A 72,089-nucleotide genomic window follows, 5' to 3' on the forward strand; every position below is an offset into this window, starting at 1 on the left:
AGCTCTGTGAACGAGCTATAGATAGAGAAATAAAAATATTCCATCCAAATATTCTCTGGCCTAAAACATCAAATATGTACCGTACATGTACTGAACAAGTATATAAAATTTAGTTATATTTAAAAAAAGAAGAAATCCATCGGGAGGGGGGAGGGGAGAGGGGGAGGAATAGTCATGTAGATATTGCCTCATAAATACTTTATCATTATGATACATTTCTTGTAATATTTTGTAAAAGTTTTCTTTACTTTTTGCCCCCCTGCTTCAAAAGAGCCATGGGGTTCAGTTCTAATTTTCTTTTTCTATCTTTGAATTCAATTAAGTGTACTGCCTTCCAACATGAATTGGGACCATGCACCATCTCCCTTGTTGTTACATGCCTCAATAATAAAACAAAGTGATATTATTTTCTACAGAAGTTATCTCTCTTATCAGAGGGACATTCCACCTTAATTTGAAATAATCAATAGGAGCTATACAATTTCCTGAATATTACAATTACTTTCATACGTTTACGCAGGTGGCCGAATACTCACCGAGACCAATTGGTTGATATTTTTAATATTAAATTTACATGTAGTTGCATTAAAAGGTTATACCGGTATTCCGATAAGAAAATGCTTAATGTTGAAATATGTGCCTATTTTTGGTTTTACACACAGACCCACACACAGACACCTGAGATTTTAGATTTTTCTCATAATAAAAGTATAACCCTATACCTAATACAAGGTACACATCGCCGCCATCTTAAATTTATTTAAAAATGTCACATCAGCTCATCAGCTGGAACTTTTGCTTGAAACTCATCGGTAAAATTATTTTGCGATCCTTTGCGTCTTAAGCTTCCGATCAGTTCTTCAACATTTATGGCTTACAACTGATTTAATCAAATTAGCGCATCACATTTGAATTAAATACCCCCCCCCCCATCAGCATCTACTGGTGACATTATTGTGTAACACTTTGGGTATTCCCTTTTAAATATAGCACTGATATGCTTATTCAAAAGTCGTCGATTTTCATTTCGATCACCATACAAGTTAAAATATGGACGTGGACAATATATATTATTATACGTTCATGTTAAATACTGAAATCTTATTGGTTTAGAAGTAGTTGGTAGTCTGTTCTATTACCCTCAGCGTTAGCAACACACTTGACAACGGGTAACATAACGAATTGTTACATGCGCGTAAATTATGTGCGTACGGTTCGCCGTAGAATTCACTTCATTTCTATATAAAAGAGGTAAAAATTTTCTTTAAAATTAAGACATTCAGTATAATTAAATAAATAGTGTCTGTTATGGAAGGGTAACTGTTGAAATTGACACCCCTCGAAAACCATTGTCAACCTCCACTTCGCGTCGGTTGATAATGGTTGTCGGTGTCAATTTCAATAGTTGTTACCCTTCCAAATAGGCACTATTTATATACTGTCAATTGTAACTTTTTACACGAAGTTTAAACATAAACATGTTTATAAATGCATATATTTTGAAATATTGACACAAACACCCAGTGCAAAGAAATTTTATTTACATAAAGTTAACAACTTCCGTCTACTCTACAGACATTTAAAACATATCTAAAGCAAAAGATGCAAATTAAAGGGTGATTTTGATAATGACAGATATAATACTCGTTTTGGTTGAATCTGTTGTAAGGCAATCTGTTTAAGGACCGATCTGAAGACAGAGAGGATCGTAAAAATAATTTTACCGTTGTGTTTAAAGCAAACATTTCAGCCGATGTGACAGTTTTAAATAAATCCAATATGGTGGCGATGTGTACATTATTAGGTAGAGGATTTATAGTTATTATCACGAGAAAAATATATGATGTCAGGTTCCTGTGCCACTGTGTAAATATAGTCGTTTATTGTCGCTATGTGATTCTGTTTGTATTTAGACAATCATGATGGTTAAATTATTTCCTTAAAATAAACTGCAGATACAAAAACTTCATGCGGAGAATTAAATAGCCAACTTTTAAAGATCTCTATTCGCTTATAGTGTATAGTGCACTTTGTTAACATGTTCTTTCCATACAAACGCCTTAGTAGAAGAAGTGAATAAAATAATTACGATGTTCTTCTTTAAAAAAAAAGGGGGGGGGGGGGCTCCAGAAGTTAGACAATGTCTATACAGTAGGGCCTGATATCCGGACCCCAGATAACGCTTCAGCTTACGCCGATTTGATTTGGGTACAGATTTTTTTGCTTCATTTATCCAGAATTCCGCGTTTTGTATCAGGACGGTCTGTTTTACCACAGAACACTGTTTTATTATCAATTTTGCTTCATTTAACCGAACGGTAATATTCGATGATATCCCGCTTAATACAATAGAAAGATAACGCCTGTCAATTGAGTTTAACATTTTGTTTACGTGCTAGACCCTCAAAAGTAGCCTATATAAACATTCTGACTTCCCAAATCACTTTCAAATTAACTACAGGGCTATTCAGACAGGATAAGTCACGCATTACGACACGTGGCTATGGGTATTTTTACCTGTGCGCCAGTCAGGTGTCATCGCTTTTTTAAACATTCCTTTATTACAAATAAATAAAGTGCCTATTAAATAAAGATAACTAGAAAGTCTTAAAAAATTTTGTGATTTATCTACCGTTTTCAATAGTTATTTAAAACGAATTGTGCTTTGTTAGATTAGGTCAAAACCGGAAGTACATGTAGAAAACAAAACGAAAGCATGCACGTCAACTCATGTGAACCTAGCAATTTTCTGATGTTAATTTTATCAATAAAATTGAATTTCCTTTAAGAATAAAAAATTAATTTTAAAATTTAACCAATTATTAGGGAAATTGGCAATAGGGAATTGAGCTCGATTCGGTTATTATTATTTTCCAGTAAATATTTCCTAACAAAATAACATATAAAGCCGGGTTCTTTAAATTTAAGAACCTACATTTAAACGGACAACTCTTATGTTTAGCTGTTTAGTATTGAAGGCAAAGAAAACAGTATCAACTCCAGGGGCCATTATAAACAAATACATTATCATTATTGACAACAATAGACCCATTTTAGATATTCGGACGCTTCAGCTATCCGGATGATTGGACTTGGTAACAAAAGCGTCCGGAGGCTCCACTGTAGTAGTAATACAAGAAAAAGACATAATAAAGAGATTTAGATCAAATCAAGTGATGTTGCTTTAGAATTAAACAAAATGGTACCGATATGTTTACACATTATATACGATGAACACAATGAAATACATTTTTCAGCATGCATCGCTAAAGAGTAAGATACTGTGGAATCATATAATTTCGTCGGGGCCAATTTTCGTGGAATATTTGCTTACTCGTTTGAATGTAATTTCATGGATGCGTCGGTTTTCAGTTTCAGTAGGGATCTAACTCTTTCATAATTAGGTTTAGTCAGGGATGTTAATTTGTGGGTGAGGGCTACCCACGAATACCACAAAAATTGAGCCTTCATGAATTCTAGTTATGCGACAGTAGTTGCGCGAAAAAAACGACCGATAAAAGTTTATATAATTATAAGTTCCAGACAACCCCTGAACAATGGATAAAACTTTTTTTCACAATAAGATTAACGTTTAAAACGTATTAACCCGCTTGACTTTTCATGTGTAAACTCTCTCATTTTAATAACTGATCCTGTGACTGTCAAGATTGTTTATTTTAGTTTATATCTTACATTTTGTTTTGGTGTGCAAATTTTAGTATACATTGTATAATGATATTTGTTAGAACTTAACATATTCAACACAACACATAATCATGCTTTTACTGGGCATAAACACTTGCAATAGCAACTAACATGTAAGAGAGATTTCAGAAGAAATATCTATCATGTTGGTAAATGTATATTTGTTTTATGATAAGACTCTTTGGTTTAATATGGTTCATTTGTTAAACTTTAAAATACCGTCGTAAAATATCACATTGCAACAAAAACATCTCAAAGGTTCAAATTGACAGCTAAAATTTAAAATCTAATTTAATACTTTAATACAGGTAAAAAGGAAGATGATATAGAAATTTCTTTGCTAGACTCACAAGGTTAGCAATTTAATCAAACTTAAGCGTTTTGTAAACTGGCTATGGAAATACGTATGTTTATATCGCATAATGAATGTTGCTTTTTTGTCACAATAAGATTAGCGTTTAAAACGCATGTGGGCATATCCATTATTTTAAGGAGTCTTGATGTGACCACTAAAACACATACAGCGAATGCTACATGTCTTATGCCAAATTTCAAGTTGATGGGTCTTAAAATAGCGGAGATATACGTCATTATTCTCTCGAAGTCGCCAGTTTATTTTTACTCGGACATTTACCTGTCCAAGGCTCACGATGGGATTTTGCCTATGACAACAGCATTATTGCAACAAGTCGAGAAACAATTGCACTAATCTTTGAAAATATTACATCAAACGCACGCTACTTACATACAAAAACTCCGATAAAATGCCTTCAATACTCTCCATACTGAACTTTTATTCTGCAATCACATTGACTTCTGACAGGGACAGCCGTTTTGAGGTCTTCGAGAAAGACTAATTCTGATTGGACCATCAGGGATATTAACCAATGAAATTGAGTTTAACATTAGCTATCACGATGGCTGGTCTGGTCAGAACGCAGGGGTGTTAAGGAAGCATATGGAATCTGAGTTACATGTAATTCCGTGAAATCACAAACCTTACTTATTATGTACATATTCAAATATCTAAGCAACGAAACGTAGACCAAAAACAAATAAAAAATACTGAAGACAATTTTTTTCAGAAATTAGATTGTATTACGTAGATTTACACATTGATGACGTCATGACTAAAAGTTGAATGTTGTGTGAATTTGATCGGAAAGCATTGTAAACATATTCAAAGTATAACTAATCTAAGAACTCTAATAAAGTATTGTGGTGTGATTTATTGAGAATTGATCATAAGAATACTTGGAGAGATGTTAGTTTTATCAATCATTCGCTAAAAGGTATGTAAATTTGCTTTTATTTCTCGGCCAGGCTTTCCTCTGTCGTTGTTTACGATATAAAAACCCGACTTGAACAACACTACCCCGTATTTATTGAACTTGATATTTTATACGTATCGATAGTTTAATCAATGCTTAAATTGAAAAGTGCTGCTAGAATCTCATGTTGTGTGTTGTTTTGATCCAACATACCGTTTTCCGTGCAAACGTTTTAAAAGTTGGGAAGGTTTTACGAGAGCTGGATGAATAGCTATTTAATTGAGAAGAACATAGGATTCTAGCAGCAGTTCTGATTAAACTGAGATGTTTTGCTTTCACTTGGTATGTTTATTTTAAATTGGAAACGGCGGGGTAGTGTTGTTCTATCTCATTTTATGTTAAGGAATATACGTAAGCTATTTATAGTTGTCACGTGATAATGCACCAATGTGGCAGTAACGTACTACTCGATTTTATTGCACTGACATCTATTTTAAAGGATAACATTAAGTTTTTGATCTTATTCAAAATAGTTATTTAGTTTCACGATTTTGAATATAGCAGTCAAAATGAGACGCTAAATTGCCCATATGCTTCCTTAACACCCCCGCGAAGTTAAGGTGGCTGCAGAATAAAAGTTCAGTATGGACAGTATTTAAGGAATTTTATCGGAATTTAAAGATGTAAGAAGCGTGCGTTTGATGTAATATTTTAAAAAAAATTAGTGCAATTGTTTCTCGACTTGTTTCAATAATGCTGTTGTCATAGGTAAAATCCCATCGTGAACCCTGGACCGGTAAATGTCCGAGTAAAAATAAACTGGCGACTTCGAGAGAATAATGACGTATATCTACGCTATTTTAAGACCCATCAACTTGAAATTTGGCATCTCAGACATTACCTTTTTGAAAAATACATTGCGACTGTTAAAAAATTAATTGATTTATTAGGCTTTTGAAGCGAGCTGGTAGTTTTTTTTATCTGGGTCAGAGTTCGACCCCTTTCTTTATTTATGGTTACATTGAAACTAATGTTAAAACGGGGTTGGCCCCTGTGCCCTGTATAAGTATCTCTGTTTCAAAACAAAATTTACAATATATATTTATTGCATGATGGTGAGGGAAAGACATGTATGAAGATTTATTCCCTCAAGAAAAAATCAATCTTCCCGAGGTATTCGCCCGAGAGAAATTTGTTTTTTTTCTGGGGAATAAATCTTCATATTCCCTAAACATTAATGCAATAAACTTTTTTTATACCAAGCAACATATGATTACACAAAATACGTTGATTTTAATAATGTTTGCCTTTTCAACAGGCGCAACATTAACGTCGTGATTGTTTGATTTCACATGTAACTGTCTCACTTTTCTTTCATAGATAATTAAGTTGGTTCTGAGATATAATGAGAATCATAATGATCAAGTATTTTGATCGAATCATATTTGTCTACATCGTATGCTCATATCGGCTTTTTCATTCCCATGACATCACCCTGTCACGTGACTTTCTAGACCAATCAGATATAATAGAAAAATCATATTGAGGTATAATAATAAATGCTGCATATCTGTATCTTCTTGGGCGGCATCTTTTCTCGTTTTCAACTATGTCTACTGAATATGGGCGGTGTATATACCCCCTCTGACTTGCACGATCATTCGTACCATGGAACGTCACATTGGCGCACGTTCCATCGTCCGATCACCTAGTCCCTCGCGCGTTCCTATCGTATTATCTTTCAACAGTTGTTTTCATTGTACAACAGTCGCATACAGATGCAAGATAAATCGCAAGATTTAATGCGTTTACATCACACAACGCTCGCTTAGATCGTGCGAAATTTGTACAAATACTTTTTAGCTCACCGAGACAAAGTCAGGGGGAGCTTATGATATACCCTTGGCGTCGGCGTCGGTGTCGGCGTCGGCGACCGGACCTGGTTAAAGTTTTTGTTGCAGGTCCTGTATCTAAGCTATTACTTATCCTATCTTCACCAAACTTGCATGGATGATGCATCTGGACCTACTTATGGACTGGAAAGACTTGGATGCTGAATCTGAGTCCTAAATTGCAGATGCTGGATGAGGTTATGGTTGTTGGACCAGGTTAAAGTTTTTGTTGCAGGTGCCCTTTGATAGCAATATCTAAGTAACTGCAGTTCCGTACTTCACTAAACTTGCATGGATTGTGTGTCTTATGATACTGATGCACCCGACAGGCTTGAGTGCTGAATCTGAGCTATTGGTTTCGGATGCTGGAGGAGGTTAAGATTTTTGGAGCTGGTTAAAGTTTTTCTTGCAGGTGCCCTTTGATAGCAATATCTAAGTTACTGAAAGTTCGTACTTCACCAAACTTGCATGGATGGTGTGCCTTATGATACTGATGCACCAGACAGGCTTGAGTGCTGAATCTGAGCTATAGGTTTTGGATGCTGGAGGAGGTTAAGGTTTTTGAAGCTGGTTAAAGTTTTTGTTGCAGGTGCCCTCTGATGGTTATATCTTAATTACTGCTGGTCCGTACCACACCAGACTTCCATGGATGGTGTGTCTTATGATACTGATGCACCAGACAGGCATGAATGCTGAATCTGAGCCATACGTTTCGGATGCTGAAGGAGGTTAAGGTTTTTAGAGCTGGTTAAAGTTTTTTAAACAGGTGCCCTCTGATGATTATATCTTAGTTATTACTTGTCCTAACTTCACCAGACTTCCATGGATTGTGCGACTTATGATACTAATGCACCTGGCAGGTTTGAATGCTGAGTCTGAGCCATAGGTTTCAGATGCTGGATATGGTTAAGTTTTTTGGAAGGTTTTAATTCCTAGTGCCCTCTGATGATGATATCTTAGTTATTACTGGTCTGAACTTCACCAAACTTGCATGGAGATGCGTCTTATGTATACTGATGCACCTGACAGGCTTGAATGCTGAATCTGAGCCATAGGTTTTGGATGCTGGATGAGGTTTAGTTTTTTTGGAACAGGTCACATGTTTTATAGATGATAGCTTGCTTAGTTGATTTAACTATATTATAAATGAAACGCAGAGGTTGCTTCAGATGCAGAGCCTGATCTCCATTATCAAGGATGCTAAAGAAATCTCCTACCTCACTCAAACCTGCTCGATAGATAGATGTGTTTGTTGATAAATAATATAACATGATTCCTATGATATAGTATTGTATGGTATGAAACAATATTGTATAATATGATACAATATAATATCATATGTAATATTATAAAAAGTTATATGATACGATATGATATTGTATAATTTTTTTTATATTTTATGCTGTGATATTGTATCATGATATCGTTATGTATAGTATTGTATATTATCATACAATATTGTATAACATTATATTGTATTATTAATTTATTATTTAATCACATGATACTATAACATCAGATATTGCAAAATATAATATTGTATCCTATGATACTATATTGTATATTCTATAATATTGTATCATACGATTTTGTAAAATATGATATTAGTTTCTGTAATATAGAATTATATCACAGGAAATTGTATAATATGATACTATTATATTATAAAATATCGTATCATACGATATTGTATAATATGATATTGGTTTATAATATGATATATTCTCACATTACATGAAATTGTATTGTATGATATTGTAAAATATATTATTGTATTATATGATACAATATGTATAATATGATATTGTTTTATATGATATTGTAATATGATATTGTAATATAATACTATATTGTTTTATATATTATGATATTGTATTATTTGATCATATACAATAACGTATAACACAATATAATGTCATATCATACATAACAATATCATATCTCATCATTGTTTATTATGGTATTTTATTGTATTATATGATATATGTTGTAAATATGATAGGATGCAATATTTAATTGTATATTATTGTATTGATTAACATATGAACATATGATTATCATACAATTTTTTAACAGATGATATACGATATTGTGTCAAAACAGAATCCATGAATATCCAAGATCATAAAGTATGATTTTCATTTAATATGATAAAGGTGGTCTCATAAAGGTGAAGTCTCATTAGGGTGATGTCTCGTCTCGGTGAGCTTTGTAATCTGTGATTACCTATGTTTTCATATGCGATTAGATCGGCAACAATTGACGATTCATTTCTAATTTTTTCGGTCGCACGAATATTTGGTCGCTTCTGCATCTCGCGCGTCCAATCACATCGTGCGCCAATTGTGAATGGGGCTTTAATTGTTGCCGAAATAATCGCTTGGTATAATAAAACGTTTATTGAATTATAGTTCAGGGAATATGAAGTTTTATTCCCCAGAAAAAACAAATTTCTCTCGGGCGAAGCCCTCGGGAAATATGATTTTTCTTGAGGGAATAAATCTTCATGCATGTATTACCCTCATCAAATTTTGTTCTGAAACAGAGATACTTATATAGGGTATATATACTAGTAGCAAAGCATGGCATATTAAGGCTAATAAGTCGTGCAATGATAGTAAAACGTTGCAAGATTACAGGAGACCCGTTGAGCAACAGTCTCACGGTCGCAAAGCAGACACATAAACACCAGCGATTTATCTTACGATCTTTATAATCGTGTATCACTCTTGCGAGTACACAAAACGTTGTAAAACGTTCGTACTAATGTCCATGCGTTGCACTGCGATAATTTGGATCGTGTTCGGTCGCGTCTGGATAGTGTGCATGTCCACTATTCAGAGGAGACTTGATGCGACCAGTCATACGTACGCAACGAATGCGAGTGCTCATGCAACGTAAGCGAGAGGACGTGCGAAGCGAAGCTAAAAAAATTCGATCGCAAATTGGTGTTAAGTGGTCGTGCGCCACTTGTGAAAGGGGCACTCGAGTCTACGACAGTACTTAAGTAGGACTTAAGTACATTCTTAGACGTAAGTCCATTACTGGAAGAGTGCTTAGCTATGACAATTTACCAAAATCTTAGACGGCCGATAGAGTCACTTAAAAAAGTAAATGATTCCAGAGTGTCTTTTTGGTGCTAGAACCATTATGACGTCATAATTGATCTGAAGAATTTTTTCCCCATACTTTACGGCTTTAAAGAAATTATGTAGAAAAGTAAATTGTTTCTTGATTTTCTATATTCAATCATGGGAAGAGTAATCCCGATACCTATATTCAATTTGACATCATTTTAAAGAGGAGGTCAAGAGCTTATTTAATTCTGTTTTTGGAGAGAATGTAGACATTTTAGGTATATTCTATTAGTCGAAAATGAACAAAACTCTGAATTTTGTTCCTTATTTTCTTCATATTTCATTGAAAATGACAGTTTAAAACATGATTTTTCATTGTGTTTACCATTTTAAGCCCCGGTACACTATATCAAACAAAGCTATTGTTATGAGGCATCATTAAAAGAATTTATATCCTAAATGTTATAAACCTGTAGGCACCTTTCTTTTAATAGATCTTGACCTTAAGTTTTGTTTGCACACAAGTTTTATTGTTAATCATTGCAGTTCAGCAATACATTGTATTAATTACACAATTTAACACAGAAATAATACCGGTATCTTTTTATTCACCAATATCAAAGATTTGGTTTAATTGATGTAGATATTTACAATGGTCGTAATGAACTGTTTTATATATTTTACATAGTATGCAAGTGGGCTATTGAATAGATTGTAAACACGTAATGGTAAGTTTACAAGAAGTACTTATGCCTATATTTTTTTTCATAAGAAGTAACTATGTATGTAAACTCGCAAAAGTTGAGAAAAATAAAGAAGGGCGTTTAAAAACAGAAAATCCCTCAGTGATTTTGAAGATATCGACTTGATGAAGACATTATGGTAAATGTTACATATGTTACATAATAAAATTTTAGCATGCTTTAAGTTATGAGACCCGGATCACTCGCGCGATCTTATCGCATTATCTTAAAAGACTCGCTTTCATTGTACAACAGTCACATATAAATATATCGCAGGATTTAATGGGTTTGCATCGCACAACGGTGAACAGTTTTCGGTCTCACGAATGTTTTGTCGTTTCTGCTCGTGCGTAAATTGTATAAGCAACTTGAAAAATGGCAAAGGCAATATTCCTTTGTATTCAGTATTAATCATTATTTGGCAAATATTCTATTTATTTGGGATTAAAGATCCGATAAAGTTCTTATAAAATGTTATCTTTTTTAGATACATAATTACATTGAACCTTCTAGCAGACTACAGATTATTGATGGTTAGATGAAAATAAGGCAGTATCTTTAAAAAGTAAAAAAAATATCAAATGTTTCCAAAAATGAACCCCGAAAGGAGTTTATCTAGAAAAAAAACTTTGAAACAAAACGAACATTAAATTCTATTTAACTGATGGTATCTTTCAAACGGTTTTGTTCACAATAGGATAGCAATGCTTAAATGCATCCCTCCGTCTAGTAGTATGTGCGTCAAATTTTTCGCTGTCTTTTCCAGAAGCATTTCTTGACAACCAAGAAACAAAAGCCCAAATGTACCTCTAAGGTGGAATAACCTTCTGATGAGAGAGACAAGTTCAGTAGAAAAAAGTCCTTCTTTGGTTTTGTTATCTCACAATTTATCGCAGGTATGTGGCAACATTGAGGGTGGTGCTCGACCAAAATATATTTTTAAAAAAGCTACATTTACTCAAATTTACATATTTAGTGATTGCTGAGCTCTCGATTATTGATTAATTACGGAATTGCCCATGGATTTTTCTCCGTTTTTCCCGATCATGATATTTTCCCCAAATTACGACATTTTCCCCGATAATTACATGTTTACCGATATAACAGTGGGCGCACAGCGGGTGTGACCGGTCAGCAGAGGATAGTTATTCCTCCTAGGCACCTGGGGCTCGTAACATAAAGGGAACTTAAGTTTAAGACAGTACTTAAGCATGACTTATGTACACTCCTAGACTTAACTCCATACCTAGAAGAGTGCTTAGCTAGCTATAGGACAACTTACCTAAAACTTAGACGGCCGGTATTTAGGCGGTCATTGCATTAAGGTTTTATTGTATTCATATACATGTAGCTTTATACTTACTAAACACATTTCTAATCCTCAAAAATATCGACTAACTTTAAGAAAAATCAACAATGATTGCAGATTTCACTTTGAGTACAAAAAGGTCACACGTACTAAACTACAATATTTTGGTAAAAATAATGCAAATTGTTCACAAGATATCAACTGTAAATAAAGTTCAAAGTATTTACTTCTGTCTATATTAACTGTAAAATTATTTACCGCATGTAACTAAATTGATGTCATGTTGAACAACCCAACCCCCCTTTTCACTCTACAAATATAAATAAATATCAATACATGTTCGTGATTATATCAAGACAATGAAGACTATAAATATTTTGCGTCTTAAAAAGTGACAATTAGATGCATATGAATGTTTAACATAATCTAGTTTTTCCGTACCACTTGCACGTAAAATTTTCGCTAACATGTTGACATCGTCTACTGCATCATGAGCAGTGTATGATTCAAAATGTTTAGCTAAAATTCTTGCTTATAACTGGCAAGTTTGGGTACTTTTGAACAAAATAATGACAAAGTATCCACAAATGCTAAGACATAATTTAAAAAAAATTGAAATTTTTTAAAAGTGCTTCTGATATTAAAACTGTTGCAACTTGTGTTCCATGAACTGTCATGCGTTCTCCATCCCAGGATATTCCTGTCGTCTGCTCAGCCTTTTCATTGATAGGTACCTTCGGGGAAACAAAACATGAAAACTTGGCATTGGTAGACATATCCTGTGCAGCAATCTGTGTTATGTGAGGAATTAATCCTCGCTGGACAGAAATAGACACCATTATACTGAGTTTAGAACGAACTACAAACGTGTATAAATGCATATACTTATTTGAATAAATGTAATATAATTTTAATACTTAACTCAAATATTCAAATAAAATTATGTATTCTTACTCAATCCAGTAGTTTCAAGATCAATTCCGACCCTATTTTCTTGAACATCATTCAGATGATCGACCTTTGCAAATCCTGGTTTTGGAACAGCTTCAGGAATGGTTTGAATGTCTACTTGGTCGGATAGTCCAACTTCTGAAGATATGCAGAAAGTTCTTATTATATGTAAAGGTTCCAACCCTACTGAAATCAATCCAAAACTAATGTCTGTAATTGTACTTTACCTGATTGATATGTATCTCCTTCAGCTGCTTCATTGGCGCCTTTTTGAGTGATCCTCTCCTGCTTCAATTCCAATCGCCGCCGCTTCTTCCCAGGCAACTGGGACCTTTCCTGTCGTTTTCCCTTTCATTGTCCATCTTTTCTGAGTATTTCTGAGTGTAATAACCAGGTGATAGAATGTGTTCTCTAAATATCTGAAAATATTTTATGTTTCATTAAAAATAACATCCATCATTATTCATAAAAAATTGATGCAATAATCAGACTAAGAAAATAAGATCTTCTTATATACATGATCTAGAAATATATGTCTTATCAATGGGTTAATTTTTGCAATTCAAAAAAAAATATACGTTAAGTGCTAAAATTGGAAAAATCTGTCAACAGTAAACTCAACAATAAACAAACATCATAACATTTAACACTTCTACCTCTGGCAAGTATTTTCGACCTTCATTTATTCATACTGCAGTAGCTTAACACGAAAATAAAGGCTTTCACTTTCCCCGTAATGTAGATGTTTAAGTGCTCGTAAAGTGACTGCTCGATTTGCATGTTCACATGGAGGTCTGTGTTGCTCTGCTTTGAAATTGTATTTCGTTTTATGGATTTTTGAGATGGTTCACGGTTTGTTATTGTCATTTTTTCATATAAAAATAAGCTTCGAATGAACTGATCCCTCATTTCAGGCAGGGCACAAACAATTATAAAACACCTGTTAAAAATTACAAGAAACTATACACATTGGTCAGATTTTAAGAAATGAGTTAAAAACTATGCCCCCCCCCCCACACACACACAAAGAAGATTAAGATTATTTTTTTCAAATATAACGAAATCCAATGTACTAGTACAGTACATGAACAATGTTTTTGATGTTTAAGGCGAAAGATTCTTTGGATGTAAAATTTAATTTCTCTCTTTATAGCTAGTTCACAGATCTTGGTAAATGCATTATAATTGAAAATAAAACATGACTTAAAGGAATCAAATAACACTTGAAAAATACAAGATTCTTTTTTATGTTAATTTTTTTCCCATCCTTCAGTATATACAAACATACAGGTAAATGGTTAAGTTGATCAATGGCTTTTTAATGATTCCATATATCATTTAATATTTATTCGTTTGATGAGATATCGGCGCTTCTGATTGGTTGAAAAATTTCTTTGATACCTGCATCAATAAAATTTTTGCCGGATCTACTTTTCTCAACTGCTCTGATCTAACACTATTTATAGAACGGTAATTTCCAAGATAAACAATGTCAACAAAATGTAAAGTTGCGTCTGTTTTATTGTCAGAAAACAAAATGCAACCTTGTGAATATAAAAACTTGAAAGTTTAACCTTCAAAAATAAATAAAACACATTGTTTGATTCACGAAATAGAAAATTAAGCGTCTTCTCATGATTTCGTCTGCTTGAGATCAATCAACATTTACAGCGAGGCTGGCTGTTCCTTTTTGCAGGAATATCATAACGAACATATAGGCCTATAAACTTTCACGGTAACACTGCTGTTCAAATTTGGTAACGATAATTTTTTTAATTTACACACGTAGATGATCGGTCATCAGAATAAGCGTCGTAAAGAAAAGCTATGAGTACTCAGTAATGCATCAACTCCTTCGGCGCATTTCAAGCGGCAGATATACCATTAAAGTACATCACTGGCTATCTAGTTACCACAGCGTTTACAAAAGTCGCTTATACATACTATTCTTTGTGGACATATCAGCTATTTTCGTCCACGATCGCCTTTCCTTGGATGGTTATGTCCAGTTGCATATTCCAGCGATCTCACATGAAAACTAGTTTTATTACGAGTTTTTCTGCACAGTGAATAATATCACAAGCTATCGCATGTATTTTCCTTTCGTTCTCAATTCAGCCGGTTCAGATTTTAACTCACTATTTGTGTTTAATCCATTAATTCAGCACAATAGCTCTGCTTCAGCTGAAGGCGAATCCATTTTGAATATTGTTGCTGTTGTTGTTTTGTATTCATACGCGCCGCTTCATTTACATTATTTACATTTCTGATCAATGACACTTCACATTTTTTTATTTGAAAATGTTTTATTAAATGATAAGAAATTTCTTAAATTCTAATGTTCCATGAACTAGGATAAAAAAGGTGGAGGTTTTTTTTTCTTTTTAGTTTTTATACATTAAATGTATTATGACACTGACCTAAAGTATTTGCCTGACAGTATAGTCAACTAATTTTTCAAATGTTTTTGCTCTTGGATTAAATGCCATAAGTATACTAGGTTGATTGTTAAAGCTTATCATCATTTTAATGCAATGATACGTATGTCCAATTTTTCTTTTTGGATTTTTTTTAACCTTTTGTGTCTTTTCAACATTTCATGCGAAAGATCTACCTTGGAGGTTGGCTGCTTTACGATACTATCTTGTATTTATTTTAAAGCATAATAGCAAAATGGAAGAACTGAAAGATTTCACATTTCTTTTCGAGCTTTCTATTGTCGAACATTTTCAATTGGTGAATCGTCGCTAAAATCGCTTTGTAATCTGATTTCATCGGATGACTGACAAAACCTGGACATATACCTTGTGTACAACCTTCTTAGGAACGTTCGCAAAAATATAACTCCCCCATAACGAGGCTGGGGTTATGAACCGTCTGCTGATGATGTAAAACTGAGTGCTGATATTGAAAGAATCCGACCGTTCAATATGGAATAGATATTGCGATGGAGCGACGGAATTTTTCTTATATTGGTTTTATAATTCCGACCAGTCAGCTATACCAGTATCAAAAACTAGATTAAATAGTTTGTTTTAAATGAAATGGTATCATGATATTGATGGATTACTTAATATATGCATTAACAACAGTATCTGGTCCCGGCGATTTGTTATATTTAACAACCTCAAGAATTTCGTCCGCGATAACTGGGTCATTGATCAATGAGTTACAAAATGTATCTTTGCATCGACCTTTGAAGGATCTAAATCGTGTTCGTTTGCGTTAACAGCTTTAAAATAGTCATAAAAATCTACTATGTTAATATCGTTATATTCGTTACTGCTTTTATCATTCACGAGTTTCCAATATTCTCTTGGATTTGAACTTCTTGAAGCTTTAATGCTACGCTTTAGGTTATTTCTATAAAATTTGTAAGATTTATTTAATATGCGTTTTATTTTTCTGTGCTCCTAGCAGTTCGAATTCAAACACGCTGGCTCCATACAACTTATATTTGCGTCTGATATTCCTACATTTTTTCTTGCTCTAAACAATCAGCATTAATTAAACCACTGTTTTGTTTTGTTATTTCTAACTGAAGTTTTATTACAGGGTAAAAAAGTCCCAAAAATTGTCTTGGCTGAGGATAATAATACATCAGCTAAACTATTGAACAAAAATATCTATACCTTCCTACTATACTTCGACAAAGTCGCGTACTTTGTCATCTATACTTTGTTCAATTCTTGATTAATGTATTTATATCTTGGTAAAACTCGGTCGACTTGGTTGGATCCCATGATCTAATTCTTTCTGTAAGATTGGCATGATATGATATATCTTTAGAATTTTCGCTATTTAACGACATTTTACAACTTAACTGACATGTCAATGGCATGTGGATATCAGTGTATAAACAATTAAATTCTAAAACTTCAAAATGTTTAACAAACTGCATTTCAAATAAAATAGTCAGAAACACTAGCTCTTGTAGTGGTAAAATTCCCACCATCTGCATCTCCGTGAACTCTTCCATTCATTATATATAAGCTTTTTGTTTTACAAAAATTCAACAGTTAGTTTCCAAAGAAATCTGGGGTTTTTTTATCACCGCTTTCTCTATCAATATTAATGTTAAAAGTATTCAACTTGTGAACATCAGCTAGAATATCACACTGTACTCGTATACCTCTTGTCAAGCAAGAAACAATAGCCTGAATTTGAGCAAGCGTGTCAGCTGGACAGCAGGACCGGGTACTAGTATGTTGATAGGAATTAACGGTTCAATTAACTTATAAGCATCATCCCCATTTTATCTACTGCAAACATTTTGTAGTTTTTTAGCTCACCTGAGCTGAAAGCTCAAGTGAGCTATTCTGATCACATTTTGTCCGTCGTCCGTCTGTCCGTCCGTCCGTCTGTCCTTCTGTAACCTTTTTACGTTTTGAACTTCTTCTCTAAAACCGCTTATCCAATTTCAACCAAATTTGGCACAAAGCATCCTTATGGGAGGGCGAATATAAATTGCAGAAATAAAAGTCCGATCTGTATTCAAAGCGGAGAAAACCTTGAAACTGTAGAAAAAGGGGGTGCATTTTTTAAAATCTTTTTCTCAAGAACTACTGAGTCCAATTCAACATAGTTTAGCATGAATTATCCTTATGGGAAGGAAAATATAAATTGCAAATTTGAAGGAAAAATTCTGTTTCAAATCTGAGTTATTACGAAAATAATAATAAAGGAAAGGCGTGTTTCAATCAGTTTAATAGCTTCGGGTTCGGCATCCGCTAAAATGGGTAGTCGAGACTTGGCCTGGGCAAAACAAAAGATTGGCAGTTATTAATCTGCCAATCTTATCAAAATTTCAGGATATTTGATGGACCAGTATATTTGTATTTGCTGTAAATATTGCTGCAAAATAATGCGTATTTGGAATTGACGATAGCCGATCAGCCCCGGCTTTTATTTTGCCACGGCCCGGGTTAGCATATCCATTTTACCAAGACTCGTATTCCATACTTCTAAAACGAGGTTCTTTGTTTAAAGCAGCCATGACTTTATACGAAGAAGGGTCGATCTGACTATGATGAATTTGCTTGTTGTGCAACAGTTCGCGTGTGGAGGGAAATTATTGAAACATGCAAAATATATTGGTGCCGATTTTGTGAAGTAAATTGAGGCTAATATTTCAATGCGTTGACAGTTTTCACACATGACGTTGGTGTTAGCTTGTTCTGATTTTCGTTTCGTTTTCATTATTTATGCTTTGTAACCTAGGAACTATCGTCTGTATATCGTGATTTTTACGTATCAAATCAAAAAAAGACTTCGGTAAATCAAACAGTTAACTGTTTACCTGCGCAAATTAAGCAAAATCTGATGTATCAAAAAAGTACTGAAATACAATTCATTCTATTGGTAATTCGGCATTATCTTTTGCGTAATGGTAGATTAATGCAATAGGTTTTGTTAAGATGCTCGGCATTTTCTCGAGTAAATTGCAAACATTAAGTGATAATTCTGTTTTAAATCTGAGTTATTACGAAAATAATAATAAAGGAAAGGCGTGTTTCAATCAGTTTAATAGCTTCGGGTTCGGCATCCGCTAAAATGGGTAGGCAAGACTTGGCCTGGGCAAAACAAAAGATTGGCAGTTATTAATCTGCCAATCTTATTGAATTTTTCAGGATATTTGATGGACCAGTATATTTGTATTCGCTGTAAATATTGCTGCAAAATAATGCGTATTTGGAATTGACGATAGCCGATCTGCCCCGGCTTTTATTTTGCCACGGCCCGGGTTAGCATACCCATTTTACCAAGACTCGTATTCCATACTTCTAAAACGAGGTTCTTTGTTTAAAGCAGCCATGACATTATACGAAGAAGGGTCGATCTGACTATGATGAATTTGCTTGTTGTGCAACAGTTCGCGTATGAAGGGAAATTTTTGAAACATGCAAAATATATTAGTGCCGATTTTGTGAAGCAAATTGAGGCTAATATTTCAATGCGTTGACAGTTTTCACACATGACGTTGGTGTTAGCTTGTTCTGATTTTCGTGTCATTTTCATTATTTATGCTTTGTAACCTAGGAACTATCGTCTGTATATCGTGATTTTTACGTATCAAATCAAAAAAAGACTTCGGTAAATCAAACAGTCAACTGTTTACCTACGCAAATTAAGCAAAATCTGATGTATCAAAAACGTACTGAAATACAATTCATTCTATTGGTAATTCGGCATTATCTTTTGCGTAATGGTAGATTAATGCAATAGGTTTTGTTAAGATGCTCGGCATTTTCTCGAGTAAATTGCAAACATTAAGTGATAATTCTAATTTAAATCTGAGTTATTACGAAAATGATAATAATAAAGGAAAGGCGTGTTTCAATCAGTTTAATAGCTTCGGGTTCGGCATCCGCTAAAATGGGTAGGCAAGACTTGGCCTGGGCAAAACAAAAGATTGGCAGTTACTAATCTGCCAATCTTATTGAATTTTTCAGGATATTTGATGGACCAGTATATTTGTATTCGCTGTAAATATTGCTGCAAAATAATGCGTATTTGGAATTGACGATAGCCGATCTGCCCCGGCTTTTATTTTGCCACGGCCCGGGTTAGCATACCCATTTTACCAAGACTCGTATTCCATACTTCTAAAACGAGGTTCTTTGTTTAAAGCAGCCATGACATTATACGAAGAAGGGTCGATCTGACTATGATGAATTTGCTTGTTGTGCAACAGTTCGCGTATGAAGGGAAATTTTTGAAACATGCAAAATATATTGGTGCCGATTTTGTGAAGTAAATTGAGGCTAATATTTCAATGCGTTGACAGTTTTCACACATGACGTTGGTGTGAGCTTGTTCTGATTTTCGTTTCGTTTTCATTATTTATGCTTTGTAACCTAGGAACTATCGTCTGTATATCGTGATTTTTACGTATCAAATCAAAAAAAGACTTCGGTAAATCAAACAGTTAACTGTTTACCTGCGCAAATTAAGCAAAATCTGATGTATCAAAAAAGTACTGAAATACAATTCATTCTATTGGTAATTCGGCATTATCTTTTGCGTAATGGTAGATTAATGCAATAGGTTTTGTTAAGATGCTCGGCATTTTCTCGAGTAAATTGCAAACATTAAGTGATAATTTTGTTTTAAATTTGAGTTATTACGAAAATAATAATAAAGGAAAGGCGTGTTTCAATCAGTTTAATAGCTTCGGGTTCGGCATCCGCTAAAATGGGTAGGCAAGACTTGGCCTGGGCAAAACAAAAGATTGGCAGTTATTAATCTGCCAATCTTATTGAATTTTTCAGGATATTTGATGGACCAGTATATTTGTATTCGCTGTAAATATTGCTGCAAAATAATGCGTATTTGGAATTGACGATAGCCGATCTGCCCCGGCTTTTATTTTGCCACGGCCCGGGTTAGCATACCCATTTTACCAAGACTCGTATTCCATACTTCTAAAACGAGGTTCTTTGTTTAAAGCAGCCATGACTTTATACGAAGAAGGGTCGATCTGACTATGATGAATTTGCTTGTTGTGCAACAGTTCGCGTATGAAGGGAAATTTTTGAAACATGCAAAATATATTGGTGCCGATTTTGTGAAGTAAATTGAGGCTAATATTTCAATGCGTTGACAGTTTTCACACATGACGTTGGTGTTAGCTTGTTCTGATTTTCGTTTCGTTTTCATTATTTATGCTTTGTAACCTAGGAACTATCGTCTGTATATCGTGATTTTTACGTATCAAATCAAAAAAAGACTTCGGTAAATCAAACAGTTAACTGTTTACCTGCGCAAATTAAGCAAAATCTGATGTATCAAAAAAGTACTGAAATACAATTCATTCTTTTGGTAATTCGGCATTATCTTTGCGTAATGGTAGATTAATGCAATAGGTTTTGTTAAGATGCTCGGCATTTTCTCGAGTAAATTGCAAACATTAAGTGATAATTCTGTTTTAAATCTGAGTTATTACGAAAATAATAATAAAGGAAAGGCGTGTTTCAATCAGTTTAATAGCTTCGGGTTCGGCATCCGCTAAAATGGGTAGGCAAGACTTGGCCTGGGCAAAACAAAAGATTGGCAGTTACTAATCTGCCAATCTTATTGAATTTTTCAGGATATTTGATGGACCAGTATATTTGTATTCGCTGTAAATATTGCTGCAAAATAATGCGTATTTGGAATTGACGATAGCCGATCTGCCCCGGCTTTTATTTTGCCACGGCCCGGGTTAGCATACCCATTTTACCAAGACTCGTATTCCATACTTCTAAAACGAGGTTCTTTGTTTAAAGCAGCCATGACATTATACGAAGAAGGGTCGATCTGACTATGATGAATTTGCTTGTTGTGCAACAGTTCGCGTATGAAGGGAAATTTTTGAAACATGCAAAATATATTGGTGCCGATTTTGTGAAGTAAATTGAGGCTAATATTTCAATGCGTTGACAGTTTTCACACATGACGTTGGTGTTAGCTTGTTCTGATTTTCGTTTCGTTTTCATTATTTATGCTTTGTAACCTAGGAACTATCGTCTGTATATCGTGATTTTTACGTATCAAATCAAAAAAAGACTTCGGTAAATCAAACAGTTAACTGTTTACCTGCGCAAATTAAGCAAAATCTGATGTATCAAAAAAGTACTGAAATACAATTCATTCTATTGGTAATTCGGCATTATCTTTTGCGTAATGGTAGATTAATGCAATAGGTTTTGTTAAGATGCTCGGCATTTTCTCGAGTAAATTGCAAACATTAAGTGATAATTCTGTTTTAAATCTGAGTTATTACGAAAATAATAATAAAGGAAAGGCGTGTTTCAATCAGTTTAATAGCTTCGGGTTCGGCATCCGCTAAAATGGGTAGGCAAGACTTGGCCTGGGCAAAACAAAAGATTGGCAGTTACTAATCTGCCAATCTTATTGAATTTTTCAGGATATTTGATGGACCAGTATATTTGTATTCGCTGTAAATATTGCTGCAAAATAATGCGTATTTGGAATTGACGATAGCCGATCTGCCCCGGCTTTTATTTTGCCACGGCCCGGGTTAGCATACCCATTTTACCAAGACTCGTATTCCATACTTCTAAAACGAGGTTCTTTGTTTAAAGCAGCCATGACATTATACGAAGAAGGGTCGATCTGACTATGATGAATTTGCTTGTTGTGCAACAGTTCGCGTATGAAGGGAAATTTTTGAAACATGCAAAATATATTGGTGCCGATTTTGTGAAGTAAATTGAGGCTAATATTTCAATGCGTTGACAGTTTTCACACATGACGTTGGTGTGAGCTTGTTCTGATTTTCGTTTCGTTTTCATTATTTATGCTTTGTAACCTAGGAACTATCGTCTGTATATCGTGATTTTTACGTATCAAATCAAAAAAAGACTTCGGTAAATCAAACAGTTAACTGTTTACCTGCGCAAATTAAGCAAAATCTGATGTATCAAAAAAGTACTGAAATACAATTCATTCTTTTGGTAATTCGGCATTATCTTTGCGTAATGGTAGATTAATGCAATAGGTTTTGTTAAGATGCTCGGCATTTTCTCGAGTAAATTGCAAACATTAAGTGATAATTCTGTTTTAAATCTGAGTTATTACGAAAATAATAATAAAGGAAAGGCGTGTTTCAATCAGTTTAATAGCTTCGGGTTCGGCATCCGCTAAAATGGGTAGGCAAGACTTGGCCTGGGCAAAACAAAAGATTGGCAGTTACTAATCTGCCAATCTTATTGAATTTTTCAGGATATTTGATGGACCAGTATATTTGTATTCGCTGTAAATATTGCTGCAAAATAATGCGTATTTGGAATTGACGATAGCCGATCTGCCCCGGCTTTTATTTTGCCACGGCCCGGGTGTCATGTTTCGTGTACATTTTATTTTTTGTTACGAAAGATTTGTCGTACGACTTAATTTTTTATGTTGGAAAACCGCGCCATACTCGATGTATGCACAACTCTGATTCTCTGTATCGAGGCTTGTAATCCACAGTGTAAGTCTTTTGACATTTGTAAACTAGGTTATTTCAACATATTTTTATGTGAATTATCTGTATGTTTCATGTCAGTAATGCTAAGCGATGCATATTCTTGAAATCTTGTATTTTATGTTTACCATGTGCTCGGTGTATGGGGCGCCATTTTGTCCATCATATTTCTGGTCATTTAATTTCGAGTTGCAGTTGATTAATTTACTTTAACTTGCTGTTTATCATATGAATAGACTGAATTCAACTGTTTAAATCATATGTGTAAGGTTTCATAATCTAATTGCAAACTCTGTCCTAATATTTTTTGTATGGAAACCTGTACCAGTCATTGATTGTTACATTTTTTTTGTTACAGCTTTTTACCGTCGTCTGAGACGGTTATCTGTCTCCCAAATAAACTGATTTCACCGACACTTGTGAGTCCGACTTTTATTGGGGCAGAACAGTAAAAAGACTAGGATGTCTACCTCAGCAGAGCAGATCACTCCCGACTCAACAGAGGGCACCCAGGTCACTCCTGACCCTACAGAGGATGCCCGGGAATCACAGACGACTGATGGCAAGAGGCAGTACGTCACACAAGATGAAGAGGAGTATCAGGAAGAGTACTATCAGGATGAGGACTCCTTTGCCGACATCTTAGCGAAGAAGAGGGCTGATGTAAGCCGAGCAAAGGCTAGGATGGCATACACCGCCAGAGAATTGGAGCTCAGGAAACAACGAGTGGAACTCGATGCTGCAATGGAAATGCTACATCTCGAGAGAGAGGCTGCAGAAGCTGAAGCTGATTGTCAAGCCTTTGAATCGACCATGATACAGATGTCACCTATGAAGAGACGAACGAGTTCCTTAGGCGAAGTCAGCAACTTTAAACCAGGACAGGATCAATCCACTCCACGTCAACCTTCTGCATCGCCAGGACTACTGACCGGTACTTCCGATCCGACTCAACTTGACCCGGATGCACAACCCTATGTACCTGCAGCACAGCCTTTGGTTCCTGACACACAGCCGTCCATGCCTGTCGCACAACCGTACGTGCCTACTGCACAGCCTTATGTGCGTGCCGCACAGCCGTACGTGCCTACTGCACAGCCTTATGTGCCTGCCCCACAGCCCAACGTGCCTGCCGCACAACCTTACGTGCCTGCCGCACAACCTCACGTGCCTGCCGCACAGCCTCATGTGCCTGCCGCACAGCCTTACGTGCCTGCTGCACAACCTCACGTGCCTGCCGCACAACCTTACGTGCCTGCCGCACAACCTCACGTGCCTGCCGCACAACCTCACGTGCCTGCCGCACAACCTCACGTGCCTGCCGCACAGCCATCCATGCCTGCCGCGCAGCCATCCGTTCCTGCCGCACAGCCTCACGTGCCTGCCGCACACCCTCACGTGCCTGTCGCACAACCGTATGTGGCTGCCTCACACCCCTTATCACCACTTGTGACTGATCAGGGACCACAAGTAACTGATGTTACCCGATTCCTCCTGAGGAAGGACTTGCTATTCTCCAGACTTACTCACTTTGACGATAGACCAGAATCATACAGTGCCTGGAAACACAGCTTTATGTGTGTAGTGAATGAGCTTCAAGTCTTGGACTCCGAGCAGATGGACCTTCTTATCAAGTACTTAGGTCCGGAATCTAAGAAGCACGCAACAAGCATGAGGACATCCAACATCTTCGACATCTCAAGAGGACTAAGAAGACTTTGGGAAAGGTTGGATGAGCGCTATGGTGCACCAGAACATGTGGAAGCATCCGTAAGAGCCAAACTGTTGAGTTTCCCAAAGCTTGGCAACAGAGATCATCAAAAACTTTACGATCTGTCAGACATTCTTATGGAGATGAAGTTTTTGAAGGAGGATCCGAAGTACAGTGCAATGTTGGCCTATCTAGACTCATCCTCAGGGATTAGACCCATCATTTCAAAACTTCCGTATGGCCTGCAGGAGAAATGGACCAACAGAGCCATGAAGTACAAGCTTGAACATCAGACTGTGTTTCCACCCTTTGGTGTGTTTGTTGACTTCATGAAGGAGATGAGCAGAGTGAAAAACGACCCAAGTTTTGCGTATCACACTGACGCTAACCACAACGAAAAGCAGCCTATGAACGTTCCAAGGGGAAGAGTGAACACGAAGAAAACCACAGTGTATCAACCAACAGGATCCGGAAATCTGAACGAGCCGAAGCTTGATGTGTGTATAATTCACACCGGTCCGGGTGTTAAACACAGTGTCAATAACTGTCGAGTGTTTAAGGCCAAGCCTATTGAAGAACGTATGAAGTTGCTCCGTGAACACAGACTCTGTTTTCGGTGTTGTTCCGCAAGTCATAGGAAACAAGACTGTAAAGAGGCCATCATGTGCAAGGAATGCGGAAGTGAGTTCCACACTACGTCTCTCCATGTTGATTCGTCACCAGCTCCTACCACTGGAAGGGCCTCATCAGTTCATGGCGGGGAGGAGGCTCCTAGGCGTCAGCAAGTAACAAAAGAACAGCACGTCACAACCATAAACAGCAACTGCACAGAAGTAGGGAAGGAATTTAAGGGAAAATCTTGTGCAAGAATTGTTCCCGCGACTGTCACCTATGATGGAAGAGCTGTCTCTCTGTATGCTATGCTTGACGACCAGAGTAACAAGACCTTGGCTAAGAAGGGATTGTTTGACTTGCTGAACATCAATACAGAGACAATACCTTACCTGATGACGTCATGTTCTGGACAAGTGACAACCTTCGGGAGAACTGCCTCAGGACTCTATATTGAATCAGCCAGGGGTGAGACCAGACTACCCTTGCCGTGCACGTTAGAGTGTGATGAAATACCGAACAACTACCAAGAGATCCCTACACCTGACGTTGCTCTTCAGCACAAGCACATGCGGGATATAGCCGGCGACATCCTACCCATTGACGCTTCAAGAAAAATTCTGTTGCTGATAGGAAGAGACCTTCCTCAAGTCCACCATGTTCTTGAGCAGCGCATAGGACGCGACCACGAACCATTTGCACAGAGGTCACCCCTTGGTTGGACGATCATCGGCGACACATGCTTGTCTGGACAACACAGACCAAGAGCTGCGAATGTGTACAAGACCTTCATCACGGACAGCGGACGTGGAACTATTCTTGAACCATGTGCCCAGTACTTATCCGTGAGAGAGAAGCTTCCAACCAGAGATGTGACAAACAGATTACGGGTATCTGACACTTCATCTGATGAACACTTATTCAGACGCACACCAGATGATAACAAAGTGGGATCATCAGTGGAAGATAGGATGTTTATGGACATCATGAACAAAGAACTATTGATAGGTGAGGATGGAAAGTGGGTAGCTCCCCTACCCTTCCGCCAACCAAGATTACGACTACCAAACAACTATGAGGTTGCATTGAGACGTGCACGAGCCTTGGACGCAAGTCTCAAGAGGGATCCAGTAAAGAAGGAACACTTTGCGACCTTTATGACAAAGCTGTTCGACAACGATCATGCTGAGAAAGCACCCACTTCCAAGTCAACGCAGGAGCAGTGGTTTCTTCCTCTCTTCGGGGTCTACCACCCTCAGAAACCTCACCAGATCCGGGGCGTATTTGATTCCTCTGCGAAGTTCAAGGGAACCTCTTTGAACGACCAACTGCTGTCTGGCCCGAACCTCACCAACAGCTTGCTTGGAGTGTTGCTTCGTTTCAGGAAGGAGATGATTGCTGTCGTAGCAGACGTGCAGCACATGTTTCACTGCTTCACCGTCAGAGAAGAGCACAGAGACTTTCTCAGCTTCCTTTGGTACAAGGACAACGAGATCGGAACGGAACTAACAGAATTCCGAATGAAGGTCCACGTTTTTGGTAATAGTCCTTCTCCGGCCATAGCGACACTGGGCCTCAGGAAGATCTCAGAACTGTCTGAGGAAAGCCATGGACCCGATGTCAAGGAGTTCATCAAGAGGAACTTCTACGTTGATGATGGTCTGACATCATGCTCAACAAGCCAAGAAGCAGTAGACCTGATGTGCAGAACCCAGGACGCATTGAAGCAATACGGGAACCTAAGGCTCCACAAGTTCGCATCAAACAGCGCGGATGTCATGAAGGCGTTTGAGCCACGAGACTTAGCACAGGACATCTACGACCTGAACCTTGATGAGGACCAGCTCGTGCAACGGAGTCTTGGTATGCGATGGAACTTGTCGAGTGATATGTTCGAGTTCCGCATCTCTACTGATGACAAGCCCACAACACGCAGAGGTGTACTGTCGACAGTGAACAGCCTCTTCGATCCATTAGGCTTTCTCTCACCTGTTATCATCAGCGGGAAACTCATTCTTAGAGACGTAGTGACCTGTACCTCAGACTGGGATGAGCCGCTGCCGGACCATATTCTGGCAAGCTGGGAAGAGTGGAGTTCATCTCTGAAGGAGTTGGAGAAGATCCACATACCCAGAACAACCGTGGTACATCTTAGCAAGGCAGTAAGAAAGGAACTGTGGACATATGCGGACGCGTCAGAGAAAGCCATAGCTGCCGTTTCTTACATGAAGGTGTACTACGAAGATGGCTCTGCGATGACTGGATTTCTACTAGGGAAGTCTAAAGTGGCACCAGTATCAGGCCATACCATACCCCGTTTAGAGCTTTGTGCAGCTGTTCTAGCCATCGAGATATCGCAGATAGTCATGGATCACATGGACATAATGTTCGACTCGGTGAAGTATTTTTCCGACAGTCGTGTGGTATTGGGGTATATCCACAATGATAAGAGACGATTTTTTATTTACGTCTCCAACAGGGTCGAGAAAATCAGAAGCCTTAGTGAGCCGTCGCAGTGGAACTTTGTGCCGACACACCTCAACCCTGCTGACGAGGGCACTAGAGGCGTAGTTCCTAAGGACATTGGAGAGTGTGCTTGGCTTAGAGGAACTACTCACCTGCAGCGCATTGACGACGAAACCAAGGCAGAAGGGTTTCCCCTACAGGAACCTCTGTCAGACAGAGAAGTCAGACCTGTATGTTTGAAGACTGAGTGTGAACCTATGCTTGGAACTCAGAGATATGAGAGATTTTCCAGCTGGGACAGATTGGTCGAGGGTATCGCCCTGCTCCAGCGATTCATCATAAGCAGAAAGGGAGGTAAATCACAGATTTTACCGAAGTCCATAGACTACTCTCAAAGAGCAGAAAACTACATTATCAAGACAGTGCAAAGAGAAGTCTATTGTGAGGAGATTTACTGTCTGAGGTCCAAACAACCATTGCCGAAGAATAGCAGCATTCTTGCATTGAGTCCGTTCCTCGACGACGATGGTATTGTTAGAGTTGGTGGACGCTTAAGACATCTCAACGATGCGACTGTCTGCAAGAACCCTATACTGATACCGGGGAAGCATCACATTGCGACCTTACTTGTACGCAAGTACCATCAACTGGTGCAACACCAAGGGCGCCACTTTACGGAGGGAAAGGTCAGGTCCTGTGGGTTCTGGGTCACCGGCTGCAAGCGCCTTGTTTCGTCCCTCATTCACAAGTGTGTTACTTGTCGGCGACAACGTGGGAGCTTCGCAACCCAGAAGATGTCTGACTTGCCTACAGACCGCATACTGCCAGGAGAGCCACCGTTCACTTCGGTGGGAGTAGATATCTTTGGGCCCTGGGACGTCGTGACTCGTCGCACTCGGGGAGTTCCAGCCAACGGCAAACGATGGGCAGCACTGTTCACATGTCTGGTGACACGCGCAGTCCATGTCGAGGTAGTAGAGGAGATGTCCGCATCATCCTTCATCAACGCCCTGAAGCGCTTTACAGCCATACGAGGACAGGCAAAGGAGTACCGTTCCGACAGAGGAACCAACTTTGTTGGCGCTACCGACCCTCTACAGATCGACGCAGTCAACGTGGAAGATCGTCAGGTCAAGGATTTCCTGCACTCTCGGGGGACAACCTGGATTTTCAACCCGCCCCATGCATCCCATATGGGTGGAGCTTGGGAGCGCATGATAGGGTTGACACGGCGCATATTGGACAACATGTTGAAGGATCATTCAGCACAGGGTCTTACGCACGAGGTACTTACCACCTTTCTGGCCGAGGCAAGTGCGATCATAAATTCTCGCCCACTTACCGCCGTTTCGTCAGATCCAGACTCGCCTTTTGTCCTTACCCCAAGCATTTTGCTTACTCAGAAGACGGATGTACCGACCGAAGCTGTATGCGACACAACTGCTAAGGACCTCTTCAAGGTACAGTGGAAGAGAGTACAGCACCTCGCCAAGATGTTCTGGGACAAATGGAAGAAGGAATACCTGCATACCTTGCAAGCGCGTAAGAAGTGGCATCATGGTCAACGTAACATTAGTGTTGGTGACATAGTGTTGTTAAAGGATGTCGAAACCCATCGCAACAACTGGCCGCTTGGACGCATTACTGCAACGTTTCCTGGCAAGGACAACTTGGTTCGCAAGGTTGAAGTACGTGTCAGCAAGGACGGCAAGACCACCTCTTACGTCAGACCAGTGACGGAACTCATTTTATTATTGGAGAACTGAATGTTTTCTGTACTAAATTGTATTCAAATCTTGTGTGATATAATTTTATATATCAGACGGGGAGTGTCATGTTTCGTGTACATTTTATTTTTTGTTACGAAAGATTTGTCGTACGACTTAATTTTTTATGTTGGAAAACCGCGCCATACTCGATGTATGCACAACTCTGATTCTCTGTATCGAGGCTTGTAATCCACAGTGTAAGTCTTTTGACATTTGTAAACTAGGTTATTTCAACATATTTTTATGTGAATTATCTGTATGTTTCATGTCAGTAATGCTAAGCGATGCATATTCTTGAAATCTTGTATTTTATGTTTACCATGTGCTCGGTGTATGGGGCGCCATTTTGTCCATCATATTTCTGGTCATTTAATTTCGAGTTGCAGTTGATTAATTTACTTTAACTTGCTGTTTATCATATGAATAGACTGAATTCAACTGTTTAAATCATATGTGTAAGGTTTCATAATCTAATTGCAAACTCTGTCCTAATATTTTTTGTATGGAAACCTGTACCAGTCATTGATTGTTACATTTTTTTTGTTACAGCTTTTTACCGTCGTCTGAGACGGTTATCTGTCTCCCAAATAAACTGATTTCACCGACACTTGTGAGTCCGACTTTTATTGGGGCAGAACACCGGGTTAGCATACCCATTTTACCAAGACTCGTATTCCATACTTCTAAAACGAGGTTCTTTGTTTAAAGCAGCCATGACATTATACGAAGAAGGGTCGATCTGACTATGATGAATTTGCTTGTTGTGCAACAGTTCGCGTATGAAGGGAAATTTTTGAAACATGCAAAATATATTGGTGCCGATTTTGTGAAGTAAATTGAGGCTAATATTTCAATGCGTTGACAGTTTTCACACATGACGTTGGTGTGAGCTTGTTCTGATTTTCGTTTCGTTTTCATTATTTATGCTTTGTAACCTAGGAACTATCGTCTGTATATCGTGATTTTTACGTATCAAATCAAAAAAAGACTTCGGTAAATCAAACAGTTAACTGTTTACCTGCGCAAATTAAGCAAAATCTGATGTATCAAAAAAGTACTGAAATACAATTCATTCTATTGGTAATTCGGCATTATCTTTTGCGTAATGGTAGATTAATGCAATAGGTTTTGTTAAGATGCTCGGCATTTTCTCGAGTAAATTGCAAACATTAAGTGATAATTCTGTTTAAAATCTGAGTTATTACGAAAATAATAATAAAGGAAAGGCGTGTTTCAATCAGTTTAATAGCTTCGGGTTCGGCATCCGCTAAAATGGGTAGGCAAGACTTGGCCTGGGCAAAACAAAAGATTGGCAGTTACTAATCTGCCAATCTTATTGAATTTTTCAGGATATTTGATGGACCAGTATATTTGTATTCGCTGTAAATATTGCTGCAAAATAATGCGTATTTGGAATTGACGATAGCCGATCTGCCCCGGCTTTTATTTTGCCACGGCCCGGGTTAGCATACCCATTTTACCAAGACTCGTATTCCATACTTCTAAAACGAGGTTCTTTGTTTAAAGCAGCCATGACATTATACGAAGAAGGGTCGATCTGACTATGATGAATTTGCTTGTTGTGCAACAGTTCGCGTATGAAGGGAAATTTTTGAAACATGCAAAATATATTGGTGCCGATTTTGTGAAGTAAATTGAGGCTAATATTTCAATGCGTTGACAGTTTTCACACATGACGTTGGTGTGAGCTTGTTCTGATTTTCGTTTCGTTTTCATTATTTATGCTTTGTAACCTAGGAACTATCGTCTGTATATCGTGATTTTTACGTATCAAATCAAAAAAAGACTTCGGTAAATCAAACAGTTAACTGTTTACCTGCGCAAATTAAGCAAAATCTGATGTATCAAAAAAGTACTGAAATACAATTCATTCTATTGGTAATTCGGCATTATCTTTTGCGTAATGGTAGATTAATGCAATAGGTTTTGTTAAGATGCTCGGCATTTTCTCGAGTAAATTGCAAACATTAAGTGATAATTCTGTTTAAAATCTGAGTTATTACGAAAATAATAATAAAGGAAAGGCGTGTTTCAATCAGTTTAATAGCTTCGGGTTCGGCATCCGCTAAAATGGGTAGGCAAGACTTGGCCTGGGCAAAACAAAAGATTGGCAGTTACTAATCTGCCAATCTTATTGAATTTTTCAGGATATTTGATGGACCAGTATATTTGTATTCGCTGTAAATATTGCTGCAAAATAATGCGTATTTGGAATTGACGATAGCCGATCTGCCCCGGCTTTTATTTTGCCACGGCCCGGGTTAGCATACCCATTTTACCAAGACTCGTATTCCATACTTCTAAAACGAGGTTCTTTGTTTAAAGCAGCCATGACATTATACGAAGAAGGGTCGATCTGACTATGATGAATTTGCTTGTTGTGCAACAGTTCGCGTATGAAGGGAAATTTTTGAAACATGCAAAATATATTGGTGCCGATTTTGTGAAGTAAATTGAGGCTAATATTTCAATGCGTTGACAGTTTTCACACATGACGTTGGTGTGAGCTTGTTCTGATTTTCGTTTCGTTTTCATTATTTATGCTTTGTAACCTAGGAACTATCGTCTGTATATCGTGATTTTTACGTATCAAATCAAAAAAAGACTTCGGTAAATCAAACAGTTAACTGTTTACCTGCGCAAATTAAGCAAAATCTGATGTATCAAAAAAGTACTGAAATACAATTCATTCTTTTGGTAATTCGGCATTATCTTTGCGTAATGGTAGATTAATGCAATAGGTTTTGTTAAGATGCTCGGCATTTTCTCGAGTAAATTGCAAACATTAAGTGATAATTCTGTTTAAAATCTGAGTTATTACGAAAATAATAATAAAGGAAAGGCGTGTTTCAATCAGTTTAATAGCTTCGGGTTCGGCATCCGCTAAAATGGGTAGGCAAGACTTGGCCTGGGCAAAACAAAAGATTGGCAGTTACTAATCTGCCAATCTTATTGAATTTTTCAGGATATTTGATGGACCAGTATATTTGTATTCGCTGTAAATATTGCTGCAAAATAATGCGTATTTGGAATTGACGATAGCCGATCTGCCCCGGCTTTTATTTTGCCACGGCCCGGGTTAGCATACCCATTTTACCAAGACTCGTATTCCATACTTCTAAAACGAGGTTCTTTGTTTAAAGCAGCCATGACATTATACGAAGAAGGGTCGATCTGACTATGATGAATTTGCTTGTTGTGCAACAGTTCGCGTATGAAGGGAAATTTTTGAAACATGCAAAATATATTGGTGCCGATTTTGTGAAGTAAATTGAGGCTAATATTTCAATGCGTTGACAGTTTTCACACATGACGTTGGTGTGAGCTTGTTCTGATTTTCGTTTCGTTTTCATTATTTATGCTTTGTAACCTAGGAACTATCGTCTGTATATCGTGATTTTTACGTATCAAATCAAAAAAAGACTTCGGTAAATCAAACAGTTAACTGTTTACCTGCGCAAATTAAGCAAAATCTGATGTATCAAAAAAGTACTGAAATACAATTCATTCTATTGGTAATTCGGCATTATCTTTTGCGTAATGGTAGATTAATGCAATAGGTTTTGTTAAGATGCTCGGCATTTTCTCGAGTAAATTGCAAACATTAAGTGATAATTTTGTTTTAAATCTGAGTTATTACGAAAATAATAATAAAGGAAAGGCGTGTTTCAATCAGTTTAATAGCTTCGGGTTCGGCATCCGCTAAAATGGGTAGGCAAGACTTGGCCTGGGCAAAACAAAAGATTGGCAGTTATTAATCTGCCAATCTTATTGAATTTTTCAGGATATTTGATGGACCAGTATATTTGTATTCGCTGTAAATATTGCTGCAAAATAATGCGTATTTGGAATTGACGATAGCCGATCTGCCCCGGCTTTTATTTTGCCACGGCCCGGGTTAGCATACCCATTTTACCAAGACTCGTATTCCATACTTCTAAAACGAGGTTCTTTGTTTAAAGCAGCCATGACTTTATACGAAGAAGGGTCGATCTGACTATGATGAATTTGCTTGTTGTGCAACAGTTCGCGTATGAAGGGAAATTTTTGAAACATGCAAAATATATTGGTGCCGATTTTGTGAAGTAAATTGAGGCTAATATTTCAATGCGTTGACAGTTTTCACACATGACGTTGGTGTGAGCTTGTTCTGATTTTCGTTTCGTTTTCATTATTTATGCTTTGTAACCTAGGAACTATCGTCTGTATATCGTGATTTTTACGTATCAAATCAAAAAAAGACTTCGGTAAATCAAACAGTTAACTGTTTACCTGCGCAAATTAAGCAAAATCTGATGTATCAAAAAAGTACTGAAATACAATTCATTCTTTTGGTAATTCGGCATTATCTTTGCGTAATGGTAGATTAATGCAATAGGTTTTGTTAAGATGCTCGGCATTTTCTCGAGTAAATTGCAAACATTAAGTGATAATTCTGTTTTAAATCTGAGTTATTACGAAAATAATAATAAAGGAAAGGCGTGTTTCAATCAGTTTAATAGCTTCGGGTTCGGCATCCGCTAAAATGGGTAGGCAAGACTTGGCCTGGGCAAAACAAAAGATTGGCAGTTACTAATCTGCCAATCTTATTGAATTTTTCAGGATATTTGATGGACCAGTATATTTGTATTCGCTGTAAATATTGCTGCAAAATAATGCGTATTTGGAATTGACGATAGCCGATCTGCCCCGGCTTTTATTTTGCCACGGCCCGGGTTAGCATACCCATTTTACCAAGACTCGTATTCCATACTTCTAAAACGAGGTTCTTTGTTTAAAGCAGCCATGACATTATACGAAGAAGGGTCGATCTGACTATGATGAATTTGCTTGTTGTGCAACAGTTCGCGTATGAAGGGAAATTTTTGAAACATGCAAAATATATTGGTGCCGATTTTGTGAAGTAAATTGAGGCTAATATTTCAATGCGTTGACAGTTTTCACACATGACGTTGGTGTGAGCTTGTTCTGATTTTCGTTTCGTTTTCATTATTTATGCTTTGTAACCTAGGAACTATCGTCTGTATATCGTGATTTTTACGTATCAAATCAAAAAAAGACTTCGGTAAATCAAACAGTTAACTGTTTACCTGCGCAAATTAAGCAAAATCTGATGTATCAAAAAAGTACTGAAATACAATTCATTCTATTGGTAATTCGGCATTATCTTTTGCGTAATGGTAGATTAATGCAATAGGTTTTGTTAAGATGCTCGGCATTTTCTCGAGTAAATTGCAAACATTAAGTGATAATTTTGTTTTAAATTTGAGTTATTACGAAAATAATAATAAAGGAAAGGCGTGTTTCAATCAGTTTAATAGCTTCGGGTTCGGCATCCGCTAAAATGGGTAGGCAAGACTTGGCCTGGGCAAAACAAAAGATTGGCAGTTATTAATCTGCCAATCTTATTGAATTTTTCAGGATATTTGATGGACCAGTATATTTGTATTCGCTGTAAATATTGCTGCAAAATAATGCGTATTTGGAATTGACGATAGCCGATCTGCCCCGGCTTTTATTTTGCCACGGCCCGGGTTAGCATACCCATTTTACCAAGACTCGTATTCCATACTTCTAAAACGAGGTTCTTTGTTTAAAGCAGCCATGACATTATACGAAGAAGGGTCGATCTGACTATGATGAATTTGCTTGTTGTGCAACAGTTCGCGTATGAAGGGAAATTTTTGAAACATGCAAAATATATTGGTGCCGATTTTGTGAAGTAAATTGAGGCTAATATTTCAATGCGTTGACAGTTTTCACACATGACGTTGGTGTGAGCTTGTTCTGATTTTCGTTTCGTTTTCATTATTTATGCTTTGTAACCTAGGAACTATCGTCTGTATATCGTGATTTTTACGTATCAAATCAAAAAAAGACTTCGGTAAATCAAACAGTTAACTGTTTACCTGCGCAAATTAAGCAAAATCTGATGTATCAAAAAAGTACTGAAATACAATTCATTCTATTGGTAATTCGGCATTATCTTTTGCGTAATGGTAGATTAATGCAATAGGTTTTGTTAAGATGCTCGGCATTTTCTCGAGTAAATTGCAAACATTAAGTGATAATTCTGTTTAAAATCTGAGTTATTACGAAAATAATAATAAAGGAAAGGCGTGTTTCAATCAGTTTAATAGCTTCGGGTTCGGCATCCGCTAAAATGGGTAGGCAAGACTTGGCCTGGGCAAAACAAAAGATTGGCAGTTACTAATCTGCCAATCTTATTGAATTTTTCAGGATATTTGATGGACCAGTATATTTGTATTCGCTGTAAATATTGCTGCAAAATAATGCGTATTTGGAATTGACGATAGCCGATCTGCCCCGGCTTTTATTTTGCCACGGCCCGGGTTAGCATACCCATTTTACCAAGACTCGTATTCCATACTTCTAAAACGAGGTTCTTTGTTTAAAGCAGCCATGACATTATACGAAGAAGGGTCGATCTGACTATGATGAATTTGCTTGTTGTGCAACAGTTCGCGTATGAAGGGAAATTTTTGAAACATGCAAAATATATTGGTGCCGATTTTGTGAAGTAAATTGAGGCTAATATTTCAATGCGTTGACAGTTTTCACACATGACGTTGGTGTGAGCTTGTTCTGATTTTCGTTTCGTTTTCATTATTTATGCTTTGTAACCTAGGAACTATCGTCTGTATATCGTGATTTTTACGTATCAAATCAAAAAAAGACTTCGGTAAATCAAACAGTTAACTGTTTACCTGCGCAAATTAAGCAAAATCTGATGTATCAAAAAAGTACTGAAATACAATTCATTCTATTGGTAATTCGGCATTATCTTTTGCGTAATGGTAGATTAATGCAATAGGTTTTGTTAAGATGCTCGGCATTTTCTCGAGTAAATTGCAAACATTAAGTGATAATTCTGTTTAAAATCTGAGTTATTACGAAAATAATAATAAAGGAAAGGCGTGTTTCAATCAGTTTAATAGCTTCGGGTTCGGCATCCGCTAAAATGGGTAGGCAAGACTTGGCCTGGGCAAAACAAAAGATTGGCAGTTACTAATCTGCCAATCTTATTGAATTTTTCAGGATATTTGATGGACCAGTATATTTGTATTCGCTGTAAATATTGCTGCAAAATAATGCGTATTTGGAATTGACGATAGCCGATCTGCCCCGGCTTTTATTTTGCCACGGCCCGGGTTAGCATACCCATTTTACCAAGACTCGTATTCCATACTTCTAAAACGAGGTTCTTTGTTTAAAGCAGCCATGACATTATACGAAGAAGGGTCGATCTGACTATGATGAATTTGCTTGTTGTGCAACAGTTCGCGTATGAAGGGAAATTTTTGAAACATGCAAAATATATTGGTGCCGATTTTGTGAAGTAAATTGAGGCTAATATTTCAATGCGTTGACAGTTTTCACACATGACGTTGGTGTGAGCTTGTTCTGATTTTCGTTTCGTTTTCATTATTTATGCTTTGTAACCTAGGAACTATCGTCTGTATATCGTGATTTTTACGTATCAAATCAAAAAAAGACTTCGGTAAATCAAACAGTTAACTGTTTACCTGCGCAAATTAAGCAAAATCTGATGTATCAAAAAAGTACTGAAATACAATTCATTCTTTTGGTAATTCGGCATTATCTTTGCGTAATGGTAGATTAATGCAATAGGTTTTGTTAAGATGCTCGGCATTTTCTCGAGTAAATTGCAAACATTAAGTGATAATTTTGTTTTAAATCTGAGTTATTACGAAAATAATAATAAAGGAAAGGCGTGTTTCAATCAGTTTAATAGCTTCGGGTTCGGCATCCGCTAAAATGGGTAGGCAAGACTTGGCCTGGGCAAAACAAAAGATTGGCAGTTATTAATCTGCCAATCTTATTGAATTTTTCAGGATATTTGATGGACCAGTATATTTGTATTCGCTGTAAATATTGCTGCAAAATAATGCGTATTTGGAATTGACGATAGCCGATCTGCCCCGGCTTTTATTTTGCCACGGCCCGGGTTAGCATACCCATTTTACCAAGACTCGTATTCCATACTTCTAAAACGAGGTTCTTTGTTTAAAGCAGCCATGACTTTATACGAAGAAGGGTCGATCTGACTATGATGAATTTGCTTGTTGTGCAACAGTTCGCGTATGAAGGGAAATTTTTGAAACATGCAAAATATATTGGTGCCGATTTTGTGAAGTAAATTGAGGCTAATATTTCAATGCGTTGACAGTTTTCACACATGATGTTGGTGTGAGCTTGTTCTGATTTTCGTTTCGTTTTCATTATTTATGCTTTGTAACCTAGGAACTATCGTCTGTATATCGTGATTTTTACGTATCAAATCAAAAAAAGACTTCGGTAAATCAAACAGTTAACTGTTTACCTGCGCAAATTAAGCAAAATCTGATGTATCAAAAAAGTACTGAAATACAATTCATTCTTTTGGTAATTCGGCATTATCTTTGCGTAATGGTAGATTAATGCAATAGGTTTTGTTAAGATGCTCGGCATTTTCTCGAGTAAATTGCAAACATTAAGTGATAATTCTGTTTTAAATCTGAGTTATTACGAAAATAATAATAAAGGAAAGGCGTGTTTCAATCAGTTTAATAGCTTCGGGTTCGGCATCCGCTAAAATGGGTAGGCAAGACTTGGCCTGGGCAAAACAAAAGATTGGCAGTTACTAATCTGCCAATCTTATTGAATTTTTCAGGATATTTGATGGACCAGTATATTTGTATTCGCTGTAAATATTGCTGCAAAATAATGCGTATTTGGAATTGACGATAGCCGATCTGCCCCGGCTTTTATTTTGCCACGGCCCGGGTTAGCATACCCATTTTACCAAGACTCGTATTCCATACTTCTAAAACGAGGTTCTTTGTTTAAAGCAGCCATGACATTATACGAAGAAGGGTCGATCTGACTATGATGAATTTGCTTGTTGTGCAACAGTTCGCGTATGAAGGGAAATTTTTGAAACATGCAAAATATATTGGTGCCGATTTTGTGAAGTAAATTGAGGCTAATATTTCAATGCGTTGACAGTTTTCACACATGACGTTGGTGTGAGCTTGTTCTGATTTTCGTTTCGTTTTCATTATTTATGCTTTGTAACCTAGGAACTATCGTCTGTATATCGTGATTTTTACGTATCAAATCAAAAAAAGACTTCGGTAAATCAAACAGTTAACTGTTTACCTGCGCAAATTAAGCAAAATCTGATGTATCAAAAAAGTACTGAAATACAATTCATTCTATTGGTAATTCGGCATTATCTTTTGCGTAATGGTAGATTAATGCAATAGGTTTTGTTAAGATGCTCGGCATTTTCTCGAGTAAATTGCAAACATTAAGTGATAATTTTGTTTTAAATTTGAGTTATTACGAAAATAATAATAAAGGAAAGGCGTGTTTCAATCAGTTTAATAGCTTCGGGTTCGGCATCCGCTAAAATGGGTAGGCAAGACTTGGCCTGGGCAAAACAAAAGATTGGCAGTTATTAATCTGCCAATCTTATTGAATTTTTCAGGATATTTGATGGACCAGTATATTTGTATTCGCTGTAAATATTGCTGCAAAATAATGCGTATTTGGAATTGACGATAGCCGATCTGCCCCGGCTTTTATTTTGCCACGGCCCGGGTTAGCATACCCATTTTACCAAGACTCGTATTCCATACTTCTAAAACGAGGTTCTTTGTTTAAAGCAGCCATGACATTATACGAAGAAGGGTCGATCTGACTATGATGAATTTGCTTGTTGTGCAACAGTTCGCGTATGAAGGGAAATTTTTGAAACATGCAAAATATATTGGTGCCGATTTTGTGAAGTAAATTGAGGCTAATATTTCAATGCGTTGACAGTTTTCACACATGACGTTGGTGTGAGCTTGTTCTGATTTTCGTTTCGTTTTCATTATTTATGCTTTGTAACCTAGGAACTATCGTCTGTATATCGTGATTTTTACGTATCAAATCAAAAAAAGACTTCGGTAAATCAAACAGTTAACTGTTTACCTGCGCAAATTAAGCAAAATCTGATGTATCAAAAAAGTACTGAAATACAATTCATTCTATTGGTAATTCGGCATTATCTTTTGCGTAATGGTAGATTAATGCAATAGGTTTTGTTAAGATGCTCGGCATTTTCTCGAGTAAATTGCAAACATTAAGTGATAATTCTGTTTAAAATCTGAGTTATTACGAAAATAATAATAAAGGAAAGGCGTGTTTCAATCAGTTTAATAGCTTCGGGTTCGGCATCCGCTAAAATGGGTAGGCAAGACTTGGCCTGGGCAAAACAAAAGATTGGCAGTTACTAATCTGCCAATCTTATTGAATTTTTCAGGATATTTGATGGACCAGTATATTTGTATTCGCTGTAAATATTGCTGCAAAATAATGCGTATTTGGAATTGACGATAGCCGATCTGCCCCGGCTTTTATTTTGCCACGGCCCGGGTTAGCATACCCATTTTACCAAGACTCGTATTCCATACTTCTAAAACGAGGTTCTTTGTTTAAAGCAGCCATGACATTATACGAAGAAGGGTCGATCTGACTATGATGAATTTGCTTGTTGTGCAACAGTTCGCGTATGAAGGGAAATTTTTGAAACATGCAAAATATATTGGTGCCGATTTTGTGAAGTAAATTGAGGCTAATATTTCAATGCGTTGACAGTTTTCACACATGACGTTGGTGTGAGCTTGTTCTGATTTTCGTTTCGTTTTCATTATTTATGCTTTGTAACCTAGGAACTATCGTCTGTATATCGTGATTTTTACGTATCAAATCAAAAAAAGACTTCGGTAAATCAAACAGTTAACTGTTTACCTGCGCAAATTAAGCAAAATCTGATGTATCAAAAAAGTACTGAAATACAATTCATTCTATTGGTAATTCGGCATTATCTTTTGCGTAATGGTAGATTAATGCAATAGGTTTTGTTAAGATGCTCGGCATTTTCTCGAGTAAATTGCAAACATTAAGTGATAATTTTGTTTTAAATCTGAGTTATTACGAAAATAATAATAAAGGAAAGGCGTGTTTCAATCAGTTTAATAGCTTCGGGTTCGGCATCCGCTAAAATGGGTAGGCAAGACTTGGCCTGGGCAAAACAAAAGATTGGCAGTTATTAATCTGCCAATCTTATTGAATTTTTCAGGATATTTGATGGACCAGTATATTTGTATTCGCTGTAAATATTGCTGCAAAATAATGCGTATTTGGAATTGACGATAGCCGATCTGCCCCGGCTTTTATTTTGCCACGGCCCGGGTTAGCATACCCATTTTACCAAGACTCGTATTCCATACTTCTAAAACGAGGTTCTTTGTTTAAAGCAGCCATGACATTATACGAAGAAGGGTCGATCTGACTATGATGAATTTGCTTGTTGTGCAACAGTTCGCGTATGAAGGGAAATTTTTGAAACATGCAAAATATATTGGTGCCGATTTTGTGAAGTAAATTGAGGCTAATATTTCAATGCGTTGACAGTTTTCACACATGACGTTGGTGTGAGCTTGTTCTGATTTTCGTTTCGTTTTCATTATTTATGCTTTGTAACCTAGGAACTATCGTCTGTATATCGTGATTTTTACGTATCAAATCAAAAAAAGACTTCGGTAAATCAAACAGTTAACTGTTTACCTGCGCAAATTAAGCAAAATCTGATGTATCAAAAAAGTACTGAAATACAATTCATTCTTTTGGTAATTCGGCATTATCTTTGCGTAATGGTAGATTAATGCAATAGGTTTTGTTAAGATGCTCGGCATTTTCTCGAGTAAATTGCAAACATTAAGTGATAATTCTGTTTAAAATCTGAGTTATTACGAAAATAATAATAAAGGAAAGGCGTGTTTCAATCAGTTTAATAGCTTCGGGTTCGGCATCCGCTAAAATGGGTAGGCAAGACTTGGCCTGGGCAAAACAAAAGATTGGCAGTTACTAATCTGCCAATCTTATTGAATTTTTCAGGATATTTGATGGACCAGTATATTTGTATTCGCTGTAAATATTGCTGCAAAATAATGCGTATTTGGAATTGACGATAGCCGATCTGCCCCGGCTTTTATTTTGCCACGGCCCGGGTTAGCATACCCATTTTACCAAGACTCGTATTCCATACTTCTAAAACGAGGTTCTTTGTTTAAAGCAGCCATGACATTATACGAAGAAGGGTCGATCTGACTATGATGAATTTGCTTGTTGTGCAACAGTTCGCGTATGAAGGGAAATTTTTGAAACATGCAAAATATATTGGTGCCGATTTTGTGAAGTAAATTGAGGCTAATATTTCAATGCGTTGACAGTTTTCACACATGACGTTGGTGTGAGCTTGTTCTGATTTTCGTTTCGTTTTCATTATTTATGCTTTGTAACCTAGGAACTATCGTCTGTATATCGTGATTTTTACGTATCAAATCAAAAAAAGACTTCGGTAAATCAAACAGTTAACTGTTTACCTGCGCAAATTAAGCAAAATCTGATGTATCAAAAAAGTACTGAAATACAATTCATTCTATTGGTAATTCGGCATTATCTTTTGCGTAATGGTAGATTAATGCAATAGGTTTTGTTAAGATGCTCGGCATTTTCTCGAGTAAATTGCAAACATTAAGTGATAATTCTGTTTAAAATCTGAGTTATTACGAAAATAATAATAAAGGAAAGGCGTGTTTCAATCAGTTTAATAGCTTCGGGTTCGGCATCCGCTAAAATGGGTAGGCAAGACTTGGCCTGGGCAAAACAAAAGATTGGCAGTTACTAATCTGCCAATCTTATTGAATTTTTCAGGATATTTGATGGACCAGTATATTTGTATTCGCTGTAAATATTGCTGCAAAATAATGCGTATTTGGAATTGACGATAGCCGATCTGCCCCGGCTTTTATTTTGCCACGGCCCGGGTTAGCATACCCATTTTACCAAGACTCGTATTCCATACTTCTAAAACGAGGTTCTTTGTTTAAAGCAGCCATGACATTATACGAAGAAGGGTCGATCTGACTATGATGAATTTGCTTGTTGTGCAACAGTTCGCGTATGAAGGGAAATTTTTGAAACATGCAAAATATATTGGTGCCGATTTTGTGAAGTAAATTGAGGCTAATATTTCAATGCGTTGACAGTTTTCACACATGACGTTGGTGTGAGCTTGTTCTGATTTTCGTTTCGTTTTCATTATTTATGCTTTGTAACCTAGGAACTATCGTCTGTATATCGTGATTTTTACGTATCAAATCAAAAAAAGACTTCGGTAAATCAAACAGTTAACTGTTTACCTGCGCAAATTAAGCAAAATCTGATGTATCAAAAAAGTACTGAAATACAATTCATTCTTTTGGTAATTCGGCATTATCTTTGCGTAATGGTAGATTAATGCAATAGGTTTTGTTAAGATGCTCGGCATTTTCTCGAGTAAATTGCAAACATTAAGTGATAATTCTGTTTTAAATCTGAGTTATTACGAAAATAATAATAAAGGAAAGGCGTGTTTCAATCAGTTTAATAGCTTCGGGTTCGGCATCCGCTAAAATGGGTAGGCAAGACTTGGCCTGGGCAAAACAAAAGATTGGCAGTTATTAATCTGCCAATCTTATTGAATTTTTCAGGATATTTGATGGACCAGTATATTTGTATTCGCTGTAAATATTGCTGCAAAATAATGCGTATTTGGAATTGACGATAGCCGATCTGCCCCGGCTTTTATTTTGCCACGGCCCGGGTTAGCATACCCATTTTACCAAGACTCGTATTCCATACTTCTAAAACGAGGTTCTTTGTTTAAAGCAGCCATGACTTTATACGAAGAAGGGTCGATCTGACTATGATGAATTTGCTTGTTGTGCAACAGTTCGCGTATGAAGGGAAATTTTTGAAACATGCAAAATATATTGGTGCCGATTTTGTGAAGTAAATTGAGGCTAATATTTCAATGCGTTGACAGTTTTCACACATGATGTTGGTGTGAGCTTGTTCTGATTTTCGTTTCGTTTTCATTATTTATGCTTTGTAACCTAGGAACTATCGTCTGTATATCGTGATTTTTACGTATCAAATCAAAAAAAGACTTCGGTAAATCAAACAGTTAACTGTTTACCTGCGCAAATTAAGCAAAATCTGATGTATCAAAAAAGTACTGAAATACAATTCATTCTTTTGGTAATTCGGCATTATCTTTGCGTAATGGTAGATTAATGCAATAGGTTTTGTTAAGATGCTCGGCATTTTCTCGAGTAAATTGCAAACATTAAGTGATAATTCTGTTTTAAATCTGAGTTATTACGAAAATAATAATAAAGGAAAGGCGTGTTTCAATCAGTTTAATAGCTTCGGGTTCGGCATCCGCTAAAATGGGTAGGCAAGACTTGGCCTGGGCAAAACAAAAGATTGGCAGTTACTAATCTGCCAATCTTATTGAATTTTTCAGGATATTTGATGGACCAGTATATTTGTATTCGCTGTAAATATTGCTGCAAAATAATGCGTATTTGGAATTGACGATAGCCGATCTGCCCCGGCTTTTATTTTGCCACGGCCCGGGTTAGCATACCCATTTTACCAAGACTCGTATTCCATACTTCTAAAACGAGGTTCTTTGTTTAAAGCAGCCATGACATTATACGAAGAAGGGTCGATCTGACTATGATGAATTTGCTTGTTGTGCAACAGTTCGCGTATGAAGGGAAATTTTTGAAACATGCAAAATATATTGGTGCCGATTTTGTGAAGTAAATTGAGGCTAATATTTCAATGCGTTGACAGTTTTCACACATGACGTTGGTGTGAGCTTGTTCTGATTTTCGTTTCGTTTTCATTATTTATGCTTTGTAACCTAGGAACTATCGTCTGTATATCGTGATTTTTACGTATCAAATCAAAAAAAGACTTCGGTAAATCAAACAGTTAACTGTTTACCTGCGCAAATTAAGCAAAATCTGATGTATCAAAAAAGTACTGAAATACAATTCATTCTATTGGTAATTCGGCATTATCTTTTGCGTAATGGTAGATTAATGCAATAGGTTTTGTTAAGATGCTCGGCATTTTCTCGAGTAAATTGCAAACATTAAGTGATAATTTTGTTTTAAATTTGAGTTATTACGAAAATAATAATAAAGGAAAGGCGTGTTTCAATCAGTTTAATAGCTTCGGGTTCGGCATCCGCTAAAATGGGTAGGCAAGACTTGGCCTGGGCAAAACAAAAGATTGGCAGTTATTAATCTGCCAATCTTATTGAATTTTTCAGGATATTTGATGGACCAGTATATTTGTATTCGCTGTAAATATTGCTGCAAAATAATGCGTATTTGGAATTGACGATAGCCGATCTGCCCCGGCTTTTATTTTGCCACGGCCCGGGTTAGCATACCCATTTTACCAAGACTCGTATTCCATACTTCTAAAACGAGGTTCTTTGTTTAAAGCAGCCATGACATTATACGAAGAAGGGTCGATCTGACTATGATGAATTTGCTTGTTGTGCAACAGTTCGCGTATGAAGGGAAATTTTTGAAACATGCAAAATATATTGGTGCCGATTTTGTGAAGTAAATTGAGGCTAATATTTCAATGCGTTGACAGTTTTCACACATGACGTTGGTGTGAGCTTGTTCTGATTTTCGTTTCGTTTTCATTATTTATGCTTTGTAACCTAGGAACTATCGTCTGTATATCGTGATTTTTACGTATCAAATCAAAAAAAGACTTCGGTAAATCAAACAGTTAACTGTTTACCTGCGCAAATTAAGCAAAATCTGATGTATCAAAAAAGTACTGAAATACAATTCATTCTATTGGTAATTCGGCATTATCTTTTGCGTAATGGTAGATTAATGCAATAGGTTTTGTTAAGATGCTCGGCATTTTCTCGAGTAAATTGCAAACATTAAGTGATAATTCTGTTTAAAATCTGAGTTATTACGAAAATAATAATAAAGGAAAGGCGTGTTTCAATCAGTTTAATAGCTTCGGGTTCGGCATCCGCTAAAATGGGTAGGCAAGACTTGGCCTGGGCAAAACAAAAGATTGGCAGTTACTAATCTGCCAATCTTATTGAATTTTTCAGGATATTTGATGGACCAGTATATTTGTATTCGCTGTAAATATTGCTGCAAAATAATGCGTATTTGGAATTGACGATAGCCGATCTGCCCCGGCTTTTATTTTGCCACGGCCCGGGTTAGCATACCCATTTTACCAAGACTCGTATTCCATACTTCTAAAACGAGGTTCTTTGTTTAAAGCAGCCATGACATTATACGAAGAAGGGTCGATCTGACTATGATGAATTTGCTTGTTGTGCAACAGTTCGCGTATGAAGGGAAATTTTTGAAACATGCAAAATATATTGGTGCCGATTTTGTGAAGTAAATTGAGGCTAATATTTCAATGCGTTGACAGTTTTCACACATGACGTTGGTGTGAGCTTGTTCTGATTTTCGTTTCGTTTTCATTATTTATGCTTTGTAACCTAGGAACTATCGTCTGTATATCGTGATTTTTACGTATCAAATCAAAAAAAGACTTCGGTAAATCAAACAGTTAACTGTTTACCTGCGCAAATTAAGCAAAATCTGATGTATCAAAAAAGTACTGAAATACAATTCATTCTATTGGTAATTCGGCATTATCTTTTGCGTAATGGTAGATTAATGCAATAGGTTTTGTTAAGATGCTCGGCATTTTCTCGAGTAAATTGCAAACATTAAGTGATAATTCTGTTTAAAATCTGAGTTATTACGAAAATAATAATAAAGGAAAGGCGTGTTTCAATCAGTTTAATAGCTTCGGGTTCGGCATCCGCTAAAATGGGTAGGCAAGACTTGGCCTGGGCAAAACAAAAGATTGGCAGTTACTAATCTGCCAATCTTATTGAATTTTTCAGGATATTTGATGGACCAGTATATTTGTATTCGCTGTAAATATTGCTGCAAAATAATGCGTATTTGGAATTGACGATAGCCGATCTGCCCCGGCTTTTATTTTGCCACGGCCCGGGTTAGCATACCCATTTTACCAAGACTCGTATTCCATACTTCTAAAACGAGGTTCTTTGTTTAAAGCAGCCATGACATTATACGAAGAAGGGTCGATCTGACTATGATGAATTTGCTTGTTGTGCAACAGTTCGCGTATGAAGGGAAATTTTTGAAACATGCAAAATATATTGGTGCCGATTTTGTGAAGTAAATTGAGGCTAATATTTCAATGCGTTGACAGTTTTCACACATGACGTTGGTGTGAGCTTGTTCTGATTTTCGTTTCGTTTTCATTATTTATGCTTTGTAACCTAGGAACTATCGTCTGTATATCGTGATTTTTACGTATCAAATCAAAAAAAGACTTCGGTAAATCAAACAGTTAACTGTTTACCTGCGCAAATTAAGCAAAATCTGATGTATCAAAAAAGTACTGAAATACAATTCATTCTATTGGTAATTCGGCATTATCTTTTGCGTAATGGTAGATTAATGCAATAGGTTTTGTTAAGATGCTCGGCATTTTCTCGAGTAAATTGCAAACATTAAGTGATAATTTTGTTTTAAATTTGAGTTATTACGAAAATAATAATAAAGGAAAGGCGTGTTTCAATCAGTTTAATAGCTTCGGGTTCGGCATCCGCTAAAATGGGTAGGCAAGACTTGGCCTGGGCAAAACAAAAGATTGGCAGTTATTAATCTGCCAATCTTATTGAATTTTTCAGGATATTTGATGGACCAGTATATTTGTATTCGCTGTAAATATTGCTGCAAAATAATGCGTATTTGGAATTGACGATAGCCGATCTGCCCCGGCTTTTATTTTGCCACGGCCCGGGTTAGCATACCCATTTTACCAAGACTCGTATTCCATACTTCTAAAACGAGGTTCTTTGTTTAAAGCAGCCATGACATTATACGAAGAAGGGTCGATCTGACTATGATGAATTTGCTTGTTGTGCAACAGTTCGCGTATGAAGGGAAATTTTTGAAACATGCAAAATATATTGGTGCCGATTTTGTGAAGTAAATTGAGGCTAATATTTCAATGCGTTGACAGTTTTCACACATGACGTTGGTGTGAGCTTGTTCTGATTTTCGTTTCGTTTTCATTATTTATGCTTTGTAACCTAGGAACTATCGTCTGTATATCGTGATTTTTACGTATCAAATCAAAAAAAGACTTCGGTAAATCAAACAGTTAACTGTTTACCTGCGCAAATTAAGCAAAATCTGATGTATCAAAAAAGTACTGAAATACAATTCATTCTATTGGTAATTCGGCATTATCTTTTGCGTAATGGTAGATTAATGCAATAGGTTTTGTTAAGATGCTCGGCATTTTCTCGAGTAAATTGCAAACATTAAGTGATAATTCTGTTTAAAATCTGAGTTATTACGAAAATAATAATAAAGGAAAGGCGTGTTTCAATCAGTTTAATAGCTTCGGGTTCGGCATCCGCTAAAATGGGTAGGCAAGACTTGGCCTGGGCAAAACAAAAGATTGGCAGTTACTAATCTGCCAATCTTATTGAATTTTTCAGGATATTTGATGGACCAGTATATTTGTATTCGCTGTAAATATTGCTGCAAAATAATGCGTATTTGGAATTGACGATAGCCGATCTGCCCCGGCTTTTATTTTGCCACGGCCCGGGTTAGCATACCCATTTTACCAAGACTCGTATTCCATACTTCTAAAACGAGGTTCTTTGTTTAAAGCAGCCATGACATTATACGAAGAAGGGTCGATCTGACTATGATGAATTTGCTTGTTGTGCAACAGTTCGCGTATGAAGGGAAATTTTTGAAACATGCAAAATATATTGGTGCCGATTTTGTGAAGTAAATTGAGGCTAATATTTCAATGCGTTGACAGTTTTCACACATGACGTTGGTGTGAGCTTGTTCTGATTTTCGTTTCGTTTTCATTATTTATGCTTTGTAACCTAGGAACTATCGTCTGTATATCGTGATTTTTACGTATCAAATCAAAAAAAGACTTCGGTAAATCAAACAGTTAACTGTTTACCTGCGCAAATTAAGCAAAATCTGATGTATCAAAAAAGTACTGAAATACAATTCATTCTATTGGTAATTCGGCATTATCTTTTGCGTAATGGTAGATTAATGCAATAGGTTTTGTTAAGATGCTCGGCATTTTCTCGAGTAAATTGCAAACATTAAGTGATAATTCTGTTTAAAATCTGAGTTATTACGAAAATAATAATAAAGGAAAGGCGTGTTTCAATCAGTTTAATAGCTTCGGGTTCGGCATCCGCTAAAATGGGTAGGCAAGACTTGGCCTGGGCAAAACAAAAGATTGGCAGTTACTAATCTGCCAATCTTATTGAATTTTTCAGGATATTTGATGGACCAGTATATTTGTATTCGCTGTAAATATTGCTGCAAAATAATGCGTATTTGGAATTGACGATAGCCGATCTGCCCCGGCTTTTATTTTGCCACGGCCCGGGTTAGCATACCCATTTTACCAAGACTCGTATTCCATACTTCTAAAACGAGGTTCTTTGTTTAAAGCAGCCATGACATTATACGAAGAAGGGTCGATCTGACTATGATGAATTTGCTTGTTGTGCAACAGTTCGCGTATGAAGGGAAATTTTTGAAACATGCAAAATATATTGGTGCCGATTTTGTGAAGTAAATTGAGGCTAATATTTCAATGCGTTGACAGTTTTCACACATGACGTTGGTGTGAGCTTGTTCTGATTTTCGTTTCGTTTTCATTATTTATGCTTTGTAACCTAGGAACTATCGTCTGTATATCGTGATTTTTACGTATCAAATCAAAAAAAGACTTCGGTAAATCAAACAGTTAACTGTTTACCTGCGCAAATTAAGCAAAATCTGATGTATCAAAAAAGTACTGAAATACAATTCATTCTTTTGGTAATTCGGCATTATCTTTGCGTAATGGTAGATTAATGCAATAGGTTTTGTTAAGATGCTCGGCATTTTCTCGAGTAAATTGCAAACATTAAGTGATAATTTTGTTTTAAATCTGAGTTATTACGAAAATAATAATAAAGGAAAGGCGTGTTTCAATCAGTTTAATAGCTTCGGGTTCGGCATCCGCTAAAATGGGTAGGCAAGACTTGGCCTGGGCAAAACAAAAGATTGGCAGTTATTAATCTGCCAATCTTATTGAATTTTTCAGGATATTTGATGGACCAGTATATTTGTATTCGCTGTAAATATTGCTGCAAAATAATGCGTATTTGGAATTGACGATAGCCGATCTGCCCCGGCTTTTATTTTGCCACGGCCCGGGTTAGCATACCCATTTTACCAAGACTCGTATTCCATACTTCTAAAACGAGGTTCTTTGTTTAAAGCAGCCATGACTTTATACGAAGAAGGGTCGATCTGACTATGATGAATTTGCTTGTTGTGCAACAGTTCGCGTATGAAGGGAAATTTTTGAAACATGCAAAATATATTGGTGCCGATTTTGTGAAGTAAATTGAGGCTAATATTTCAATGCGTTGACAGTTTTCACACATGATGTTGGTGTGAGCTTGTTCTGATTTTCGTTTCGTTTTCATTATTTATGCTTTGTAACCTAGGAACTATCGTCTGTATATCGTGATTTTTACGTATCAAATCAAAAAAAGACTTCGGTAAATCAAACAGTTAACTGTTTACCTGCGCAAATTAAGCAAAATCTGATGTATCAAAAAAGTACTGAAATACAATTCATTCTTTTGGTAATTCGGCATTATCTTTGCGTAATGGTAGATTAATGCAATAGGTTTTGTTAAGATGCTCGGCATTTTCTCGAGTAAATTGCAAACATTAAGTGATAATTCTGTTTTAAATCTGAGTTATTACGAAAATAATAATAAAGGAAAGGCGTGTTTCAATCAGTTTAATAGCTTCGGGTTCGGCATCCGCTAAAATGGGTAGGCAAGACTTGGCCTGGGCAAAACAAAAGATTGGCAGTTACTAATCTGCCAATCTTATTGAATTTTTCAGGATATTTGATGGACCAGTATATTTGTATTCGCTGTAAATATTGCTGCAAAATAATGCGTATTTGGAATTGACGATAGCCGATCTGCCCCGGCTTTTATTTTGCCACGGCCCGGGTTAGCATACCCATTTTACCAAGACTCGTATTCCATACTTCTAAAACGAGGTTCTTTGTTTAAAGCAGCCATGACATTATACGAAGAAGGGTCGATCTGACTATGATGAATTTGCTTGTTGTGCAACAGTTCGCGTATGAAGGGAAATTTTTGAAACATGCAAAATATATTGGTGCCGATTTTGTGAAGTAAATTGAGGCTAATATTTCAATGCGTTGACAGTTTTCACACATGACGTTGGTGTGAGCTTGTTCTGATTTTCGTTTCGTTTTCATTATTTATGCTTTGTAACCTAGGAACTATCGTCTGTATATCGTGATTTTTACGTATCAAATCAAAAAAAGACTTCGGTAAATCAAACAGTTAACTGTTTACCTGCGCAAATTAAGCAAAATCTGATGTATCAAAAAAGTACTGAAATACAATTCATTCTATTGGTAATTCGGCATTATCTTTTGCGTAATGGTAGATTAATGCAATAGGTTTTGTTAAGATGCTCGGCATTTTCTCGAGTAAATTGCAAACATTAAGTGATAATTTTGTTTTAAATTTGAGTTATTACGAAAATAATAATAAAGGAAAGGCGTGTTTCAATCAGTTTAATAGCTTCGGGTTCGGCATCCGCTAAAATGGGTAGGCAAGACTTGGCCTGGGCAAAACAAAAGATTGGCAGTTATTAATCTGCCAATCTTATTGAATTTTTCAGGATATTTGATGGACCAGTATATTTGTATTCGCTGTAAATATTGCTGCAAAATAATGCGTATTTGGAATTGACGATAGCCGATCTGCCCCGGCTTTTATTTTGCCACGGCCCGGGTTAGCATACCCATTTTACCAAGACTCGTATTCCATACTTCTAAAACGAGGTTCTTTGTTTAAAGCAGCCATGACATTATACGAAGAAGGGTCGATCTGACTATGATGAATTTGCTTGTTGTGCAACAGTTCGCGTATGAAGGGAAATTTTTGAAACATGCAAAATATATTGGTGCCGATTTTGTGAAGTAAATTGAGGCTAATATTTCAATGCGTTGACAGTTTTCACACATGACGTTGGTGTGAGCTTGTTCTGATTTTCGTTTCGTTTTCATTATTTATGCTTTGTAACCTAGGAACTATCGTCTGTATATCGTGATTTTTACGTATCAAATCAAAAAAAGACTTCGGTAAATCAAACAGTTAACTGTTTACCTGCGCAAATTAAGCAAAATCTGATGTATCAAAAAAGTACTGAAATACAATTCATTCTATTGGTAATTCGGCATTATCTTTTGCGTAATGGTAGATTAATGCAATAGGTTTTGTTAAGATGCTCGGCATTTTCTCGAGTAAATTGCAAACATTAAGTGATAATTCTGTTTAAAATCTGAGTTATTACGAAAATAATAATAAAGGAAAGGCGTGTTTCAATCAGTTTAATAGCTTCGGGTTCGGCATCCGCTAAAATGGGTAGGCAAGACTTGGCCTGGGCAAAACAAAAGATTGGCAGTTACTAATCTGCCAATCTTATTGAATTTTTCAGGATATTTGATGGACCAGTATATTTGTATTCGCTGTAAATATTGCTGCAAAATAATGCGTATTTGGAATTGACGATAGCCGATCTGCCCCGGCTTTTATTTTGCCACGGCCCGGGTTAGCATACCCATTTTACCAAGACTCGTATTCCATACTTCTAAAACGAGGTTCTTTGTTTAAAGCAGCCATGACATTATACGAAGAAGGGTCGATCTGACTATGATGAATTTGCTTGTTGTGCAACAGTTCGCGTATGAAGGGAAATTTTTGAAACATGCAAAATATATTGGTGCCGATTTTGTGAAGTAAATTGAGGCTAATATTTCAATGCGTTGACAGTTTTCACACATGACGTTGGTGTGAGCTTGTTCTGATTTTCGTTTCGTTTTCATTATTTATGCTTTGTAACCTAGGAACTATCGTCTGTATATCGTGATTTTTACGTATCAAATCAAAAAAAGACTTCGGTAAATCAAACAGTTAACTGTTTACCTGCGCAAATTAAGCAAAATCTGATGTATCAAAAAAGTACTGAAATACAATTCATTCTATTGGTAATTCGGCATTATCTTTTGCGTAATGGTAGATTAATGCAATAGGTTTTGTTAAGATGCTCGGCATTTTCTCGAGTAAATTGCAAACATTAAGTGATAATTCTGTTTAAAATCTGAGTTATTACGAAAATAATAATAAAGGAAAGGCGTGTTTCAATCAGTTTAATAGCTTCGGGTTCGGCATCCGCTAAAATGGGTAGGCAAGACTTGGCCTGGGCAAAACAAAAGATTGGCAGTTACTAATCTGCCAATCTTATTGAATTTTTCAGGATATTTGATGGACCAGTATATTTGTATTCGCTGTAAATATTGCTGCAAAATAATGCGTATTTGGAATTGACGATAGCCGATCTGCCCCGGCTTTTATTTTGCCACGGCCCGGGTTAGCATACCCATTTTACCAAGACTCGTATTCCATACTTCTAAAACGAGGTTCTTTGTTTAAAGCAGCCATGACATTATACGAAGAAGGGTCGATCTGACTATGATGAATTTGCTTGTTGTGCAACAGTTCGCGTATGAAGGGAAATTTTTGAAACATGCAAAATATATTGGTGCCGATTTTGTGAAGTAAATTGAGGCTAATATTTCAATGCGTTGACAGTTTTCACACATGACGTTGGTGTGAGCTTGTTCTGATTTTCGTTTCGTTTTCATTATTTATGCTTTGTAACCTAGGAACTATCGTCTGTATATCGTGATTTTTACGTATCAAATCAAAAAAAGACTTCGGTAAATCAAACAGTTAACTGTTTACCTGCGCAAATTAAGCAAAATCTGATGTATCAAAAAAGTACTGAAATACAATTCATTCTTTTGGTAATTCGGCATTATCTTTGCGTAATGGTAGATTAATGCAATAGGTTTTGTTAAGATGCTCGGCATTTTCTCGAGTAAATTGCAAACATTAAGTGATAATTTTGTTTTAAATCTGAGTTATTACGAAAATAATAATAAAGGAAAGGCGTGTTTCAATCAGTTTAATAGCTTCGGGTTCGGCATCCGCTAAAATGGGTAGGCAAGACTTGGCCTGGGCAAAACAAAAGATTGGCAGTTATTAATCTGCCAATCTTATTGAATTTTTCAGGATATTTGATGGACCAGTATATTTGTATTCGCTGTAAATATTGCTGCAAAATAATGCGTATTTGGAATTGACGATAGCCGATCTGCCCCGGCTTTTATTTTGCCACGGCCCGGGTTAGCATACCCATTTTACCAAGACTCGTATTCCATACTTCTAAAACGAGGTTCTTTGTTTAAAGCAGCCATGACTTTATACGAAGAAGGGTCGATCTGACTATGATGAATTTGCTTGTTGTGCAACAGTTCGCGTATGAAGGGAAATTTTTGAAACATGCAAAATATATTGGTGCCGATTTTGTGAAGTAAATTGAGGCTAATATTTCAATGCGTTGACAGTTTTCACACATGATGTTGGTGTGAGCTTGTTCTGATTTTCGTTTCGTTTTCATTATTTATGCTTTGTAACCTAGGAACTATCGTCTGTATATCGTGATTTTTACGTATCAAATCAAAAAAAGACTTCGGTAAATCAAACAGTTAACTGTTTACCTGCGCAAATTAAGCAAAATCTGATGTATCAAAAAAGTACTGAAATACAATTCATTCTTTTGGTAATTCGGCATTATCTTTGCGTAATGGTAGATTAATGCAATAGGTTTTGTTAAGATGCTCGGCATTTTCTCGAGTAAATTGCAAACATTAAGTGATAATTCTGTTTTAAATCTGAGTTATTACGAAAATAATAATAAAGGAAAGGCGTGTTTCAATCAGTTTAATAGCTTCGGGTTCGGCATCCGCTAAAATGGGTAGGCAAGACTTGGCCTGGGCAAAACAAAAGATTGGCAGTTACTAATCTGCCAATCTTATTGAATTTTTCAGGATATTTGATGGACCAGTATATTTGTATTCGCTGTAAATATTGCTGCAAAATAATGCGTATTTGGAATTGACGATAGCCGATCTGCCCCGGCTTTTATTTTGCCACGGCCCGGGTTAGCATACCCATTTTACCAAGACTCGTATTCCATACTTCTAAAACGAGGTTCTTTGTTTAAAGCAGCCATGACATTATACGAAGAAGGGTCGATCTGACTATGATGAATTTGCTTGTTGTGCAACAGTTCGCGTATGAAGGGAAATTTTTGAAACATGCAAAATATATTGGTGCCGATTTTGTGAAGTAAATTGAGGCTAATATTTCAATGCGTTGACAGTTTTCACACATGACGTTGGTGTGAGCTTGTTCTGATTTTCGTTTCGTTTTCATTATTTATGCTTTGTAACCTAGGAACTATCGTCTGTATATCGTGATTTTTACGTATCAAATCAAAAAAAGACTTCGGTAAATCAAACAGTTAACTGTTTACCTGCGCAAATTAAGCAAAATCTGATGTATCAAAAAAGTACTGAAATACAATTCATTCTATTGGTAATTCGGCATTATCTTTTGCGTAATGGTAGATTAATGCAATAGGTTTTGTTAAGATGCTCGGCATTTTCTCGAGTAAATTGCAAACATTAAGTGATAATTTTGTTTTAAATTTGAGTTATTACGAAAATAATAATAAAGGAAAGGCGTGTTTCAATCAGTTTAATAGCTTCGGGTTCGGCATCCGCTAAAATGGGTAGGCAAGACTTGGCCTGGGCAAAACAAAAGATTGGCAGTTATTAATCTGCCAATCTTATTGAATTTTTCAGGATATTTGATGGACCAGTATATTTGTATTCGCTGTAAATATTGCTGCAAAATAATGCGTATTTGGAATTGACGATAGCCGATCTGCCCCGGCTTTTATTTTGCCACGGCCCGGGTTAGCATACCCATTTTACCAAGACTCGTATTCCATACTTCTAAAACGAGGTTCTTTGTTTAAAGCAGCCATGACATTATACGAAGAAGGGTCGATCTGACTATGATGAATTTGCTTGTTGTGCAACAGTTCGCGTATGAAGGGAAATTTTTGAAACATGCAAAATATATTGGTGCCGATTTTGTGAAGTAAATTGAGGCTAATATTTCAATGCGTTGACAGTTTTCACACATGACGTTGGTGTGAGCTTGTTCTGATTTTCGTTTCGTTTTCATTATTTATGCTTTGTAACCTAGGAACTATCGTCTGTATATCGTGATTTTTACGTATCAAATCAAAAAAAGACTTCGGTAAATCAAACAGTTAACTGTTTACCTGCGCAAATTAAGCAAAATCTGATGTATCAAAAAAGTACTGAAATACAATTCATTCTATTGGTAATTCGGCATTATCTTTTGCGTAATGGTAGATTAATGCAATAGGTTTTGTTAAGATGCTCGGCATTTTCTCGAGTAAATTGCAAACATTAAGTGATAATTCTGTTTAAAATCTGAGTTATTACGAAAATAATAATAAAGGAAAGGCGTGTTTCAATCAGTTTAATAGCTTCGGGTTCGGCATCCGCTAAAATGGGTAGGCAAGACTTGGCCTGGGCAAAACAAAAGATTGGCAGTTACTAATCTGCCAATCTTATTGAATTTTTCAGGATATTTGATGGACCAGTATATTTGTATTCGCTGTAAATATTGCTGCAAAATAATGCGTATTTGGAATTGACGATAGCCGATCTGCCCCGGCTTTTATTTTGCCACGGCCCGGGTTAGCATACCCATTTTACCAAGACTCGTATTCCATACTTCTAAAACGAGGTTCTTTGTTTAAAGCAGCCATGACATTATACGAAGAAGGGTCGATCTGACTATGATGAATTTGCTTGTTGTGCAACAGTTCGCGTATGAAGGGAAATTTTTGAAACATGCAAAATATATTGGTGCCGATTTTGTGAAGTAAATTGAGGCTAATATTTCAATGCGTTGACAGTTTTCACACATGACGTTGGTGTGAGCTTGTTCTGATTTTCGTTTCGTTTTCATTATTTATGCTTTGTAACCTAGGAACTATCGTCTGTATATCGTGATTTTTACGTATCAAATCAAAAAAAGACTTCGGTAAATCAAACAGTTAACTGTTTACCTGCGCAAATTAAGCAAAATCTGATGTATCAAAAAAGTACTGAAATACAATTCATTCTATTGGTAATTCGGCATTATCTTTTGCGTAATGGTAGATTAATGCAATAGGTTTTGTTAAGATGCTCGGCATTTTCTCGAGTAAATTGCAAACATTAAGTGATAATTTTGTTTTAAATTTGAGTTATTACGAAAATAATAATAAAGGAAAGGCGTGTTTCAATCAGTTTAATAGCTTCGGGTTCGGCATCCGCTAAAATGGGTAGGCAAGACTTGGCCTGGGCAAAACAAAAGACTGGCAGTTATTAATCTGCCAATCTTATTGAATTTTTCAGGATATTTGATGGACCAGTATATTTGTATTCGCTGTAAATATTGCTGCAAAATAATGCGTATTTGGAATTGACGATAGCCGATCTGCCCCGGCTTTTATTTTGCCACGGCCCGGGTTAGCATACCCATTTTACCAAGACTCGTATTCCATACTTCTAAAACGAGGTTCTTTGTTTAAAGCAGCCATGACATTATACGAAGAAGGGTCGATCTGACTATGATGAATTTGCTTGTTGTGCAACAGTTCGCGTATGAAGGGAAATTTTTGAAACATGCAAAATATATTGGTGCCGATTTTGTGAAGTAAATTGAGGCTAATATTTCAATGCGTTGACAGTTTTCACACATGACGTTGGTGTTAGCTTGTTCTGATTTTCGTTTCGTTTTCATTATTTATGCTTTGTAACCTAGGAACTATCGTCTGTATATCGTGATTTTTACGTATCAAATCAAAAAAAGACTTCGGTAAATCAAACAGTTAACTGTTTACCTGCGCAAATTAAGCAAAATCTGATGTATCAAAAAAGTACTGAAATACAATTCATTCTTTTGGTAATTCGGCATTATCTTTGCGTAATGGTAGATTAATGCAATAGGTTTTGTTAAGATGCTCGGCATTTTCTCGAGTAAATTGCAAACATTAAGTGATAATTCTGTTTTAAATCTGAGTTATTACGAAAATAATAATAAAGGAAAGGCGTGTTTCAATCAGTTTAATAGCTTCGGGTTCGGCATCCGCTAAAATGGGTAGGCAAGACTTGGCCTGGGCAAAACAAAAGATTGGCAGTTACTAATCTGCCAATCTTATTGAATTTTTCAGGATATTTGATGGACCAGTATATTTGTATTCGCTGTAAATATTGCTGCAAAATAATGCGTATTTGGAATTGACGATAGCCGATCTGCCCCGGCTTTTATTTTGCCACGGCCCGGGTTAGCATACCCATTTTACCAAGACTCGTATTCCATACTTCTAAAACGAGGTTCTTTGTTTAAAGCAGCCATGACATTATACGAAGAAGGGTCGATCTGACTATGATGAATTTGCTTGTTGTGCAACAGTTCGCGTATGAAGGGAAATTTTTGAAACATGCAAAATATATTGGTGCCGATTTTGTGAAGTAAATTGAGGCTAATATTTCAATGCGTTGACAGTTTTCACACATGATGTTGGTGTGAGCTTGTTCTGATTTTCGTTTCGTTTTCATTATTTATGCTTTGTAACCTAGGAACTATCGTCTGTATATCGTGATTTTTACGTATCAAATCAAAAAAAGACTTCGGTAAATCAAACAGTTAACTGTTTACCTGCGCAAATTAAGCAAAATCTGATGTATCAAAAAAGTACTGAAATACAATTCATTCTTTTGGTAATTCGGCATTATCTTTGCGTAATGGTAGATTAATGCAATAGGTTTTGTTAAGATGCTCGGCATTTTCTCGAGTAAATTGCAAACATTAAGTGATAATTCTGTTTTAAATCTGAGTTATTACGAAAATAATAATAAAGGAAAGGCGTGTTTCAATCAGTTTAATAGCTTCGGGTTCGGCATCCGCTAAAATGGGTAGGCAAGACTTGGCCTGGGCAAAACAAAAGATTGGCAGTTACTAATCTGCCAATCTTATTGAATTTTTCAGGATATTTGATGGACCAGTATATTTGTATTCGCTGTAAATATTGCTGCAAAATAATGCGTATTTGGAATTGACGATAGCCGATCTGCCCCGGCTTTTATTTTGCCACGGCCCGGGTTAGCATACCCATTTTACCAAGACTCGTATTCCATACTTCTAAAACGAGGTTCTTTGTTTAAAGCAGCCATGACATTATACGAAGAAGGGTCGATCTGACTATGATGAATTTGCTTGTTGTGCAACAGTTCGCGTATGAAGGGAAATTTTTGAAACATGCAAAATATATTGGTGCCGATTTTGTGAAGTAAATTGAGGCTAATATTTCAATGCGTTGACAGTTTTCACACATGACGTTGGTGTGAGCTTGTTCTGATTTTCGTTTCGTTTTCATTATTTATGCTTTGTAACCTAGGAACTATCGTCTGTATATCGTGATTTTTACGTATCAAATCAAAAAAAGACTTCGGTAAATCAAACAGTTAACTGTTTACCTGCGCAAATTAAGCAAAATCTGATGTATCAAAAAAGTACTGAAATACAATTCATTCTATTGGTAATTCGGCATTATCTTTTGCGTAATGGTAGATTAATGCAATAGGTTTTGTTAAGATGCTCGGCATTTTCTCGAGTAAATTGCAAACATTAAGTGATAATTTTGTTTTAAATTTGAGTTATTACGAAAATAATAATAAAGGAAAGGCGTGTTTCAATCAGTTTAATAGCTTCGGGTTCGGCATCCGCTAAAATGGGTAGGCAAGACTTGGCCTGGGCAAAACAAAAGATTGGCAGTTATTAATCTGCCAATCTTATTGAATTTTTCAGGATATTTGATGGACCAGTATATTTGTATTCGCTGTAAATATTGCTGCAAAATAATGCGTATTTGGAATTGACGATAGCCGATCTGCCCCGGCTTTTATTTTGCCACGGCCCGGGTTAGCATACCCATTTTACCAAGACTCGTATTCCATACTTCTAAAACGAGGTTCTTTGTTTAAAGCAGCCATGACATTATACGAAGAAGGGTCGATCTGACTATGATGAATTTGCTTGTTGTGCAACAGTTCGCGTATGAAGGGAAATTTTTGAAACATGCAAAATATATTGGTGCCGATTTTGTGAAGTAAATTGAGGCTAATATTTCAATGCGTTGACAGTTTTCACACATGACGTTGGTGTGAGCTTGTTCTGATTTTCGTTTCGTTTTCATTATTTATGCTTTGTAACCTAGGAACTATCGTCTGTATATCGTGATTTTTACGTATCAAATCAAAAAAAGACTTCGGTAAATCAAACAGTTAACTGTTTACCTGCGCAAATTAAGCAAAATCTGATGTATCAAAAAAGTACTGAAATACAATTCATTCTATTGGTAATTCGGCATTATCTTTTGCGTAATGGTAGATTAATGCAATAGGTTTTGTTAAGATGCTCGGCATTTTCTCGAGTAAATTGCAAACATTAAGTGATAATTCTGTTTAAAATCTGAGTTATTACGAAAATAATAATAAAGGAAAGGCGTGTTTCAATCAGTTTAATAGCTTCGGGTTCGGCATCCGCTAAAATGGGTAGGCAAGACTTGGCCTGGGCAAAACAAAAGATTGGCAGTTACTAATCTGCCAATCTTATTGAATTTTTCAGGATATTTGATGGACCAGTATATTTGTATTCGCTGTAAATATTGCTGCAAAATAATGCGTATTTGGAATTGACGATAGCCGATCTGCCCCGGCTTTTATTTTGCCACGGCCCGGGTTAGCATACCCATTTTACCAAGACTCGTATTCCATACTTCTAAAACGAGGTTCTTTGTTTAAAGCAGCCATGACATTATACGAAGAAGGGTCGATCTGACTATGATGAATTTGCTTGTTGTGCAACAGTTCGCGTATGAAGGGAAATTTTTGAAACATGCAAAATATATTGGTGCCGATTTTGTGAAGTAAATTGAGGCTAATATTTCAATGCGTTGACAGTTTTCACACATGACGTTGGTGTGAGCTTGTTCTGATTTTCGTTTCGTTTTCATTATTTATGCTTTGTAACCTAGGAACTATCGTCTGTATATCGTGATTTTTACGTATCAAATCAAAAAAAGACTTCGGTAAATCAAACAGTTAACTGTTTACCTGCGCAAATTAAGCAAAATCTGATGTATCAAAAAAGTACTGAAATACAATTCATTCTATTGGTAATTCGGCATTATCTTTTGCGTAATGGTAGATTAATGCAATAGGTTTTGTTAAGATGCTCGGCATTTTCTCGAGTAAATTGCAAACATTAAGTGATAATTCTGTTTAAAATCTGAGTTATTACGAAAATAATAATAAAGGAAAGGCGTGTTTCAATCAGTTTAATAGCTTCGGGTTCGGCATCCGCTAAAATGGGTAGGCAAGACTTGGCCTGGGCAAAACAAAAGATTGGCAGTTACTAATCTGCCAATCTTATTGAATTTTTCAGGATATTTGATGGACCAGTATATTTGTATTCGCTGTAAATATTGCTGCAAAATAATGCGTATTTGGAATTGACGATAGCCGATCTGCCCCGGCTTTTATTTTGCCACGGCCCGGGTTAGCATACCCATTTTACCAAGACTCGTATTCCATACTTCTAAAACGAGGTTCTTTGTTTAAAGCAGCCATGACATTATACGAAGAAGGGTCGATCTGACTATGATGAATTTGCTTGTTGTGCAACAGTTCGCGTATGAAGGGAAATTTTTGAAACATGCAAAATATATTGGTGCCGATTTTGTGAAGTAAATTGAGGCTAATATTTCAATGCGTTGACAGTTTTCACACATGACGTTGGTGTGAGCTTGTTCTGATTTTCGTTTCGTTTTCATTATTTATGCTTTGTAACCTAGGAACTATCGTCTGTATATCGTGATTTTTACGTATCAAATCAAAAAAAGACTTCGGTAAATCAAACAGTTAACTGTTTACCTGCGCAAATTAAGCAAAATCTGATGTATCAAAAAAGTACTGAAATACAATTCATTCTTTTGGTAATTCGGCATTATCTTTGCGTAATGGTAGATTAATGCAATAGGTTTTGTTAAGATGCTCGGCATTTTCTCGAGTAAATTGCAAACATTAAGTGATAATTCTGTTTAAAATCTGAGTTATTACGAAAATAATAATAAAGGAAAGGCGTGTTTCAATCAGTTTAATAGCTTCGGGTTCGGCATCCGCTAAAATGGGTAGGCAAGACTTGGCCTGGGCAAAACAAAAGATTGGCAGTTACTAATCTGCCAATCTTATTGAATTTTTCAGGATATTTGATGGACCAGTATATTTGTATTCGCTGTAAATATTGCTGCAAAATAATGCGTATTTGGAATTGACGATAGCCGATCTGCCCCGGCTTTTATTTTGCCACGGCCCGGGTTAGCATACCCATTTTACCAAGACTCGTATTCCATACTTCTAAAACGAGGTTCTTTGTTTAAAGCAGCCATGACATTATACGAAGAAGGGTCGATCTGACTATGATGAATTTGCTTGTTGTGCAACAGTTCGCGTATGAAGGGAAATTTTTGAAACATGCAAAATATATTGGTGCCGATTTTGTGAAGTAAATTGAGGCTAATATTTCAATGCGTTGACAGTTTTCACACATGACGTTGGTGTGAGCTTGTTCTGATTTTCGTTTCGTTTTCATTATTTATGCTTTGTAACCTAGGAACTATCGTCTGTATATCGTGATTTTTACGTATCAAATCAAAAAAAGACTTCGGTAAATCAAACAGTTAACTGTTTACCTGCGCAAATTAAGCAAAATCTGATGTATCAAAAAAGTACTGAAATACAATTCATTCTATTGGTAATTCGGCATTATCTTTTGCGTAATGGTAGATTAATGCAATAGGTTTTGTTAAGATGCTCGGCATTTTCTCGAGTAAATTGCAAACATTAAGTGATAATTTTGTTTTAAATCTGAGTTATTACGAAAATAATAATAAAGGAAAGGCGTGTTTCAATCAGTTTAATAGCTTCGGGTTCGGCATCCGCTAAAATGGGTAGGCAAGACTTGGCCTGGGCAAAACAAAAGATTGGCAGTTATTAATCTGCCAATCTTATTGAATTTTTCAGGATATTTGATGGACCAGTATATTTGTATTCGCTGTAAATATTGCTGCAAAATAATGCGTATTTGGAATTGACGATAGCCGATCTGCCCCGGCTTTTATTTTGCCACGGCCCGGGTTAGCATACCCATTTTACCAAGACTCGTATTCCATACTTCTAAAACGAGGTTCTTTGTTTAAAGCAGCCATGACTTTATACGAAGAAGGGTCGATCTGACTATGATGAATTTGCTTGTTGTGCAACAGTTCGCGTATGAAGGGAAATTTTTGAAACATGCAAAATATATTGGTGCCGATTTTGTGAAGTAAATTGAGGCTAATATTTCAATGCGTTGACAGTTTTCACACATGATGTTGGTGTGAGCTTGTTCTGATTTTCGTTTCGTTTTCATTATTTATGCTTTGTAACCTAGGAACTATCGTCTGTATATCGTGATTTTTACGTATCAAATCAAAAAAAGACTTCGGTAAATCAAACAGTTAACTGTTTACCTGCGCAAATTAAGCAAAATCTGATGTATCAAAAAAGTACTGAAATACAATTCATTCTTTTGGTAATTCGGCATTATCTTTGCGTAATGGTAGATTAATGCAATAGGTTTTGTTAAGATGCTCGGCATTTTCTCGAGTAAATTGCAAACATTAAGTGATAATTCTGTTTAAAATCTGAGTTATTACGAAAATAATAATAAAGGAAAGGCGTGTTTCAATCAGTTTAATAGCTTCGGGTTCGGCATCCGCTAAAATGGGTAGGCAAGACTTGGCCTGGGCAAAACAAAAGATTGGCAGTTACTAATCTGCCAATCTTATTGAATTTTTCAGGATATTTGATGGACCAGTATATTTGTATTCGCTGTAAATATTGCTGCAAAATAATGCGTATTTGGAATTGACGATAGCCGATCTGCCCCGGCTTTTATTTTGCCACGGCCCGGGTTAGCATACCCATTTTACCAAGACTCGTATTCCATACTTCTAAAACGAGGTTCTTTGTTTAAAGCAGCCATGACATTATACGAAGAAGGGTCGATCTGACTATGATGAATTTGCTTGTTGTGCAACAGTTCGCGTATGAAGGGAAATTTTTGAAACATGCAAAATATATTGGTGCCGATTTTGTGAAGTAAATTGAGGCTAATATTTCAATGCGTTGACAGTTTTCACACATGACGTTGGTGTGAGCTTGTTCTGATTTTCGTTTCGTTTTCATTATTTATGCTTTGTAACCTAGGAACTATCGTCTGTATATCGTGATTTTTACGTATCAAATCAAAAAAAGACTTCGGTAAATCAAACAGTTAACTGTTTACCTGCGCAAATTAAGCAAAATCTGATGTATCAAAAAAGTACTGAAATACAATTCATTCTATTGGTAATTCGGCATTATCTTTTGCGTAATGGTAGATTAATGCAATAGGTTTTGTTAAGATGCTCGGCATTTTCTCGAGTAAATTGCAAACATTAAGTGATAATTTTGTTTTAAATTTGAGTTATTACGAAAATAATAATAAAGGAAAGGCGTGTTTCAATCAGTTTAATAGCTTCGGGTTCGGCATCCGCTAAAATGGGTAGGCAAGACTTGGCCTGGGCAAAACAAAAGATTGGCAGTTATTAATCTGCCAATCTTATTGAATTTTTCAGGATATTTGATGGACCAGTATATTTGTATTCGCTGTAAATATTGCTGCAAAATAATGCGTATTTGGAATTGACGATAGCCGATCTGCCCCGGCTTTTATTTTGCCACGGCCCGGGTTAGCATACCCATTTTACCAAGACTCGTATTCCATACTTCTAAAACGAGGTTCTTTGTTTAAAGCAGCCATGACTTTATACGAAGAAGGGTCGATCTGACTATGATGAATTTGCTTGTTGTGCAACAGTTCGCGTATGAAGGGAAATTTTTGAAACATGCAAAATATATTGGTGCCGATTTTGTGAAGTAAATTGAGGCTAATATTTCAATGCGTTGACAGTTTTCACACATGACGTTGGTGTTAGCTTGTTCTGATTTTCGTTTCGTTTTCATTATTTATGCTTTGTAACCTAGGAACTATCGTCTGTATATCGTGATTTTTACGTATCAAATCAAAAAAAGACTTCGGTAAATCAAACAGTTAACTGTTTACCTGCGCAAATTAAGCAAAATCTGATGTATCAAAAAAGTACTGAAATACAATTCATTCTTTTGGTAATTCGGCATTATCTTTGCGTAATGGTAGATTAATGCAATAGGTTTTGTTAAGATGCTCGGCATTTTCTCGAGTAAATTGCAAACATTAAGTGATAATTCTGTTTTAAATCTGAGTTATTACGAAAATAATAATAAAGGAAAGGCGTGTTTCAATCAGTTTAATAGCTTCGGGTTCGGCATCCGCTAAAATGGGTAGGCAAGACTTGGCCTGGGCAAAACAAAAGATTGGCAGTTACTAATCTGCCAATCTTATTGAATTTTTCAGGATATTTGATGGACCAGTATATTTGTATTCGCTGTAAATATTGCTGCAAAATAATGCGTATTTGGAATTGACGATAGCCGATCTGCCCCGGCTTTTATTTTGCCACGGCCCGGGTTAGCATACCCATTTTACCAAGACTCGTATTCCATACTTCTAAAACGAGGTTCTTTGTTTAAAGCAGCCATGACATTATACGAAGAAGGGTCGATCTGACTATGATGAATTTGCTTGTTGTGCAACAGTTCGCGTATGAAGGGAAATTTTTGAAACATGCAAAATATATTGGTGCCGATTTTGTGAAGTAAATTGAGGCTAATATTTCAATGCGTTGACAGTTTTCACACATGACGTTGGTGTTAGCTTGTTCTGATTTTCGTTTCGTTTTCATTATTTATGCTTTGTAACCTAGGAACTATCGTCTGTATATCGTGATTTTTACGTATCAAATCAAAAAAAGACTTCGGTAAATCAAACAGTTAACTGTTTACCTGCGCAAATTAAGCAAAATCTGATGTATCAAAAAAGTACTGAAATACAATTCATTCTATTGGTAATTCGGCATTATCTTTTGCGTAATGGTAGATTAATGCAATAGGTTTTGTTAAGATGCTCGGCATTTTCTCGAGTAAATTGCAAACATTAAGTGATAATTCTGTTTTAAATCTGAGTTATTACGAAAATAATAATAAAGGAAAGGCGTATTTCAATCAGTTTAATAGCTTCGGGTTCGGCATCCGCTAAAATGGGTAGGCAAGACTTGGCCTGGGCAAAACAAAAGATTGGCAGTTACTAATCTGCCAATCTTATTGAATTTTTCAGGATATTTGATGGACCAGTATATTTGTATTCGCTGTAAATATTGCTGCAAAATAATGCGTATTTGGAATTGACGATAGCCGATCTGCCCCGGCTTTTATTTTGCCACGGCCCGGGTTAGCATACCCATTTTACCAAGACTCGTATTCCATACTTCTAAAACGAGGTTCTTTGTTTAAAGCAGCCATGACATTATACGAAGAAGGGTCGATCTGACTATGATGAATTTGCTTGTTGTGCAACAGTTCGCGTATGAAGGGAAATTTTTGAAACATGCAAAATATATTGGTGCCGATTTTGTGAAGTAAATTGAGGCTAATATTTCAATGCGTTGACAGTTTTCACACATGACGTTGGTGTGAGCTTGTTCTGATTTTCGTTTCGTTTTCATTATTTATGCTTTGTAACCTAGGAACTATCGTCTGTATATCGTGATTTTTACGTATCAAATCAAAAAAAGACTTCGGTAAATCAAACAGTTAACTGTTTACCTGCGCAAATTAAGCAAAATCTGATGTATCAAAAAAGTACTGAAATACAATTCATTCTTTTGGTAATTCGGCATTATCTTTGCGTAATGGTAGATTAATGCAATAGGTTTTGTTAAGATGCTCGGCATTTTCTCGAGTAAATTGCAAACATTAAGTGATAATTCTGTTTTAAATCTGAGTTATTACGAAAATAATAATAAAGGAAAGGCGTGTTTCAATCAGTTTAATAGCTTCGGGCTCGGCATCCGCTAAAATGGGTAGGCAAGACTTGGCCTGGGCAAAACAAAAGATTGGCAGTTACTAATCTGCCAATCTTATTGAATTTTTCAGGATATTTGATGGACCAGTATATTTGTATTCGCTGTAAATATTGCTGCAAAATAATGCGTATTTGGAATTGACGATAGCCGATCTGCCCCGGCTTTTATTTTGCCACGGCCCGGGTTAGCATACCCATTTTACCAAGACTCGTATTCCATACTTCTAAAACGAGGTTCTTTGTTTAAAGCAGCCATGACATTATACGAAGAAGGGTCGATCTGACTATGATGAATTTGCTTGTTGTGCAACAGTTCGCGTATGAAGGGAAATTTTTGAAACATGCAAAATATATTGGTGCCGATTTTGTGAAGTAAATTGAGGCTAATATTTCAATGCGTTGACAGTTTTCACACATGACGTTGGTGTGAGCTTGTTCTGATTTTCGTTTCGTTTTCATTATTTATGCTTTGTAACCTAGGAACTATCGTCTGTATATCGTGATTTTTACGTATCAAATCAAAAAAAGACTTCGGTAAATCAAACAGTTAACTGTTTACCTGCGCAAATTAAGCAAAATCTGATGTATCAAAAAAGTACTGAAATACAATTCATTCTATTGGTAATTCGGCATTATCTTTTGCGTAATGGTAGATTAATGCAATAGGTTTTGTTAAGATGCTCGGCATTTTCTCGAGTAAATTGCAAACATTAAGTGATAATTTTGTTTTAAATCTGAGTTATTACGAAAATAATAATAAAGGAAAGGCGTGTTTCAATCAGTTTAATAGCTTCGGGTTCGGCATCCGCTAAAATGGGTAGGCAAGACTTGGCCTGGGCAAAACAAAAGATTGGCAGTTATTAATCTGCCAATCTTATTGAATTTTTCAGGATATTTGATGGACCAGTATATTTGTATTCGCTGTAAATATTGCTGCAAAATAATGCGTATTTGGAATTGACGATAGCCGATCTGCCCCGGCTTTTATTTTGCCACGGCCCGGGTTAGCATACCCATTTTACCAAGACTCGTATTCCATACTTCTAAAACGAGGTTCTTTGTTTAAAGCAGCCATGACTTTATACGAAGAAGGGTCGATCTGACTATGATGAATTTGCTTGTTGTGCAACAGTTCGCGTATGAAGGGAAATTTTTGAAACATGCAAAATATATTGGTGCCGATTTTGTGAAGTAAATTGAGGCTAATATTTCAATGCGTTGACAGTTTTCACACATGACGTTGGTGTGAGCTTGTTCTGATTTTCGTTTCGTTTTCATTATTTATGCTTTGTAACCTAGGAACTATCGTCTGTATATCGTGATTTTTACGTATCAAATCAAAAAAAGACTTCGGTAAATCAAACAGTTAACTGTTTACCTGCGCAAATTAAGCAAAATCTGATGTATCAAAAAAGTACTGAAATACAATTCATTCTTTTGGTAATTCGGCATTATCTTTGCGTAATGGTAGATTAATGCAATAGGTTTTGTTAAGATGCTCGGCATTTTCTCGAGTAAATTGCAAACATTAAGTGATAATTCTGTTTAAAATCTGAGTTATTACGAAAATAATAATAAAGGAAAGGCGTGTTTCAATCAGTTTAATAGCTTCGGGTTCGGCATCCGCTAAAATGGGTAGGCAAGACTTGGCCTGGGCAAAACAAAAGATTGGCAGTTACTAATCTGCCAATCTTATTGAATTTTTCAGGATATTTGATGGACCAGTATATTTGTATTCGCTGTAAATATTGCTGCAAAATAATGCGTATTTGGAATTGACGATAGCCGATCTGCCCCGGCTTTTATTTTGCCACGGCCCGGGTTAGCATACCCATTTTACCAAGACTCGTATTCCATACTTCTAAAACGAGGTTCTTTGTTTAAAGCAGCCATGACATTATACGAAGAAGGGTCGATCTGACTATGATGAATTTGCTTGTTGTGCAACAGTTCGCGTATGAAGGGAAATTTTTGAAACATGCAAAATATATTGGTGCCGATTTTGTGAAGTAAATTGAGGCTAATATTTCAATGCGTTGACAGATTTCACACATGACGTTGGTGTTAGCTTGTTCTGATTTTCGTTTCGTTTTCATTATTTATGCTTTGTAACCTAGGAACTATCGTCTGTATATCGTGATTTTTACGTATCAAATCAAAAAAAGACTTCGGTAAATCAAACAGTTAACTGTTTACCTGCGCAAATTAAGCAAAATCTGATGCATCAAAAAAGTACTGAAATACAATTCATTCTATTGGTAATTCGGCATTATCTTTTGCGTAATGGTAGATTAATGCAATAGGTTTTGTTAAGATGCTCGGCATTTTCTCGAGTAAATTGCAAACATTAAGTGATAATTTTGTTTTAAATCTGAGTTATTACGAAAATAATAATAAAGGAAAGGCGTGTTTCAATCAGTTTAATAGCTTCGGGCTCGGCATCCGGTAAAATGGGTAGGCAAGACTTGGCCGGGGCAAAACAAAAGATTGGCAGTTATTAATCTGCCAATCTTATTGAATTTTTCAGGATATTTGATGGACCAGTATATTTGTATTCGCTGTAAATATTGCTGCAAAATAATGCGTATTTGGAATTGACGATAGCCGATCTGCCCCGGCTTTTATTTTGCCACGGCCCGGGTTAGCATACCCATTTTACCAAGACTCGTATTCCATACTTCTAAAACGAGGTTCTTTGTTTAAAGCAGCCATGACTTTATACGAAGAAGGGTCGATCTGACTATGATGAATTTGCTTGTTGTGCAACAGTTCGCGTATGAAGGGAAATTTTTGAAACATGCAAAATATATTGGTGCCGATTTTGTGAAGTAAATTGAGGCTAATATTTCAATGCGTTGACAGTTTTCACACATGACGTTGGTGTGAGCTTGTTCTGATTTTCGTTTCGTTTTCATTATTTATGCTTTGTAACCTAGGAACTATCGTCTGTATATCGTGATTTTTACGTATCAAATCAAAAAAAGACTTCGGTAAATCAAACAGTTAACTGTTTACCTGCGCAAATTAAGCAAAATCTGATGTATCAAAAAAGTACTGAAATACAATTCATTCTTTTGGTAATTCGGCATTATCTTTGCGTAATGGTAGATTAATGCAATAGGTTTTGTTAAGATGCTCGGCATTTTCTCGAGTAAATTGCAAACATTAAGTGATAATTCTGTTTAAAATCTGAGTTATTACGAAAATAATAATAAAGGAAAGGCGTGTTTCAATCAGTTTAATAGCTTCGGGCTCGGCATCCGCTAAAATGGGTAGGCAAGACTTGGCCTGGGCAAAACAAAAGATTGGCAGTTATTAATCTGCCAATCTTATTGAATTTTTCAGGATATTTGATGGACCAGTATATTTGTATTCGCTGTAAATATTGCTGCAAAATAATGCGTATTTGGAATTGACGATAGCCGATCTGCCCCGGCTTTTATTTTGCCACGGCCCGGGTTAGCATACCCATTTTACCAAGACTCGTATTCCATACTTCTAAAACGAGGTTCTTTGTTTAAAGCAGCCATGACTTTATACGAAGAAGGGTCGATCTGACTATGATGAATTTGCTTGTTGTGCAACAGTTCGCGTATGAAGGGAAATTTTTGAAACATGCAAAATATATTGGTGCCGATTTTGTGAAGTAAATTGAGGCTAATATTTCAATGCGTTGACAGTTTTCACACATGACGTTGGTGTTAGCTTGTTCTGATTTTCGTTTCGTTTTCATTATTTATGCTTTGTAACCTAGGAACTATCGTCTGTATATCGTGATTTTTACGTATCAAATCAAAAAAAGACTTCGGTAAAACAAACAGTTAACTGTTTACCTGCGCAAATTAAGCAAAATCTGATGTATCAAAAAAGTACTGAAATACAATTCATTATATCGGTAATTCGGCATTATCTTTTGCGTAATGGTAGATTAATGCAATAGGTTTTGTTAAGATGCTCGGCATTTTCTCTTGTTAATTTAGTTTAAATAGAGTTTGATACCGCTGACGAAAATTTGTAGGTATATATACATGTATATATATGATTCATTTCGAAAAAATAAATTGTGTTCTTTATTTGTTATAGTGCATGTTTCTTGTGTTTAATTGTTTACATTTTCTATTTACTAACCATATTTGAGTGTTAAGCTTCGAATTATAAGCAAGATACAGAGATTTGCTCACAATTCTATGTTTGTACACAGATCTTAAAAACTAAAGATTAAAAAAGTAAAAAAAATTGTCAATATTTTTAAAGAAAATTTTCAAAGTCTGTTCTTCCAGAAACCAACTTTAACAACTTATTGTATTGTAAACTTAACCTTTTTTCGTCATTATTACTCCTACTGTACATGTGATCCCTGACTATGTTTGTGTACATTTGTATAAACTGATTTTGAACCTCAAATACCAGTGAACTGGTATTGAGAGAATTAAAGAATTGAAAATCTTAGGCCATTCTTTTTTTCATTTTAAATGCTGAATAGAAATACCAAGTTAAAAATCTTAAGCTGAACAAATATTACTCACACCTAGGCGAACTGTGAGCTCTGTATCTTGCTTATAATTCTACGATTGACGCTGACATTTTGGTTGAACATTAGAAATTCTATATGAATTAGAGTATGTTAAATATTTGTACAAACAAAATAAAAGAATGATGATATTCTGTATATACCTACTCTCTGGGGGCCCCTCTTTATACAATAAATAATGTGAAATTACATCAATTTTGATAGTTTTTCAGACACGAGTAAATAAAAACGACATGTTTAAAACAGTTTCCATAGTTCTGACACATTTCTGTTGCGGGGATAAAGTAATTATTGCTATTCCTAAGAAAATATCAAAATTATCCTGGTTTGTACGCGAGGTAAATAACAGTCAATTAATTTATAATGGAGAAGACAAATTAAATGTTTGAATGTTTTTAATTTGAGAAATTGAGCACACTGAGGTACAATTTTCTTTTTCACATCTATACATGTAGGATTTTTTAAATAAAAAACAATAACTATTTTTTTTTTTTGAAAATACAATAACTAATAAGTAGTAGATGAAAAAAAATGTACCTATTTGCTCTCATATATTTTGATCGCTTTACAAAGTGGGGGGGGGGGGGGGGGGCAGAACGAAAATATAGGGAATTGGAAGTTAACAACTTAACAGTGTACCCCTACCAAATGTTTAGTTTTATATCTTGCGTAGGATTTTCTTATTCTGGTAAAAAATAGTATTTCATGAAGGTACAATGTCAAAGTTTACATGTATGCAAACATAAGTGTAAAATTCGAATACTTTACAATATTTATTTTTTGTT

At 36.2% G+C, this 72,089-nt stretch overlaps 1 protein-coding gene across 2 annotated transcripts; it reads left to right on the plus strand.

The window, feature by feature from the left end:
- Positions 1-22,793: 22,793 nt before the first annotated feature.
- On the plus strand, positions 22,794-30,083 carry LOC105333861 (uncharacterized). Of its 2 annotated transcripts, none has more exons than XR_010711793.1 (2): positions 22,794-29,673; positions 30,026-30,083. XR_010711793.1 is itself a non-coding variant. In XM_066078461.1 (2 exons), the coding sequence occupies exon 2, from the start codon at positions 23,381-23,383 to the stop codon at positions 29,471-29,473; it is 6,093 nt and encodes a 2,030-aa protein (XP_065934533.1). In that variant the 5' UTR covers positions 22,794-22,924; positions 23,277-23,380; the 3' UTR covers positions 29,474-30,083. The 2 variants fall into 2 exon arrangements, 1 of the variants encoding a protein (XP_065934533.1); XM_066078461.1 differs by having other exon boundaries at positions 22,794-22,924; positions 23,277-30,083.
- Positions 30,084-72,089: the final 42,006 nt, after the last annotated feature.

The sequence above is a fragment of the Magallana gigas genome, chromosome 3 (assembly GCF_963853765.1).
Source record: "Magallana gigas chromosome 3, xbMagGiga1.1, whole genome shotgun sequence".
Lineage (NCBI taxonomy): Eukaryota > Metazoa > Mollusca > Bivalvia > Ostreida > Ostreidae > Magallana > Magallana gigas.

What these genes read in the sequence shown, in the direction of transcription:
- LOC105333861 (XM_066078461.1), top strand. Translation starts at nt 23,381, where the DNA reads ATGTCTACCTCAGCAGAGCAGATCACTCCCGACTCAACAGAGGGCACC.